The sequence below is a fragment of the Phragmites australis genome, chromosome 5 (assembly GCF_958298935.1).
Source record: "Phragmites australis chromosome 5, lpPhrAust1.1, whole genome shotgun sequence".
Classification (NCBI taxonomy): domain Eukaryota; kingdom Viridiplantae; phylum Streptophyta; class Magnoliopsida; order Poales; family Poaceae; genus Phragmites; species Phragmites australis.
The window spans coordinates 465,923-526,870 of record NC_084925.1 but is presented as its reverse complement, the minus strand read 5'-3'; the positions used below and the strand labels follow the sequence as shown (position 1 = coordinate 526,870).

The 60,948-nt window shown below is 44.2% G+C and overlaps 8 protein-coding genes across 10 annotated transcripts in view; 1 reads left to right on the top strand and 7 right to left on the bottom strand.

Annotated features, from left to right (window-relative positions):
• The first annotated feature begins 574 nt into the window (after positions 1 to 574).
• LOC133918189 (putative pentatricopeptide repeat-containing protein At1g68930) lies at positions 575 to 3,047 on the top strand. Its single transcript, XM_062361933.1, has one exon. It carries the CDS (start codon positions 645 to 647, stop codon positions 2,883 to 2,885), a length of 2,241 nt encoding a protein of 746 aa, XP_062217917.1. The 5' UTR covers positions 575 to 644; the 3' UTR covers positions 2,886 to 3,047.
• A 1,610-nt stretch (positions 3,048 to 4,657) lies between these two features.
• On the bottom strand, positions 4,658 to 8,076 carry LOC133918190 (sucrose:sucrose 1-fructosyltransferase-like). Its single transcript, XM_062361934.1, has 3 exons — positions 7,482 to 8,076; positions 6,165 to 7,048; positions 4,658 to 5,551 (listed from the first exon to the last, which is right to left on the bottom strand). The coding sequence occupies exons 1-3, from the start codon at positions 7,894 to 7,896 to the stop codon at positions 4,865 to 4,867; spliced, it is 1,986 nt and encodes a 661-aa protein (XP_062217918.1). The 5' UTR covers positions 7,897 to 8,076; the 3' UTR covers positions 4,658 to 4,864.
• A 20,536-nt stretch (positions 8,077 to 28,612) lies between these two features.
• On the bottom strand, positions 28,613 to 29,572 carry LOC133917283 (vacuolar protein sorting-associated protein 27-like). The gene is made up of 5 exons (XM_062361196.1): positions 29,501 to 29,572; positions 29,268 to 29,324; positions 29,073 to 29,139; positions 28,795 to 29,003; positions 28,613 to 28,723 (listed from the first exon to the last, which is right to left on the bottom strand). Exons 1-5 carry the CDS (start codon positions 29,570 to 29,572, stop codon positions 28,613 to 28,615), a joined length of 516 nt encoding a protein of 171 aa, XP_062217180.1.
• Positions 29,573 to 31,337: 1,765 nt separating this feature from the next.
• LOC133918188 (BAG family molecular chaperone regulator 7-like) lies at positions 31,338 to 34,275 on the bottom strand. The gene is made up of 3 exons (XM_062361932.1): positions 33,333 to 34,275; positions 32,717 to 32,992; positions 31,338 to 31,815 (listed from the first exon to the last, which is right to left on the bottom strand). The coding sequence occupies exons 1-3, from the start codon at positions 34,059 to 34,061 to the stop codon at positions 31,612 to 31,614; spliced, it is 1,209 nt and encodes a 402-aa protein (XP_062217916.1). The 5' UTR covers positions 34,062 to 34,275; the 3' UTR covers positions 31,338 to 31,611.
• Positions 34,276 to 38,637: 4,362 nt separating this feature from the next.
• Positions 38,638 to 40,127, bottom strand: LOC133917341 (L-lactate dehydrogenase A-like). Its single transcript, XM_062361244.1, has 2 exons — positions 39,278 to 40,127; positions 38,638 to 39,177 (listed from the first exon to the last, which is right to left on the bottom strand). Exons 1-2 carry the CDS (start codon positions 39,890 to 39,892, stop codon positions 38,731 to 38,733), a joined length of 1,062 nt encoding a protein of 353 aa, XP_062217228.1. The 5' UTR covers positions 39,893 to 40,127; the 3' UTR covers positions 38,638 to 38,730.
• A 7,864-nt stretch (positions 40,128 to 47,991) lies between these two features.
• On the bottom strand, positions 47,992 to 49,851 carry LOC133917340 (L-lactate dehydrogenase A-like). The gene is made up of 2 exons (XM_062361243.1): positions 48,961 to 49,851; positions 47,992 to 48,667 (listed from the first exon to the last, which is right to left on the bottom strand). The coding sequence occupies exons 1-2, from the start codon at positions 49,573 to 49,575 to the stop codon at positions 48,221 to 48,223; spliced, it is 1,062 nt and encodes a 353-aa protein (XP_062217227.1). The 5' UTR covers positions 49,576 to 49,851; the 3' UTR covers positions 47,992 to 48,220.
• Positions 49,852 to 51,714: 1,863 nt separating this feature from the next.
• LOC133918186 (dihydrolipoyllysine-residue acetyltransferase component 2 of pyruvate dehydrogenase complex, mitochondrial-like) lies at positions 51,715 to 58,094 on the bottom strand. 2 transcript variants are annotated; one of them, XM_062361930.1, is made up of 20 exons: positions 57,922 to 58,094; positions 57,171 to 57,264; positions 57,036 to 57,062; positions 56,367 to 56,440; positions 56,199 to 56,293; positions 55,575 to 55,615; positions 55,010 to 55,065; positions 54,812 to 54,886; positions 54,612 to 54,704; positions 54,233 to 54,481; positions 54,086 to 54,158; positions 53,806 to 53,882; positions 53,636 to 53,721; positions 53,454 to 53,529; positions 53,234 to 53,301; positions 53,083 to 53,149; positions 52,918 to 53,013; positions 52,741 to 52,843; positions 52,240 to 52,335; positions 51,715 to 52,152 (listed from the first exon to the last, which is right to left on the bottom strand). In XM_062361930.1, the coding sequence occupies exons 1-20, from the start codon at positions 57,955 to 57,957 to the stop codon at positions 52,082 to 52,084; spliced, it is 1,653 nt and encodes a 550-aa protein (XP_062217914.1). In that variant the 5' UTR covers positions 57,958 to 58,094; the 3' UTR covers positions 51,715 to 52,081. The 2 variants fall into 2 exon arrangements, with proteins under 2 accessions (XP_062217914.1, XP_062217915.1); XM_062361931.1 differs by lacking the exon at positions 57,036 to 57,062 and having other exon boundaries at positions 57,922 to 58,092.
• Positions 58,095 to 58,669: 575 nt separating this feature from the next.
• LOC133918185 (protein transport protein SEC16B homolog) overlaps positions 58,670 to 60,948 on the bottom strand; it is a 7,270-nt gene continuing 4,991 nt past the window's right edge. For both annotated transcript variants that reach the window (XM_062361929.1, XM_062361928.1), the window contains exons 10-13: positions 60,537 to 60,863; positions 60,294 to 60,410; positions 59,888 to 60,186; positions 58,670 to 59,780 (exon numbers count right to left, since the gene is read on the bottom strand). In XM_062361929.1, the coding sequence (XP_062217913.1) occupies positions 59,234 to 59,780; positions 59,888 to 60,186; positions 60,294 to 60,410; positions 60,537 to 60,863 (1,290 nt within the window). In that variant the 3' untranslated portion in view covers positions 58,670 to 59,233. The remainder of the gene's footprint in view (positions 59,781 to 59,887; positions 60,187 to 60,293; positions 60,411 to 60,536; positions 60,864 to 60,948) is intronic.

Sequence of the window (60,948 nt, the reverse complement as noted above, 5' to 3'; positions counted from 1 at the left end):
TAGGACATGCACGCGTGTGCGTGCGTTAGGCGTGAGTGTGATGTAAGTAGGTTATATACGTCATATTTTGTACTCCTCTAAAAAACCACATAAACCTTAACTCGATACTCGAGCATATAATAAACATAAGTGATAAGTCTCAACCAAAGACATAAGTGAGCGTAGGGGTGAAAACGGACGGAAAACCCCCTACCGTTTTCACTTTCACATTTTCTCAACCGGACGAAAACGAAAACAGGATAGACGGGAACGGAAAAAACGAAAACAGACTGAAAAAAAGGGATACGGCACCGGGACAGAACAAGATTTTTCCGTTCCGTTTTCATCCGTATTGAGGAGGCAGTAGCGCGATAAGTTGGGCGGCGGCTCGCGACAGCGATGAGCGAAAAAATCAGTCCGGTGATAGTGAGAGTGACAGAGTTAATATGAGTGAAATGCGCAAGAATGAAATGGGAAAACATAAAAATGCGCGAGAACGAAATCAGTGACAACAGGCTAGCGCGCGGAGAATCGGTGACAACATGCTCACTGCGTGTCTAGGGCTCTAGGCGCAACATGAACTACAGTACTATCTAGCCGCATAATATATATATAAGCAGTCGCAGCTTCGCTTCAAGGATTCTCTTCCCTGTGTCCCGCGCGCCATGAGCCGCCCGCTCTGCAACCACTACGCCGCCCTCCTCTCCTCCGCCGCCGCCGGCTGGAGCGGGGCTCACGTAGCAAGCGCAGTCCACTGCCTCATCCTCAGGACACTCCCGCACCCACCGCCCACCTACCTCCTCAACCACCTTCTCACCGCATACGGCAAGTCCGGGCGCCTCGCGCGCGCTCGCCGCCTGTTCGACGCAATGCCTCAGCCGAACCTCTTCACCTACAACGCGCTCCTTTCCGCGCTCGCCCACTTCAGGCTCTTGGAAGACATGGAGAGGCTCTTCGCGTCCATGCCCGAGCGTGACGTCGTCTCCTACAACGCGCTCATCACCGGTTTCTCTGGCGGTGGTTCCCCTGCGCGGGCGGCCGGGGCGTACCGTGCGTTGCTCCGGGAGGACAGCGTCAGGCCTAGCCGGATCACGTTGTCGGCCATGGTCATGGTAGCGTCAGCCTTGGGCGACCGTGCCCTCGGTAGGCAGGTGCATTGCCAGATTCTGCAGCTTGGGTTCGGGGCGTACGCTTTCGTCGGGAGCCCTTTGGTCGATATGTATGCCAAAATTGGCCTCATCGGGAATGCCAAGCGGGTCTTCGATGAAATGGAGGGCAAGAATGTGGTGATGCATAATACGATGATCACAGGGCTGCTCCGGTGCAAGATGGTAGAGGAGGCAAGGGGGTTGTTTGAAGTGATGGCGGACAGGGATTCCATTACTTGGACCACGATGGTTACAGGGTTGACGCAAAACGGATTAGAGTCAGAGGCTCTGGATGTTTTCAGGAGAATGAGGGCAGAGGGCGTCGGCATTGATCAGTACACTTTCGGAAGCACCCTTACAGCCTGTGGTGCTCTTTCTGCCTTGGAACAGGGGAAACAGATCCATGCCTACATAATCAGGACATGGTACGATGACAATGTTTTTGTTGGGAGTGCACTTGTTGATATGTACTCAAAGTGCAGGAGCATCAGATCGGCAGAAACTGTTTTCAGGAGGATGACATGCAGAAACATCATCTCCTGGACTGCGATGATTGTTGGCTATGGACAGAATGGGTGCAGCGAGGAGGCTGTGAGGGTGTTCTCTGAGATGCAAAGAGATGGCGTTAAGCCTGACGATTTCACCCTAGGAAGTGTTGTAAGCTCTTGCGCGAACCTTGCAAGCCTAGAGGAGGGTGCCCAGTTCCACTGCCTAGCGCTTGTGTCAGGATTGATGCCATATATCACAGTGTCCAATGCACTAGTTACCTTGTATGGGAAATGTGGTAGCATTGAAGATGCATGCAAATTGTTTGATGAGATGTCATTTCACGATCAGGTCTCCTGGACAGCCCTTGTCTCTGGTTATGCTCAATTTGGCAAGGCAAAAGAAACTATAGATTTGTTCGAGAAGATGTTGGCTAAGGGGGTGAAGCCTGATGGAGTAACATTTATTGGTGTTCTTTCTGCTTGTAGCCGTGCCGGGTTTGTAGAGAAAGGCCACAGCTACTTCCATTCCATGCAGAAGGACCATTGTATTGTGCCCATAGATGATCACTATACATGTATGATTGACTTGTATAGCAGATCTGGGAGGTTAAAAGAAGCTGAGGAGTTCATAAAGCAAATGCCGATGCGCCCTGATGCAATTGGATGGGGAACATTGCTGAGCGCTTGTAGGTTGCGTGGTGACATGGAAATTGGCAAATGGGCTGCTGAGAATCTCTTGGAAATCGATCCCCAGAACCCAGCTAGCTATGTGTTGTTGTGCAGCATGCATGCTGCTAAAGGCCAATGGAGCGAGGTTGCCCAGCTAAGGCGTGGAATGAGAGACAGACAAGTGAAGAAGGAGCCAGGCTGTAGCTGGATCAAGTATAAGAACAAAGTTCACATCTTTTCAGCTGACGACCAGTCTCACCCCTTCTCCAGGATAATTTATGAAAAGCTCAAGTGGCTAAACTCCAAGATTGTTGAAGAAGGATACAAGCCTGATGTCAATTCAGTGCTGCATGATGTGGGAGATGCTGATAAGGTTCACATGCTCAGCCACCACAGCGAGAAGCTTGCAATTGCCTTTGGATTAATATTTGTTCCTCAGGAAATGCCAATTCGTATTGTCAAGAATCTACGGGTTTGTGTGGATTGTCACAATGCTACCAAGTTCATATCTAAGATAACAGGCCGTGATATTCTTGTGAGGGATGCTGTCAGATTTCACAATTTCAGCAATGGTGTATGCTCTTGTGGAGACTTCTGGTGATGCTTGGGTGAAGCCAAGTATGAAGTTTGATTGGGAATGGAAGTGTTACTGGAAGAAAGGAAACGAAATGCTTGGGTGAAGCCAAGCAAGTAATTGTGGGCTTGTGGCCATCAGAATGGCTTTATGTTCTTTTTTGAAAATACATGAGCTGCCTTTGTGGGATTTGCTTGATGGTATACTCGAAAGTTGAAAGTGATAACCAATCATGTTCCTTGCCTATCCAGGGTTCAAAAGGTGCATTTATGCTATCATGATTGTGCACTATTGGATAGTTATTGATTTGAAACTTCATTAAATTAACTTTCCTAATGGTTGATAGTTATGCTTTTGAGTTTTGACAGCCAAGTGCCAACAGGTTGCTGTTGGTGGCTATGTTTTGCAGGACATCCTTTTAGCAGTATGTTGAGGTACTGAGTGCAATTAAGGTTGCTGTTGTAGCCTTTCGTATTTTTACTGATTGCAAACCATGCTGGCATGACACAGGTATATGGATGATACAAGAAATTTCGAACTCTCTATTTACAAAATTTCAAACATTGTTAATTACTTCAATGTCATATGCAGACTAAACCAAGGGCAAACATGTCATATGCTTGGGGAAGTCTAATGAAAGGAATCAAATTGATCAAAGAGGGGCCTATCTGGCCTGTGGGCGATGGCAGTATGAAAATATTTGGCAGGATTCTTGGTTACCGAGAGGTTTAATTTGGTGCCCAGTACTCCAGTTACAACATGGTCAGGTTTTGGTTCAAAAAGTTTCTGAACTGATCGACCCCTTCTCAGGACAATGGGATTCTGATTTAGTCCAAGTATTTTCTGTGAGGAGGATGTGGAGACTATTTTGGCTATTCCCGTCTGTGGTCAACAAGAAGATTTAATTGCCTGGCACCTGGACCCAAAAGGATATTTCTATAAGTAAGCCTATAAAATTGGGAGTACATCTCCGAGATCAGCAATGTGGGAGAAATGCATCTCATTCAGGTGAGCTCAATGATGCTTTTCAGTGGTCTCGTATAAGGATATTCAGTCACCACACAAATTGAAAATGTTCCTGTGGAGGCTTGCAAATAATAGCTTGGCACTGAAACACAATATACAGAGGAGGAAAATTGAGCTGGACACAAGATGTCCTATGTGCTGGAGATTAGATGAGGATGCTGGTCATCTGATCTTTAAATGCAAGTCTGTCAAAGAGTGTTGGCTGCATCTTATGATGGAGGATGTTAGAATCCAGCTTGTGCAATGCAATTCTGCCAAGGAAGTTCTGTCTATTTTGGAGCAAACCTTGTACTGATATGGATGTGGTGGCAGGCAAGGAACAAAGCAAATGTAGGTGAACGAAAACAAAGCAAGGAAAAAGTTTGTAGCTCTGTCACCTATCTTTGGACAGATTTCAAACAACTAGCAACAAATCGACTGCAGCCGAGTCCCAATACAAAAGACTAAATGGCAGAGACCCACATAACCGTTTCTAAAAATAAACAGTGATGGTGCTTACTATTCATCATCTGCCAATGGTGGTTGGCGTTGTGTAGTGACTAGTGAGGGGTTCTGAAGAAAGCTTGTTGCTGCGGGGGCAGGCAAATTAACAAGACTGGGAATGGAACGCATTGTTCTGGAATGTGATGCAACAAATGTGGTGGCGAGCCTAAAGAATGCCGATTAAGATTTTTGTGAAGTGCGTACACTTGTCACAATGTAATCTCTCTTTTGTCCCTAGGATGTTAGCATGTTCGTAATATTTACCAACTGAAATTATGAAGAGAAAAAAATGGGAGAAAATTCTTGGTAGAACATTGACTCATGTACAATTATAGGCTATATAGCCTTGCATCGTGGCGTCTTCCACTAGGTAGTACAATTGGAAGGCCTCGGTGGAGACAGGAAATGGAAGAACAAAATTAAAGTAGGTAAAAAAAAAAGAAACAAAAATGGAGAAGGGAATTAAGTACAAATGCTATGTATGATCAAAAAATGGTTCAGAGCTCAGCCATGTAGACTTGGTTGTAGGAGGAGTCCATCTCATGGACAACGAGGGTCTTGGCCGTGACGCGAGCGCTGGTAGCATTGTTGAAGAGGTACACCCCCGCATTAGCATAGATGGCCTCCGTCGGGTACACGCGAGATGTCGCCGTCGACCTCCCGCCCTGCGCGAAGCTCTCGACAATGGAGTGGTCGACGAGGACCCTGACGGAGAGGGTCTCGCCGTCGAGCACAGGGAGGACGCTGCCGACAACTCTTTTGACGATGTCGTTAGCACTGGAGGACCTCGACTCGTCCTGGCAGAAGTGCGTGGTGAGGCGGCCATCGAGGCCCTTGGCGACGTAGAAGTAGACAGCGGTCTGTTCTCGACGGTGGTTGTCGGCAAGGACAAGCAGCCCAAAGGGGCCGAGCGCTCCCCTGTTGGCGGCACCGCCACTGGTGCTGCAGTTGTAGCCGACGTCGGCCTCGTTGATGGCCATGACGGCGTGCTTGTCAAGCTCGAACTCGGCGAGGATGTCGAGCTGGGTGGCACGATGGAGGTTGAGCGGGAAGACGGAGCCGTAGTCGATGGTGATGCCGCTGAGGTCGGTGGAGTTGGTCCTCAGCGTCTCGATCTCCTCCACCGGCCACTGCAGCAGGTTGCCACCGGTCTTCGTGTCCAACAGCACCGTGCGAGGGATCGACTGCGTCAATAGAATCAAAACATAATTAGTGACACCTCTTCATATCAACCAAGCTTAGAAATTATTTGATTTGATTAATTAAGCTAAGCTAGATAGCTAGAACATGCATGGTGTCTACAAGCTATGACGCGCCGGTGATCGAGGTTTGTCCCACATGTCATCTAGACAACCAAGATCAGAAAACTTTATTTAATGTCAATAATCAGACAAGACACCCTTTTTCTTGTCTGATCCCAGTTTTGTTACTCCATTTGTTTGGCAGTGCAAGGAAACTAGCTAGAGCACATGGTTGCACATGAGTTCATTCATATATTCACACAGCCACCCCATATGTGCAGCTAGCTAGGCAAGTGACACTGACAGCGCGTGAGATGATGGCATGCAGCGATGCATGTCGATGATTGATTGAGAAGCTAGAAAGTGGCCCATTCCTACGTGGCTGTGGAACCCAAAAGTGCAATCATGCATGTATGCTAGCTAGCTGATTAAGCTTAATTATTTTGTTCAGCGAAGATCATTATATTAATTAATCAGCAAACTAGCTAGCTGATGGAGTCATATATCTTGAGTGCCATCTTATGAAGCTAAGAAAGAAAAGACAGAATTGACATACCTGCAGCGATGCCCATCCCTTGGCGACGTCGGCGCGCTCCGAGTCGGTCTCGCCGACCCACCCCCAGAGCACGCGGCGGCGCTTGGCCGGGTCGTAGAAGGTCTTGGACGCGTAGAACTTGCCCCAGTCGTAGCGCAGGCCGATGCCGATGTCGTTCTCGGGGTCCATGGGCGTCCAGGCGTTGGCCGTGGCGTTGTACCTGCCGAGCGCGTAGTAGTCGTGCCTGTCGTCGTCCATGCTGGCCTTCATGACGTGCACCACGTCCCCGACGACGCCGTTCTTCGACATGGCGTCCGACATGTCGATGCCGTTGTCGCCGCGCGTGCCGACGGGGTAGAAGTCGATGCACTCCCACATGCCGGTGCCCGGCACGCGGTGGAGCTCGCCTGGCAGGAGCTCGTAGTTCACCAAGTCCTTGGTCCTGTAGGTGACGGCGATGCCGGCGTGGTGCGGGTCCTTGGAGCCGATGACGGTGCGCCACGTCTTGTCGGAGGGGTCGTACCACGCGGTGGTGGGGTCGCGGAAGTCCTTGGGTCCGATGCCCGGCGGCGGGTAGAGCACGGGGTTGCCCTCGTACTTGGTCCAGTTGGTAAGCAGCTGGTCGTTGGGGTCGGAAGGCACGGCGAGGCACTGGACCTGCACGGATTCGTTGGTGCAGCCGGTGTAGAGCATGGCGAGGCGGCCGTCGGGGAGAGTGGTGGCGGAGCCGGTCCAGACGCCGTTGATGTCGTACCATTGGTCGGGCACCATGGCGAGTGGGAGGTGGCACCAGTGGATGAGGTCGCGGGAGACGGCGTGCCCCCACGCGATCTTGTCGCCCCAAATGGCGCCCTCCGGGTTGTACTGGTAGAACAGGTGGTACCACCCCTTGTAATACAAAGGACCTGCAATTCCATAATTTTGTTTTCAATTTCATTGTCAATTATATTGGTGGTTGTGCATGAAAAAACTAGAGCTGCCTGCCTAGCTAATTCCATCAATTTTTCCATGCTCGGAGTAAGCGATGGCAACAACACAACACGTGATGCGTGACAAGAGAGGACCCCACACGCGAGCAAACACTTGTGTTGCAACACTGGTAGGTGGTTGTAATCCATGGCTGTCACAAATTCGAAGTACGTATAGTTTTCTTCTCTCATCAAGGTTGATTAACGACTAATGCTTGCAACGAGTAAATTTCTCTCGTTAATCTTGTATGAATGAAAAAAAATAACGGTAATGCAACTAATGCTTGCAGAATCAAAGGCACCATCAAAATAATTAGGAAGGAAAGGAGGAGCAGATCGATCACTAATGCAGGTTTCTAGGCTGAATTACCGTTCGGATCGTTCATCCAATTCTTCTCGGGCTGAAAGTGGAAGCCCGTGCGTTGCCATTGCAGCATTGCATTGCTCCACGGGAAGGCGTTCCCGCTGTCGCCGGCCGCGCCCAGCCTCTCGTGGGCGGCGCCCGACGTCTTCTCCGACACGCCGGCCTCCGGCCCCCTGCTCATCGCCTCCGGCGCAACCGCCGCGGCGGTGTGTGCCTCCATAGATTTCATCTGGCGGCCGGCGAGGAGGACGCCGGCGGCGAGGAGCAGCGCGGCTGACAGGACGAGCGCAGCAGCGTAGAGAGGCCTCCTGCGGCCATGGGCGCAGCCGGTGCCGGTGACCTCGGCGGAGGCTGCGTCGGCGGCGGGCAGTGGCGAGTAGGAGTAGGGGAGCGGGGCGTTGTTGCTGTCCCGGGTTTGCATTGGAGCAGAACAGACGGAATCTCCTCTCCTCTCCTGCTGCTGCTGTGCTTCTGTTACAACTCTAGAATAAGGGAAAGCGCGCGCCAAGAAGATGAAGAGGAAGAGGAGGATCTCGATTCAATTCTATTCTTAACAAGTGTAGCTTTTTTGCTTGGTTTTGGCGTGGAAGTCTAAGCGCCCATGGGCATGGTATTTATAGTCACCCACACCCACAGACGGATGGATCTCCTCTCCTCTCCTCTCGTCTCGTCCGCTGTCCGGCACATGGCACCACCCCATTGGAATTGGGTTCATCATCGTCCTGTCCCATGTTGTAGGCCCGCTTTGATTCATGAATCCAAGCCAGTTTTCTTCTCTTTTTTCAGGCCTATCGACCTGATCCATCACACATAGAGTACGTACGTGTAGTATGGTCATGTGCCGTGGCATCAAAACAGCATGTTGGTATGCCTGCAAGACAAGATTACTGCTAGCATAACATGCTGCAGTTCCATCACTGGCCAAGCTACATATATCTTGGGTGCTGTACATGCGCTATGGCAAATGAACAAAATCCTCATTTAAACCTAAAATTACCGTCTTTAAAACAACAAAGTTATGCATATTACTATATTATAATATATATATATATATATTCTCCTTGCATTAGGAGGCTGCCTGCTTAATTTTTTCCTTGCATTAGGCAGCAGCTAGCTAACTGGAGAAATCAGACAATAATGCGGATGCGTGTCTACATGATAATTTGTTGCTTTTGCCCAATGATCGATCCCATGCGACTAATCCCATGATTGATGGCAACAGCTTCCGTTCCTTGAGCAAACTCGCTCTTTTCAACTTACGTACGGTATGACTCCATCAGGATGGTCATCACACATTGTATCATGAACCCAGCAGCTAGCACGCATGCAATGCCGGCTTGATCAATCTTGTGTTGGTATATCATGGGGATGCCACCTGCTCCTGTGGTACAGATGCAATCCCTGATGAATCCATCCTATGCCCAACGCCATCTGCATCATGTTATTGCTTCACTTTAGCTATGTTTGTGTTGGCCATTTGCATGCGTCTGGTGGCACGGCAGAGTCAAATCATCTCAGCTATTCGCATCGATATTAATTTACAGAGATAAATTCTGAAAAGATGGGGAGTTTCATATTGTCGATTCACTGAATTAATTCTAGTAGTATACATGCATGCTTCAAGTGCTTGGATCTGTGGAACTCTAGAACCAGATGCTGCTAGTGTTGATCATGAGTACAGTATTCCCAAATGAGTACAGTATTCTCAAATGACTGACTAAAGATCTGCTTGTTTTTTATTATGATGGTAGACTCTAGCTTTTAAAATCAGAATTGAAAATAAATAGTTCGATTCTACAATATGAGATCAGATTATGAAATAATCCATAATCCAGAAAAATACTGTTTCTAAATTATAGATTGTGAATTATGGCACATATTTACCTACTATTACCATTATAAACATAATGTTTCGCTTGTTTCACTTTCTCTCGAGCTTCGTTTCCTCTCTCCTTCCCTGTCTCCGCCCCCTCCGCCTCCCTAGATTCTTCTGCACCGCCATGGACGACCTCGAACAGGCCATCTTGCTCGCATCCGCCTCCTTGACGGCCACTGCCGCCACCCCATTAGCCCATGCAGAGGCAGTCTCCTTCTGCGTCGACGCCCGCAACGAGTCCCAGCCGTCGTTGCTCCTCTGCCTCTGCCTCTTCAGCCTCGCCTCCTCCCTACACACACAGGTCCACTTCTGGTGCCTCTAGTCCCTCCACGACGTGCTCCAAGTGAGCTCGGCCACGTGGCAGTCGGCTTCTGCGTCGGTGGAGAAGTCACAACACTTGTTGAGCTTGAGCTCTTGCAGCATGCGACTGAGCACGCGGACGAGCACTGCCATTTTGTCATCCGTGACGGTCATGTGGCGTAGGTGGACCGGCACACCAGCGAGGCCATCTCCTGGTCACGTGGGTCGTCGACATAGCCGAACACAAGGTGCAGCCTCCTCAGAGACGCCGCTATGGCTTCGGCATCTTGCCGCCCATCGAATCGGCTACCCCGTTCGACTGGCTTGTCGGGGATCTAGATTCTAATAATATGATACTGTTTATTTTAGATTATATAATTCAGATTCTAACAATTCAGATCTTAAATTATGAGAATCAAAATCTGAATAGCTAGAATCATAATTAAAAACAAACATGCTCTAAGCAGATACATGAACCAACTAAGCAGCAGATTCCTTTTTCTGTATCTAGACAAGAAAAGGAAAAGAAAAAACCAAACCAATCCAATCTGAGAAGATTCCGTGGCCCACAAATAATAGAGGAAATAATAGAGGAAATTTGGAAACTGCAGTTTTCATTGCCACATTTATAATATACTACGGTTTTATGTACCACGATCTTTTGCAGTTTTGATCAAAACTATGATGTGTTTGATAGTCACAGTATTTTGTACGATCTTTTGTTAAAAAAATGGTTATGTTACGCTTGTTAAGCTGGTAGGAAAGCGTCAAGCATGTATCTTAGCCATTTTTTTAGTGTTCTTGTATATTTGTTTTGGCCAGTTTTTCTTAGATTATTTATCTCCAGCTTGCATGGATAATCATAAGGAGGAAAAATATCATAGAGGAAAACTATCTCGCCAAAACTATGCATGATTAATTAAACAACGTGAAAGACCAACTATGTGCAGTATTACGTGGCAAGGAAAACATAGGGGGGGGGGGGTGCAGACACGCATATAAACGCGCGTGAGATTGACGAGCGTGTGCCATCGTTTCTCGGTTTTTGAAAAAAATAGGTAGGGAGCAGATTTTTAGAAACTCAAAAAATACCATGATATTAGCCTACTTTGGTTGTCAAAACCATAATAATTTTCGCATCCAAACATACTGGGTTTTTAATAGCATAGTATTTTCATAAAACTATGAATATTATCTAAATTTTTTAAAAATACTCTGTATCCAAACAGAGCCTAAGTGTTTATCTTAAACTGGATTAACAATAACTGCGCTAAAAATTGTCGGCAATTGCCTGTTCGTTTGATGGTTTACCCCCTTTTATATCCTTGTTCAGATCTCAGCGGAAATTACAACCTAAATTTGTGTCTTTTGTTCTGCATCCTCAATTCTCAGCTACATTTTCTTGGTTTACACACTCCCCCGGCCTGGTTCTGAAAATATTGAGCAAGGGCTCTTTTACTACAACTTAGGTGGCACTAGAATTTGGTTGCTTAGTTTCCTAATCTTTTCAAGGACCGTAAAAAATCTAATAATTCAAACAAATCTAATTCAAAAATCTAATCATGCATGCCATGTGGTGGCAATTGCAGAGCAGACATGAACCCGCGTCGATCGCATCGATACAGGCCACATGACTCTCTTGTCTCGTGGACCCGATGGAGTGTACGCATACACAACTCCTATAACCGATCTTCTCACGCTGACACCCAATAATTGAATAATATAAAGCATTCATCATCAACTCGACTGTCTGCCTCGCTCTAGCAGCTTCTGATCTGGACAGATCGAAGCGACCTGATGCCAAACTATACTCCAAATTGTTAGCTTAGGTAGGTTGTTAGCTTAGGTAGGTTATATAATCTTCTATGAGACTATCTTTAATAGGGGAGATTTTCAGTGCTACAGGAACCCGAAAAACACGGTTGCGCTAGAATTTTGCCTTCAACAGCTACGGTATCAAGGTAAACAGTACTAATCCAAATTTGCTAGTACGCTATAGCATCCGTATTACTATTAACACAGTATGTATATAGGTCCGAGGGAAGAAATAGAGTATTGTAAGGTGAAAAATAGAATAGCTGTTGAAGATAAAAAAATAGAGGATACTGTAATAATGTTAAGGGATACTTATAATAGTATTATAGAGGATAAATTTTTAAAATATCTGTTAGAGATGACCTGACGTACTTAACCACGTACCACAATGCATATATATGAATGGATGATGGATCAGTAATAATGGTCATGGAAGAATTCATCCAGCAGAGATCCACAGACCAGGGCAACAGAAATCAAGCAAGCAAGGAAGGCAACAGCAAGAGAGAAGCAAAGCAATATATGATGATGATAATGTAGCAATGAAGCAACAGATGGAGCCAAATTTCTACTGTTGCATATTCAGCATGGGGCAGCTCATGCCGGGTCCAGGGCAAGTACAATAATTGCAATAATGCAGAGCAAGAGACGATCCGTTCCATCCAAAAGAAAATTGTGGAGCAGGACGAGAGCGATGCATGCCGTGTGTGGGCACCATGGATGGAGAACATGCTCAGCTCAACTGGTGGCGGCGGCTCTTTCCAAGTGTATGGCGGGTGACACGTCTTGTGTGCTTTCACTGTTGAGGCCAAAGACCCAAAGGAAGACACGTCGACACTTTGCGGTCTTACTTGTCATGTATTGCATGGTTAATATATGTTTAGATATATGTATAAGAGTCCGTTACAGATAGGTTTGAGTTGTAATAAGGTGAAATTAGAAATAGAGTTATAATCAAACTTTTATTTTTGAATCTATAAATATTATGCACCATCCTGTGTAACCACGAAACGATAACAGATGAATACGAGGAGAAAACGATAACAGATGAATACGAAGAGAAACATAAAAAAAATATCATATCTTGGTATGCTAATTTTATATTTGACTTGTCCATCTTGACAATGCTTTGGCTAAAAGCTTACCAATACAAGTTGTGGATCCTATGAATGAATATGATCTGCTTATTGGTAGTCCAGAACATCAATGTCCCCCTTCCAATTATGCTGGCGATTTCGCATTCGAGCCACGTGGATCTCGATCAGCAGGTAGAAATTAAGTTTCCCATTTTCTTGGCTTCGTTCTGATGGGTTTCAGTCATTTGTCTTGTGTGGCGGAAGCTCTGGGTTCATGGCGTTTACAAGCTCCAGGTGGATGGTGGAATGGATCATCTGACAACTGATACTGACCTTTCATCAGTATATATATACCGAGTCTGCTCAATCCGAAGAACTTTCCAGCGGGCCGGGGGACTATATTGGAGCCACACGCTTTGATCACGCCCTTGGAAAATCAGCTCCTTTTTTTAAAAAAAAATCTAAAAAAATTAAGCTCCTTTTCTAGTTTCTTTTCTGACGTGTTGCAAGCTTGGAAAATTGTCCATCCACTAGACCATCAGTGTTCAGATTCAGGAACTGATCATCTAGACATCTTTGCAAGGTGGAGCCATCGCACATGACAAGTAGTAAACACGCTCTATCCTCATCTCATCTTCATTTCAGGCTGAGGCTCTCAACCTTTTTTCCCTTTTCTTTAGCAGCACTTCACTTGAGGCTCTCAACATATTTTGGGCACCATTATTGTTGCCACGTCAGCAATGGCAAAGCGACGGTGAGGGGGCCACCGAATAAGTCTGCTGGCTGGGCCCCGATGGGATCGCTGATTGGCACACGACCTGCCAGCTCAAATGTAACTAGCGGATTGGTACGCATACTCGCGTCTGTTTTTTTACGCAAAGCATGATAAAAGAAAATTAAAAAAATTAGATTCATTAATTTTGAGGATCTCAATATTTATTTATAAATTTATTAATATTTAACATATTTATTTAATTATGAGGAAAACAATGATACTTTCATGCATGCATATAATATTAACATGTAGACGACAAATCTAACTAGATTTGTTTCATATTTTTTAAGTTTTAGATATTTTCTTATGTATTTTAGATTATTTCAACTGATTTATCTATATAATTATTATTACTTTGTTATTTTTCTAGAATTTTTTTAAAAAGTAAGTGTATGTACATGCACGTATGCGTATATGCATATGTACATATAACACACTATATATGTATTGTACATATACATATACACATACATATTTATATATATGTATACACATAGGTGAGACCCATATAAATAGTAGTTATAGTAACGTGATGTCACTCCCGTTTTTAACGAACGAAACCAGATACGGCTTATGTGTGTCAAGGATGTTCAACATATATAAGGGCATCACAGGTGAAGTAACAAAATCAATACTTTTATTAAATAAATATTTAACTCTTACAACAATTGACATATATTGTCTTCTATGAAGATATCTACAGCGGAACATAAGCACTGGTGCCCAACAACACCGTAGTCAACCGACCGAAAGACACGCGCCTAAAACGTTACAACCTCATCTTGATAGTCTTCAACATCTTCACTCACTGAGCAGCATCACACATGTCGCATGACATAGGAAAAATAGCAAGTGTGAGCACATGATGCGCTCAGCAAGTGTACATGAAAATAATGATATGCAAGCTTATAACAAGAATAGACTAACACATGGTATATTTACGTAAATATGATTAAAGAAAAGATATTTAGACATAAAAACATTAAACAATTATTAGGTGAAGGTAACCCAATTAATCCACCCATTAAGTTAACCATCTTGTGAACCATAACCACCTTGAACCACTAGACCATAACCAAAATCATAACCAACTAATCATGTGAGGATCCAAGTCTCCCATAACCGCGAGTAAGGCTGTTATAATAGTTTTACACTACTATTGAGGAAAGATTAAGGGATGGGAACTAGGGTTAAGGTTTCACATGAAAAGATAGAAAAGATTGACTGAAGTTCTTCTGGGGAAAGATATGGCTGTAGAGATCTAGATGTTAATGAGAGAAAACTACTATAAAGATATGAGGATTGACACCTAAAATTGGTATGGTTGGATAGATCATATTTTTAGAAAAATTTGGACGCAAGAATCACTCAAATCAGAGCTAAAACGAAGAAGTCACGCTAAAACAAGGTTAGGGTTAAATTTGGAAAAGGAAAAGTACTAAATTGAAATAAAACAGAAAGTTTGGGTACCTTTTGTAGAAAAAGAGGGACCTATTTGCAATTATGAAAAAGTTTAGGGTCTAGTATGTAAAAAGATAGGGGCTTTTATGTGAAAAAGAGAAGTTCAGGAGTTTATTTTGCAAAACTACCAATCACTGGAATTTCTTGAAATTATTTTTGTACTGGAAAATAGTATTGTGACATCAGCAAAGGAATTATGTTGTCATCAAAGAAGAAAATAAAAGAAAAAGAAAAGGCTTGCTGACTGGACATGATGACGAGGCAGATTTGCTGATGCGGCATGGTAACTTGGCAGGCTGAGGTGGTAGAAACGTTGATTGGATCTATGTTGACATGTGTCGACTCCCCGTTGGTTTCCGAAGAGGTAAGTTAAGATCTAATCTAGGGCGTTGAAATAAGATCCGACGGCTAGGGAAAGGATGAGGGTGTGTTATAGTGGCCGGCGGTGAAGAGTCGACGATGAAAGCTTGGGACACAGGCGCTTCGCCGGAGCACAGCCAAAACCCAGCTACGGTGCACGGGTAACAATGGGAAGCGAAGGAATAGAGAGAGGAACGGCAGGCGAACTCACCTCGACGGTCTTCGACAGCAGGAAGGCGGCGCAAAGCGCTGGTAGCAGCGAACAGTGTCGGTGAAGCTCATGCTACAGTGGAGACGACGCTCCGATGGACGGGAAGTGAAGATGAAGGCACCGGCACATCCCAGAGGCGGTGGCGAGGCACGAGGATGGGTCGATGATGACAAATCGACACTAGGGTGACAGGGTGTCGAGCTTAGGCGGCGCAACAATGTCGGCGGCGATGTGCACTTGGAGAACTTGACAAATTTGGCATAGGGAGGCGACAGATTGATGGTAAAACGAGGCAGGGGCACAAGGGGGCACTTATATTGGCGGTGGCTCAAGGAGTCCATTGCACGCACACCAAGAGGACAGGGCGACGATTGGATTTCATCTCGAGTGGATTGCACGTTTGAAAATGAATCGGTTGGAGATAAGGTAGGGAATCGGTCGAGGAGTGTAGGGAAAATGGTCATATTAGGTCATGTTTATGGTTTTGGTGATTAATGATAATATAGTCAATGGGACTAATATTTTTGCCAAGAATATATGTTACTAGGTCTTATAGATGCAATACATGAAGAAGTACACACCGAAGCAGGGAAAAAGTTTGGATGAATTGGAGAAGTCCTAGGAGTTTTGTTCTCACTGGATAGTCCGGTGTTGAATGTGTTGCACACACCGGACAAGGAATAGTGCATATAGACAAATGCAATTTTGCCTCACCGGATGATCTGGTGTCAAATGAGCAGAATCATCGGAGCAATTCCAGCAGAGGCAGTTTCAAGAGTTGAAGTTGAAGATCAACAGACCGGATGATCCACTGTTCAACAAGCAGTACACACCGGAGCATTTGGTTCTGGGCAGAAGATTTTGAAGGCATCAGATAGTCCAGTGATGAAGCAAGAGTACAACAGATAAATACACCGGATAATGAATAGTACAAAGAGACAGGCGAAGCTTAAGCCATCGGATGGTCCGGTGATAAAGTAGATGTGTACACCGGAGTATATTTTCCAGAGAGGGTTGCATTTGGTTCGGATGGCTCATGATTGCTTACCGGATAGTTCGGTGATGAATTATAAGGACCGGAGAAGGCACCGAAGCAATTTACACAGAGAAGATGTTGGCTCAGATGGCTAAGGTATATTTACCGAAATGTCCGATGATGATATCATAGTATACAGCGGAGTGTCCGGTGTTCACACTAGCTTGAGTGGGGTTCCAATGACTAGTTTGTGAGAGTGTACTCACCGGATAATTCGGTGTTAGTACTACTGTTCTCATCGGATCATCCGGTGTTAATAGCTTTTCAGAGCTATTAGGATAACGACTAATGCGCGGGTTTGAGGCTATAAATACCCTTCATCTCAGTCATTTGATGGTGTGGCGTGCAATTAGAGTCTAGAGAAGTTCATATACACTTACGAAGACATCCAAGCTACCGAAGTGCTTAAAGTGATCATCCAAGGTAATTAAGCATAAGATTAGAGAGAGATTAGTGCTTATAGGCCTAGAAAGTATGTTGCTAGGTGATTGCTGCCTACAGAGTGGATCAAAGAGTGATCCAAATTTGTACCTATTTGTCGGTGAATCAGGAACCAGGGGTCCCCGAATCCCGAGGCCAGGCCAGCAATCCGCCACGCGGCGCCATCCCACGGGGTCACCTCCGCGAGGTAAAAAAGACTAAGTCCCGGGAGAGGGCGCTCGGGGCCACAGTCAGTGGTCCCCGAGTACCCGAGTTCCCCGATGATATGCAAAGACTAAGTGATCGGGAAGGAAGTGCTCGGGGAGGTGAACAGTGACCCCCGAGCATCCAAGTCCCCGGACGACTAGGAGAACCAAGTATCGGGAGGGGTGTGCCCGGGGCTGTGAGCAATGGCCCCCCCGGGCACTCGAGTACCCCGAGAACTCAAGGAAGGTAGTTCCGGGAGAGAGTGCTCGGGGCTGCGGGAAGCGGCCCCCGAGCACTTGGTTCCCCGAGGTTCCGTACAGTCAATACCGGGAGAGAGTGCTCGGGCCGTGAACAGCGGCCCCCGAGCACTCGGTTCCCCGGGGGCCAAGAAAGGGTGTTCTCGGGAGAGAGTGCTCGAGGAGGTGAACAGTGACCCCAGAGCACTCAGTTCCCCGACGACCCAGGAAACCCCCTGTCAGTGGCCCCCACAGGGGTCCAGCGATCAGGTGTCAGCCGGTGAAAGGCCCAATGCCGCATTTAAGAGCGTGCGTGTCCTGTCACCTCCAACTGCTCCAGCCACGCTCGGTGTCAGTTCCTGCCATATTCCGGCAGAAGGGCGTCGGGACATTTAATGCACGGGTCCCATTCCGTGCCATCCGGCGTGCCTCGGGATAACGTCGCAAGGCCCGAGGCGTTCCGTCTGCCACGCTGCTGTGGCAGGCGAACAAGACCGGGCGGGCACGCCGGGCCGCTCTGCGGCTGCCCGGTGGGCCCTCTCCACAGCGCCCGTTGCCACCGCCATCATGACGACTAAAGACCGGGCGCGGGGCGCGTTTTCAACCCTCGTCACTTCGCATAGAGGCTATGATGACGCCCTTTCCATTTATGGCGCTTTGGAACTCGTGCCCTCCCTTTTGGGGTACGCTACTGCCGGCGGGTATTTAAAGCGGCCGGCAGCACGGACAAAGAAAGGTTGAGGAAGTCTAACAGGTGTTGAAGTCTGAAGGTCGAAGAACACCTTCGTACGAACATAGAAACCGAAGAACAAGGAGCCCTAGGCTCTAGGATAGACAGACATTCTTGTAACTAGCACATTCCTGAGAGACATTCTCAAGTCATTTATAGCATCTACACAGGAGTAGGGTGTTACGTGCAGTGCGGCCCGAACCTGTCTAAAAATCCCCCGCGCATTTACTCTTCTCTGCATTGGATCATTCCACCCTACCAGCCATCGCACTTACAACCATTTATTTCTCCAGCAAACTTATTCAGAATCATCCCCCCGGCCGAATCTCTAAAAAGGGGTCCCTCAGGATCCCTGCGACAGGAGCTAACCCTCCGACACTATTGGTACGTCAGTGTCTTGGAGTCTTGGTGACTCGCTGACAACTTGAGTCAGAGTTGCTCAAGCCTGTTGACCCTCCTACTTGGTGTGGAGCGGCAACGAGAAGCGTGTATGGGGACGCGGAGACCATTGCCTTGGTGGCTCAAACTCCGAAGTGATCACGGTGGTGAGAAATCGGAAGAGAGGCTAGTGGTGAGAACTTACCTTGGTAGTTTGATGGTTCATTCGGGTGGAAGCCTTGTCTTTGTGACTTGGCGGCTCAAGAGCCATGACCAGGTGCCGATCGGGAGCATATCCTTTGTGGAGCTCCAACATGGACTAGGGGTGGCATTCTTGCCATCTATACCACGGGAAAAAAAAATCTTTATGCCGAGTTTGCTCTCTTTACATTATTTATGTTTCCACATTTACTTACTTGCAATTTACCTTCTTAGATAGGTTGTAAGCGCTTTGATCGGTAGAAGACAAACTAGATAAACCTAGAGCACATTTAGATATAATTCGATATAGGTTGATCTTGTATTATTTTTGGAGCCAAAATAGTTCTAAGTGTCCTAATTCACCTCTCTCTTAGGACGTCACCGATCCCTACAAGTGGTATCAGAGCCTTGTGCTCTTGATAGACTTAACATCCTAGAGTTGTGACGTTCGAGGTTGTGATAGATTCTCATAGTGCTTCACTTTTTGGTGGTATAAATTTCACTTATTGGAAAATTCTAATGTCTTGTTATTTGCAAGTTCGAGGGTTGGATGTTTGGAGAGTCACCGAGGAAGGGATGAAACCTCGTATCACCAACAAGGAAAGACAATTAGATGCATTCGCTAAGAGTACCCTTTTATCATCTATATGTGTTGATGCATTTAATCGTGTTTATTTTCACAGCAATATATATGATATTTGGACTAATCTCATTGAAATATATGAAGTTACAAAGGATGAGCACAATGAGAAATATCATGTGCTTGTTACTAAGCTTAATGGTATCAAGCAACTATCACATGAAAGTGCTAATGATATGTATTCTCATTTGAATATTCTTGTTAATGAGATCAATGGGTTATGTTTGATGCCAATTGAAGATGATCAAGTGGTGAAAAAAATACTTCAAGCTTTTCTTCCAAAGTACAAGTTGATCGTCTCCATCATCTACGACAACAACAACATGAAGAAGATGACTCAAAGTCAAGTGCTCGGCAAGATCACCGCCCATGAGATGACAATGAACATGGGGGTGGAAGTTTCTTCCTCATCCGACACTAAGAACCTTGCTCCTACAAGCAAGCAATCTCAATGTCAACACATGAAGGCAAGGATGAGAAGACAAGAGCAAGAGTCAAGGTCGAGTGAAGATAATGAAGATAAAGATGAAGAGAGCTATGAAGAAGATGAGTAAAGCATCTCAAGCGACGAAGAGATGAATCTCGAAGTCGCCAAGCTCATATCACAAGTGGAGAAGAACATCAAGAAGATCAATACCAAGATTGATCATCCAATCTCCATGAAGTACTTGGTCAAAACAATTGATCATATCAAGAAGGAGAAGAAAACGACCAAGAACAAGAGAGAGACAATGGGAAAAGCTAAGGCATTTGCAAGCATAGGAAGATGGGCGAGCGATGATGAAGAGTCAAACTCAAATGATAAAAGCTTCACCATCCTCCCATCCAAGAAAAACTCTTCATCAAGGTCATCATCACACAAGTCATCTCACAAGCCATCTCATAAGTGCCTTATGGTCAAAGGTATGGATAGCGATGTAAGTGATGATGAATCCGATGAGGATTCTCCTTCCTATGATGGACTCCTTTCTTTGATCAATGAGCAACTAATTACCTTAAAGAAATATTCTAAAGAACTAAAAAAATTTAATGCTCTCAATGATATCCATGCTATCTTTGTTTTTAATTATGAACAATTATTGAGCAAATTAAATTTGCTAAACAAGGAGCATGAAGAGCTTAAAGATAAATTTGAGTGCATTAAATTTCAAACTAAGGTCTATTTGAAGCAATCTAACTCTCTTTTTAATTATAATCTTAAGGTAGATGCTTACACTTCTTGTGATGATTTATATGCTTTATCTAGCTTTCCCCTTTGCAATGAGATTTGTGTTGAGAATGTTATTATAGAACAATCTAATGAACTCATTGCACAAGAGAATGATGAGCTAAAGCAAGAAGTGGAGAAGCTCATGGAGGACTTGGCGAGATTGAATGGCAAAAGATATGTCCAATCTCCTCAAGATAACTGTGCTTTCATGATGAAGAAGCTTGAGGAGGGGTCAACCGTGACATACTTCAAATGCAATCAAGAAGGCCACAAGTCCTTCCAATGCAAGCAAGTGAAGAAGGAGATCAAGGAGAAAAAGAAGATAGATAACCTCTCCAACTAGACCTCCAACCTCTACACCAAGCCCAGCTATAAGATCAAGATCAAGACCAAGAGTAACCACTACAAGCTCAAGAAGAAGAACAATGGCAAGGTGATTGCACACATGGTTGGGAGAAGGGATCGGAGGTGGAAACAATCCATTTGGGTGCCCAAGGAAGTCATCATCAAAATGAAAGACCCCAATTGGTTTGGGTTCTAAAGAAGACTTGAAGCCCCGAAGCGGCTATGGGGATTTGGAGACTTGGCTTACAATATAAAGTGAAGATTCAAGCAAAGAAGTCAAGTATACAAGATGGGTGCATTGATGAAGATCATAAATATCATATACTCAAATTCTCATCCAAAGGTAAAAGAGGTAATGAAGTTAGTTGCAAAATCCTTTCATTCGATGTAGCTCATTTACCTTGACCAGGTTTACATATGCTTATTTCAATTTATTGCAATATCTAGTGTAGATTTTCATATGGTAGGTTGCTTGTATTTCTCTCTTATCCATGAGCAACCTATATGGTTTATTAGTGGTATGTTTCCTTTATGTCACTAATTTTACAATTGATATCTTTTATGTGTCATGATTCAATCTATAGGATAAAATCCCCATTGTTATCAATAATAAGTGCATATATCTCACAAGTATTCAACACTTGTATGCACACATTTAGGAGAAGCTTACCCTATGGATTGTGATTTTGGGACTAATATGTGTTGCAAATTGTATCTTTTATAGTTTCATGGAGCAATCATCATGTCCCCGAAGGTATGCAATGCTCAAATACTTCAATTAGTATCATTGTCAAATCTTAGTTCATTTAAGCTACCTCCATGCATAATATAGCTTAAATTTTCTATCTTGACATATTGTTTAGTTGTGCATGTATTTTATTCATCATATATATGCACACATATAGGGGGAGTTTAGATTATATTATGTGAGTTTCATAAATTATGATCCATATGTTTCATAGCTTACAATTGATATTATTCATTTGTAGTGATATCCATTTAATTGGTATATTTTCAATTTGATCACGATTTGTGAAGCTCCATACCATGTACTCTAATGTTTTTCTCTTTGAGTTCAACATATGCGTATAGTCCTTTTTAGGTATTGTTGACAAATGGGGAGAATTTGGATAACCAAAGCAAGAAGCAAGTAACAAGATAAGGGAGATTGTAGCAAGAAGCAAGATGGTCTAGGAATGTCAAAGTTGACAAAGGGAGAGAAGAAGAAGATGCTAGAAGCAACATAAGACGCCTAAATCGATAAAAGAGAAGCTCTTACATAGGTCGATCAAGGGAGATAGTGATAATAGAGAAATGGGGAGCCACAACAAGCAAGACTAATTGGTAAGAACATGCATCCAAGCAATATGGAAAGACTTTGTGCTCATTTATGATCTTTATATTTGATATCATTTGCTTTGGTTGTGTTGTCATCGATCACCAAAAGGGGGGATTATAGGGAAAATGATCTTATTAGGCCTTTTTTGTGATTTTGGTGATTAATGACAGTATATTCAATGGGACTAACATGTTTGCCAAGAATATATGTTAGTAGGTCTCATGGATGTAATACATAAAGAAGCCACAGAAGTAGGGACAAAGTTTGGATGAATCAGATAAGTCCCAGGACTTTTGTTCTCATCGGATGGTTCGATGTCGAATATGTTGCACACACCGGATAATGAACAGTGCATATAGATAGAGGTAATTTTGCCTCACCAGATGGTCCGGTGTCAAATGGGCAGAAGCATCGGAGCAATTCCAGCAGAGGCAGTTTCAAGAGTTGAAGTTGAAAATCAACAGTCCGGATGATCCGGTGTTCAACAAGCAGTACACACCGGAGCATTTGGTTCTGGGCAGAAGACTACAATGGACAAATACACCGGACAATGAACAGTACAAAGAGACAGACGAAGCTCGAGCCATCGGATGGTCTGGTGGTAAAGAAGATGTGTACACCAAAGCATATTTTCCAGAGAGGGTTGCATTTGGCTCGGATGGCTGAGGATTGCTCACTGGATAGTCCAGTGATGAATTGATAAGCACCGAAGAAGGCACCGATGAAGGTGATATGCCCTAAAGGCAATCATAGAGATGATTGTATCACACGTCTATGTTCATGTACTACCGAATAATGTGTTATTTCAAGAATAGCTACCATTTATATTGATTGGCAAGTATGTGATTTGTTCATGAAACTCTTTGTTTATATCATGATGTTATACTTAGTCGATCCCTGGTCGCATATCATTGTGATGATACATAAGACCAGTACATGTATTGATTGACGATCACTTTTCATGGATCATAGGTATAGAGATACCAGGTCAATAATGTAGACATTTATGTTAGAGAATATGATGTTGGATAGACCCACCTTGAGATACTGTTGGGATTGTTATTTATGATATGCCATTAGTTGTAATCTCAAATTGTGTACCTGTAGGATCCTTATACCTGAGATCGTCATTGATTCCCAGAATGTGTAGTGGCATATTTTTAGGCTACCAAATGCTATTCCGTAACTGGGTAGTTATAAAGCTATTTTTTGGGTTTGTCATGAAACATGTCATGGCGTATGAACAATCAAGATAGAATTTGCCCTTCCTTGATAACGGGAGAGATATCTTTGGATTCCTCGAGGTAGTTGGATTGAAAAAGTGTATGACCATGCCAATATGATTAAAGAGTTAATTTGAGTGAATGGTCGAGCTATCACAAGGGTGGCACGTATCTCGCCTTGAGGTTGACTGGTATCATGAGGCGAAGGGATCAGTGCTTGTGTATATCAAGGTTCAGCCGATATGATCTTTTATGTATACTCGAGAGTCAACATATCCTGCTAGGGACCGCTATTGATTTCGGTTTGAAAAGGGTTTCCGAGTCGTAGCCGTTTGTACATGAACCTAACGGGTCACACACTTAATGGGTTGAAACAAAACATACGAATTGGATTCGTATATGGGTTTTAATTGGATTGTGATCCATGAGAAATTAGAGTCCTAAAGGGATTCCAACCTGGGAGCCCATTGGCGAGCTCTATATAAGGAGAGGTGTGGGTAGGGTGTGCTGAGGTTGAGCCACTCTGAAACCCTAGCCGCAGCCTTCCACACGATCTCCCAAAACTCTAGCTACGCGTGTGGTGCTAGCACATCGACACTTGGTGTTTCTGCTCAGTACGTGTGGATACCGTAGAGGCGCTGCTGCTATTGTGGCACTGATCTTCTTGACGAGTTGAACGCGACGTGTTCGGGACTGGTCGCCAACCGTGACGAACTGCACGACCACCTTCTCAGAGTTAGTCGAGGAGCATGACCACCTGCTCGGAGTTGGTCGAGAAGCACGACCACCTGCTCAAAGTTGGTCGATGTGCGTGACCACCTGCGCGGGGCTCGTCGCGGATCTGATCGAGAAGTTGCTCGAGAAGTTTGACACACATGACGTTGAAACGGTCTACTCCAACTCTTCTTTCGCTGTATTGTGTATCGAGTGGTAACGATCTATGATCTTCTACTAGCATGATTTTCTAGGTGAATACGGTAGAAATTTTTTGTTTTAGGCTAGCGTAGCTTGCCCGTTCCCTAACAACTGTAGTAATTTACACAGAGAAGATGTTGGCTCGGATGGCTAAGGTATACTTACCGGAATGTCCGGTGATGATGTTGCAGTATACACCGGAGTGTCCAGTGTTCACAGTGGCTTGAGTGGGGCTCCAACGGCTAGTTTGTGAGAGTGTATTCATCGGATGATCCGGTGTTAGTACTACTGTTCTCATCGGATCTTCCGGTGTTAACAGCATTTCAGAGCCGTTGGATTAACGGCTAGTGCGCGGGTCTGAGGCTATAAATACTAATTCATTTGATGGTGTGGCGTACAGCTAGAGTCTAGAGAAATTCATATACACCTAAGAAGACATCGAAGCCACTAAAGTGCTTAAAGTGATCATCCAAGGTAATTAAGCACAAGGTCTAGAAAGTGATTAGTGCTAGATGATTGCCGCCTAGAGAGTGGATCAAGGAGTGATCCAAGCTTGTACCTCTTGGTACGTCGATGCCTTGGAGTCTTGGTGACTCGTCGGCAGCTTGAGCTGGAGTTGCTCAAGCTTGTTAGCCTTCCGACTTGGTGTGAAACGGCGACGAGAAGCGTGTACGGGGACGCGGGGACGCGGAGACCCTTGCCTTGGTGGCTCAAACTCTGAAGTGATCACGGCGGCGAGGAACCAGAAGAGAGGCTAGTGGTGAGATCTTGCCTTGGTGGCTCATCTGGGTGGAGGCCTTGTCTTTGTGAATTGAGCCGTGACCATGTGCCGACCGGGAGCATATCCTTTGTAGAGCTCCAACGTTGATTAGGGGTGGCATTCATGCTATCGATACCATGGAAAAAAATTCTTATGCCGAGTTTGCTCTCTCTACCTTATTTACGTTTCCGCATTTACTTGCAATTTACCTTCTTAGATAGGTTGCAAGCGATTTGATCTGTAGAGTAGACACACTAGATAAACCTAGAACACATTTAGATAGAATTTGATATATGTTTGTCTTGTGTTGTTTTTGGAGCCAAAATAGTTCTAAGTGTCCTAATTCACCCTCTCTTAGGACGTCACCGATCCCTACAGAGGAGACCTCATTGAACTCGTTGGCAAACTTCTAGACGATCTCCCCTTTGAAAATGGCTCGGATTTGGGTGGATTGGCGTGGGGGGGGTGCTGGGTTTGTTTCGGACGACGCACAACGGCTCCAACTGGTGGTGGACGACGAGGTAGTGGGAGTTGGGCTGGGGTGTGCGCGTGCGGAGACGGGCCAACATGGCTGGGTCCAGGCGGGGAGAGGAGCTGGGCTGAGGCAGACCGGCTGGACTGGGCTGATCGGGGTGACGCAGCCCAGGCGAAGGAAGGCGGTAGGAGCAGCGGGCTGGCTAGGGCTGGCAGGCCAAGCCGAGGGAGAGAGCGGGCCAGGGAGAGAAAGAGAGGGGGTTGGACCAGAAAGAGAGAGAGGGGCGGCCCAGAGAGAGTTTAGGTTTTTCCTTTTGGGTTTGGGAACTTCATAAAATAAAGGAAAGCAAATAAAATCAAATAAAATATCAATTGAAGCCTAAAAATTCTAGAAAAAATACCACCAAGCTTTTTGAAAGCATTTAGAAGCCAAATAAAAATATTTTGAGCTTATGAAAGCATTTTGGTATTTTGGAAATAAAATTAAAATCAAATAAATTCAAGTAAACTCCAAATGAGCCCAAATAAAATCCAAGAAAACCAAATAAAATCCAAAGGCCAAAATAAAACCTATATGCCTATTATTCAGCATGAATGCATACAAATAATTAATAACCTTATTCAAATTTGAATTTAAATTTAGAAAATAAGGCTTTTCTCTATTCTAATTATTTAATCTAGCAACTTATATGAGAAAATTTTAGAGATTTGAGAAATATGAAAATCAAGTGTAACACTTGACCCTTGAAATCGCTCCAAATCTTGAACTTTTAATATATATATAATAGATGTATTTCATCTTAAACCTTTTCTGACCAAATAGCCTGCCTGCCTGCCTGCCTTTGAGATGCAATGTTTCTCTGATATATGAGCGTCATAAGATGACTCGTGTCATGTCATAGTCAGGTCGTTAGTACCATCAGTGTAATCTAAGTCCAATGATTATATTTCTTTAATCCAGCAATCTAATTGGCGTGTTGATTCTCTAATAATTGATCCCCAATAATTCACTTGTTTAACCATTCTTGCGCCCGATATTGAGTGCAAGCCAAATAAAATACTACTATCTGTTCTTAAATGGATGTTATTTTAGGAATTTTATTTTATTTTTAAATAGATGTCATTTTAGCCTTTTAAGATGATGTTTTATTATAGTTTATATATTAAAGGCTATTGGAAAGTGAAGTTTTAATTTAATAAGTGTGATGATAGCTTATATGCCATTAATTAAAATTGAGGGAGTAAACATATCATATATGAAAAAATTTATTGTAATGTTATTCTATATATAAAAATATCTTAAAAAACAAGAGAACAACAACACCAGACTCTAGTCTCTACTACGTGATCAGCCATGCATATGCAGGAAGGCAAATACTACAAGCTGGCGGATCTGAACAATGTCTTCTTTCTGCAGATATGTAACTCTCACATACATATCTTATAATATAGAAAGTATCTTATATGATAAATAGTATATACATAGAGTATGTGAGTATATAAGATCATCCAAGTGGTATGTATATTTTTTTAGTAGTTTGTACATATTTTTTTAGTATATTACATTTTATGTATAAATATAAAGGTATTATCAAAATCTATTAAAATTGATGGACTTCTTTTCAATTTTTTCATGTAATTTACATTAGAGCATCTTAAAATGAGTATATAAGTATACTTATAGTGATAAAGGAATATATCCAGTTTATTTATGTGGTATATTATAGAAGAGAGCACGTACTTCCGGGAGTACGAACTATATATATATATATGTGGGGGGGGGGGGTCTAGTTAACGCTTACACATGCATCTAAATGCACTTCCGTCCGCAAACCCCCTAATTGGAAAAGGGCCTATGATGAAATAAAAAAATTACTTTTAAAAATACACAATACTACTTTTGAACCTAACTCCTAAGGGCATCATTTAGCGATTGTGTGTGGATATGAGATCTGTCAATCTTTGTCTCCAGAAAAGTAGTAAATTCTAGCATTAGAAAACGCAAACACTGAACATCACCAAAGAAATCAATTCCATGTTGACAAATGCTTCTAATTCGTTTAAAATGCTTCTAATCCGTTGAAAAATTGCATACCAACATAAAACAATAAATCTGCTCCAGTACCTTAGAACAAAAATGTGGCAGTAAGAAAAAAACAAAAAAGATTGTTTGACTTGCACAACATAAGAACACAATCCCATAACATTAACTTGTTTTGTATTACTTTGGCTTGACCGCTGATCTACTGCATTGCCAAAAGGGTTGGGCCTATAAAAATAGAAAATTGAGCGTTTGCACAATCAATGCTTGTATTATGAGAAATTGAAAATTGTCCAGCAAAAAATGCACAAATGTGCTCTTCGATTGAATCTAGAAAACAAAATTATGAGGATTTAAAAACTGCTAATGAACACAACCTTTGCTGCTAATGAACACAGTAGTAAAAGAAACACAAGGATGGTTTTTTTACATATACCATATATCCTTGGCAAGTTTATTTAAAAAAAAAGAGACTAGAGTGCAGTGTAAAACTTGCTTCCAATAGAAACTAAAAGGTCTTATAATGCATTCTTGAAATGCTTTTAATAATTATATTTTTTTTCATTTTTGCAGTTGCAGATTGACTTGAACCTAGCACCTATTTATGAAACTGCAAACTTCAGTATTACAGAACTGAATGAAGATTTCAACCTACATTTTTGTACTCAACCAGCTAGAGCAAGCTCTTCTACAAACTATAATCAATTTGGTGCAGCAAGTTATGATGCAACAGGGATATAGATGCCCATAGTGTCAGAATTGAGGCTATCACTAGAGGATACTCATCTGAATGTGCAAAATTATTATGGTGATGATGCAGAAGCATTTTTGTTTAATTCGTGAGCACTTCTTCTTCCATGCATAAGCAATTTCTTTTGCCACATAAGATCATAGGAAAAACTAAAAAAAAATCTAAGAAATGCTTGACAAGTTAACCTAAATTGCCCAAATGAGAATATCAAAATGCTGCACGAGCATGCTAACCGCTGACGCCGTTGATCACCAGCTCCAGGACAAAGTCCCCATCGTTGTCGCCACGGCACACTCCCCATGGAGCCTCTTGGAGTTAGGGTGCCCCTTGCTCCGGTGCCGGAACACATGTCGATGCTCACGTAGGGTGTGCTGCATGCAAAGTTGAACCCTTCTGTTGGTTGCTAGTAGGTTTCTTTGGTCTCAGGTTCGATTGTGTGGTTGAGGAGGAAACATTGCTGACATTCTGCTAGATAGGATCATTAGTCAGATGCAAATCTAAGCAAAGTGCTGATAAAAATAAAATGGCTTGTCATCCACCTTAATAGGTGCTAGTTTCGGTTTTGGTGCTTCGCATATGCACAAAGGCATCCCACATTTGCACTCGATAAGGACTGTCGTGTTTTGAACTGATGAATTCTTTGTAGGTGAGGAAGCATCCTCTTTACCCAAATTTAGACTTGAAAAGGATTCAGTTGCACTAGAAATGCTCCCAGCTGGACCCAAATTATCGGAACATCCATTTATGCAAAACCACATAGGACAATAGTCACAAAATCTGATTCCATATATCAGGATAACTGATAACAGGGGTTACCTTGAGGATTTGTTGAAGCAATCATAGCAGACCCTGACGTTTGTGTATATTCTGAACTGCGGCAGAGCCTAAAACAAGTTAATGCAGAGTGTCAAACACCTGGTCCCTTAACCTCGCAACCCCAGCTATTAAGGCACTGCCACAGCTCGAGGCAACACAATTTTGGTAGAGAATGCCCATGATTTTGGTTGCTTACCATGTGGTACGAAGAGTGCTCGTGGCAGAGCATCCTCCAGCAGTTGTGGCAGTGATGCTACCAAAGTAAAGAAAAAAATCGTCAGAGTCATGGTATTCCACTACTACAACCAGCCGAGCTACGATCCGATTTGCTGCCAGAGGATGGAGAAGTTTACACCGAAACGAGTTCGGTTCAGGGATCAGACAATTTTTTGGAGAGATAGAAGGAGGGGGGGGGGGGTCGTATGTGACGGCAGAAGGTGGAGAAGGGCAGTGGTAGACGTCACAGTGGGCGGACTCCTGGAACGGCGGCGGTGTCTCCATGACCGATCATACGACGCACAACGTGGGAGGCACGGCCATGCCCGTCACCTCCTGCCGGTGCTTGATGCCTGTGGTGCAGCCCGTGTCATAGAAGAGCAGCATGTCCTGCGGCCTGGCTCCCCTCTTGCTACGAGGCTAGCAGCGGCGGGCCCCCCTTACTACAGGGCCAATAGCGATAGCTCACCACGGGAGAGTAGATCTAGATGTGTCGGGTGGAAGACATGGAGGGAGTAGCAGGCGAGTAGTGGGACCTCTTGCTATGGCGCCAATAGTGGGAGTTCACCGTCGGTGAGCAGACGAGCGGTAGTGTGGTGTTGGTTGGAAAAGGGGATCTGGGCGGATGGGATAAGGTGAGGGGGAGGACACCGGAGAGCAGATCTAGAGGCATCGGAGTGGAAGACATGGAGGTAGTGGCAGCCAAGCAGCGAGCACTCTTGCTACAACGCCAGCAGTGGGAGCTCATTGTCGGTGAGCAGATGAGCTGCTATATGGTGTTAGTTGGAAAAGGGGATATTGGCAAAGGCCAAAGGGGACAAGCGAGGGGAGGATAAGTTTGAGGCTTGTGAGCGAGTCAGGTGGGCACCGTACGGGTGCCGTGTGGCGTGCTCCACATCCAGGCCGAAGCACTATCGCGCGCGTGTCGATGGATGCATAGCAGACGGCGGATATGAGCGTGTGCGCGAGCACGGCGGAGTACGCACGCTCGGAAACAAGTCTTTACCTACACACACACTGTATATCTATTATGTGTCTAGGCGCACTGTAGTTCACTATTGCTCCACCTCGCAGTTACGATCAAAAAATAGTATAGTTGCGACCCACAAGATAGGTCATTTACTACAAATATATATGATCGTAACTGGTTACCTTATCTAGTCGTAATTATACATTTTTTTGTCAGGTGATCACAACTGGGCCACCTCTGCGCACACCACTAGTTACGATCAAAAAAGCAATATAGTTGCTATCGTAACTGATTTTTTTTGTCATGTGATCGTACATTAACTATCTGTGTTGTCGTAACTGATTATTTTCTTAGTCGTAATTGTGATCGCAACTAGGTCACCTCTACGCACACCCCAGTCACGATCCAAAAAACAGTATAATTGCTATCGTAACTGACTTTTTTGTTATGTGATTATAACTCAACTATCTGTGCTATCGTAACTGACTATTTTCTTAATCATAACTGGGGGTGGCGCAACAGTAAACTACAATACTTCTCCTAATTATACACTTTTTATCATGTGATTGTAACTCACCTATATGTGCGCGTAACTGATTAGTTTCGTAGTCGTAACTGGGGTGGTGCAAAGATGACTGTAACAACTGAGGATGGCGCAACGTAGTTTACTGTTGTACCTAGACGCAGAATAGACTCGCCGTATGCAAATATCAAACTGCAATTGCAATAGATCATAACCAATGAACCAAACTACTTTAGTACATCACTGTTTGATATTGTTTTAAGCAGCAGTAATAACAACAGACCATTAACATTAGTTCTTCCTCCTCGGCACCGCCGCTCCCCCAGCTTCCCTTTCCCCAAAATTACTGCGGTCTCTCTTCCTCCCAGCATCCTCAATCTCCTCCTCGCACGGGAAGTTTGCTGCTTTCCGATGGGATCGTTACCGGCTCGCCGCCGTCGCTCTAAATCGAGCGAGGGGTATCTGGGAATAATATCCCAAGCATATAACGAACGTCTAGAGCACATCAAGTTACGATGACAGGAGACCAAATTACAGAGAAAGTCACACACAGCAACTAAACGATGCTAATTTAATTCATTTCAGTTTCACCACCCCATGATGGATCAGTTTACACAGATCTTGGACATCTGGGAAGATAAAAGGAAAATACTTAAGCACAAGCCCATACATAAGATGGATTATACATACTGCTTTGCGTCACAAGCAACATCATTCTAGTAGTAAATACTAGTACAACACAAAGCTCTAGCAAACATCTTGCAAGTTCTTAGAGGCAGCACATACTCTAGCCGGCATGACACGATACAAACATACTACCACTGGTGCCTTTTACTTGCCCTCCTCCACAATTTTGATGACATTCTTGACACCGTTCCTCATCTCCTTAGGGATGGCACCACCTTCTGGGAGATCAAACTTCCTGCGGCTGAGCGTCCTTGGCTTCCCTGGTGGTTGAGGGTCCACGATCTCCAGCATCCCCTCAAGTTCATCAAGCATGGATCTCTTTGCATTGCGAACCATGTAGTCTGGTCCCTGGTAAGCACAGGGGAATGGATTGGGAACATAAGGGGATTGATTATTCATCAAATAGTTTCTTCTTTCGTTTATTTGGATGAATGACATAGAGGAACAGGAATTTCAGAAAGAAAAAAGTTTTATTTTTATGCAGCCACATATATTCTCCGCTTTCCATTAATATGAAGAAACCTTAAAAGGAGCATTGAGGGTGATGCAGTCTCAGTAATCATATTTCATATCCTCAAAACAAGCCCTTAACTATGAACATTAATTGGAAATTCTTTGCAATTCTGTCCTTAGATTGTGATCCGCCACATAAATGGCAAGCATAAAGGTGCATGGAAAATTATGAAGTGGCCAAAACAGGGGGATATAACAACAAACATTTGACGGTACAAGCAAACTATAGTGTGAAATTTGTACTAACAAAAGATTCTAACTAAGAGCCATAAAGGCTTAACACTCTTACTGCTAAGCATAAATGAATTACCAGGGGATACCAAGAAGAGCAAATATAATCATACAAGAACAATAATTGTTTATGCCAAAGGAAGTATGACATTTGTCCATCATAGCGTATAATCAATTGTGCAAACAAGAAGTTAATTCTTGCACATGTTTCACATTTTTTAGGCATTGTACGTGTTTCGTATAAGATATCATAACAACAAATCAGCAGAGCATGTTAAAATTGCTTTGATCTTTAGTGTCCTTGATGACATCAATAACAAGATAACTTCTGGCACCCTAAACCACAGTGCATATCATCGAATTCTTATGTAAACAATCATAATAACAACAGTACTTACCAACTACAACCGAAATCAAGAAATTAACAACAGTACACGCTGACCAGAACAAAAGTTTTATATTGCCAGTCATTTGTGAAGTAGCATTGAATGGGTCGTGAATTTACCTCAAGGGCATCCACAGTCAGGAGCAGGACAATGATTTTCTCCGCGAACCTCTGGCGCTCTTCAGAGTCATGTGCAATGCGGCGGCGGTATGAGATGTTGTAGAATAAGGACCTAATCTCCTTCAGCTTGGCTTTTGCCACTGCGAGATCGCGCAGGCAACGGAGCACCTGTGAACGATGGGCCAGGTGAGCCCTGTAGGTCATCTGGATGAGCAATGCAGCATCATGTGCAGAAAGTTCCTTTCTCTTTCCCTTGCCGTGAATCCTTTCAAAAGCCTTGGGAGATGAGCATGCAGTCAGTACAGATGCAAATTGCAAAGGAATTCAAAAGGTTTCAAGCTAATTACAGTCATTGGCCATTGCCCTTAAGAATCCCTCCTAAAAGGATCCTAGCTGGTCACTAACCTCACCACCCAAAGTTCAATTTTTCCTACGGATGCCACTAAATCGAAGCCGGAACCTCGCATATATCCTTAAAAAAATAAATCACATTCCCCACAGATCTCATCAAACACTCAACTCCAGAATCGAAAATACCCTAAAAATCCAACCGTTGCTACACATTGGACCAAATCGAGCCCCATTTTAATACTCGTACCAAGCACAAAAATCTCACCTTCCTGATGGCGACGCATCCCGCAGTGTTGTCCTCGATCTGGACGATCTCGACGGCGCCCTTCTTCTTGCCATTCTCCTCCTCCTCCTTGACTTTCTTGTCTGCCTTCTTGGCGGCTGTCTTCTGCTCGTGGTCGTCCTCGCCGTAGGCCTCCTCGACGGAGTAGGCGTGCGACCATGGCTCGAGCCATCCCTTGCCCTTGACCTCCTTGGCCCACTTGACCTTGGTGGCTCCGTCGGCGGATGCCTTGGACTCCCATTTCCACTTGCGGTCGAATCCGTCGTCGTGGGGGGTCTTGAGCTCGGCTTCCCACTTGAGGTTCCTCCCGCCCGCCGGCTTGTCCTCGGCTGTCCACTTGACCTTCCGGCCGTTGGCCTCTGCGGCGTAGGTGTACTTGCGGCGGGGCGCGGGGGGAGCACGCGCGCGCTCGAGGGCGGAGACGCGGTGGCCGAGGGCGTCGAGGAGGAAACGGTCGAGGGCGGGGCACGGGGGAGCGGGGGTGGCACTGGGGAGGAGGAGGTCGAGCTCGAGATGGAAGGTGTCGATGGGGGAGGCGAAGCCGAGGGGGCATGACGAGAAGGATGTGGGCGATGGGAAGAAGGGGTGATCGTCGAGGAGGAAGCGGTGGTGGGTGGATGAAGCGGAGGGGGCGAAGGGGCAGGAGGAGGAGGAGGTGGGGAAGGGGGGAAAGGGGTCTTGGAGAAGGCGGAGGAAGTGATCGCGGCTCATGGTGGCTGGCGGTGGATCGAGTTTGGGAAGGGGGAGGGAGGAGTGAGACTGCGGCGGCGTGCGGGATCGGATTGATGATGGTGAGAGGGTAAAACGGGAATGGCTTCCATGATGAAACCGCAGCGCAGGACGGACGAGATCCGGCGCCGGCGACCATGGGATGGAAGAGAAGGGGACAAAGTAACACAGAACGGGCGAGAACGGGCGGGTGGAATCCCGAGGCCGAGACAAGCATTCTAGCTTTCGCATAATACCTAGACAGCTTCACTCAACTACGCATATATATGCTTCAAAAAAAAACTACGTATATATATATATACATATATACATATATATATATACATATATATATATATATATTCCTACTTGCATTCTATTTCTTTTCTGCATTAATACCTCGAATATTACAGCATACGATTTTCCATTCTCTAGATGATTTGCTTGATTGTAAATCCATTTGAGACCAAAGACAGATGAACCACAACCCATATGCACAACATATGAGGACGAGAGAGAAAACAAAAATTGGAGAAGGATCGTTTTCAGAGCTGGTACAACACATAGAGCATAAAATCTGGAAGAGGACCAAATTCTAAGGAGGCCAAAGTACAACACCAAAATCCAGAAATAAAACCTTAAAGGCTACAAAGGAAGCTCATATATTACTAAACAGGATAGGAAAGGGTCAATATTCTGTCACAAAAACAAAAGTCTGAAATACTGAGAAAAGTATCCTAGAAGAGGCACTTCTCCCACAAAAGTTAATAACCAGCTCAAAGGTACAACAAACCCACACTGCACTAATCTTGCATCTTGAAGGGTTCCTCTGCATTGGATGGATTTTTGGTGGTGTTGGCCATGTCCATCTTTAAATTCTTTACTCTTTCTTTACCTTCACCACAACTCCCTTGACCTTTTTTTTAGACAAGGCCTCATCAGATAGCACACTAGACGCCATCTTACAAAATGATTCACCCTGGTTCTTAAAATGACCTTAGGAGATAAAACTAGTGGCTCTATGCTCAAGCAAAACAATTCCTATCCCCACAAACATTCCTCTAGAAACCCTTACTTTGTTTTTGGATTCTTACACTGTGCCTCACTTCAATTTCTACCATTGCAGCTTTTTAATTTTCTCTTTTTAACATGGGCAGCACTTGTGCTAGAGGAAGCACCATCCTGGAGACAAAGTTGTTTGACAAGAGTATACATAACTGATTTGAGGTCATCATAGTCAGAGACCACTGATTTGCCCTTATTTCCCTGCATCTGAACATAGTCGGGTAGTAATTCCTTAGGGCAAATAGAAGGAATCATAAAGCTGAGCGAAGATGACTGATCAGCCGTAGCAGTGATGGTATTCCAAGCTTAGAGGCAAGAAGCTTTTTAGCCCAATCAAAAATACTTAGAGAAAGAAGCAGTGAAGAAAGAGGACCAATCTAGAGGAATATCAACTGCCAATTTTGGACTGCCAACCGGAGCAAAGTGTTTAGCCCAGAGCCTATACATATTAGCATTGCACTTCGGCCTTCTAAAGTCTTCTAAGCCTCCAGACAGTGGAGAGAAATCTAAAAACCCAGATTTCAACACAAAGCTATCATTGAGCTGCAAGAGGCCTACTTGTATATTGTGAACAAGACTAGCTTCTTGGGCTTCTAGAACTGGGCCTCTATTAGAATCAACATTAACTGGACCTCCATAATGGGCTTGCACCATCTGATCTAAATCCACCATCTGATCATCCTGGGAGATGAAAATAGACTGTTGATCCTGAAGGGCCAAATCAACTGGCAATTCCATCGGCTCATTCAAGCCAGGTAGAACAGGCACATCAGAAGAAACTGAAGGGACCATAGAAAGAATGAACTGTTGATCATCCATACTCGTCAGATGCAAATGATCAGGCACATTATCCACATCCATGCCTAACATGTTCTCCTCAGCTACCTAATTAAGATCGGGAACATTGTGATAAGCTTCTACTTGTTCTCCTCCATAGAATTGTCCTAGCTCAGGCACATTTTCCAGCTGAGCAGCAGGAGCAGCGTGAGGGAGCACTGCAAGGTGCCCAAGAGCCCAGTGACTGTAGTCCTGCTAGTGTGGATTTGGATCATTGTCTTGCTGATTTTGAGGAATATGAGGCCCCTGTCCATGCTGACCAAATCTAAAAAAGTCATAAGGTGATTATTCTCCCCACCACCTAAATCAGGGATAGGATCCTCATCTACTGGCAGACACTAAGCAAATCTTGCTGGAGAATTTCACACTGCACTGTACATGACTGCCCCTGAAAGCCTTCTCCCTCGGATAATACAATGAATTGAGGAATGTCCTCAAGATTAGTTACCCAAGCCTTGATGATGAGCCTGGCAAGGTGGGAGTAGTCCTTTTCCCAAGCCATAAGCCTTCCAAAAGAGGTTATTGCATTTTCTATATATTCTTGAGACCAAAAATCTAGAGGGAAACCCATCAACATTAGCCAACACTCTCTATTAAAATTCAAAGCCAGCCAGTTTCGACCTTCATTATGTTTTACCAAAAAGATTTCTACATCCCCATACGGATGAGGGCTCGAGTGGACCAATCTATCCCTATCGCGCATATGCTCAAACCTGACAAAGGCTTGACCTTAAGGACACGGTTGAATTTCTTTTACGGCCACGTGCATGTGATGGACCAAGAACTCCTGAATAACATAGCGAACATTCCCAAAAAGAACCTGAAGTTGAGGCATTGGATGGATGGTGACAATGGCAACATCTTCATTGCGTGGATGTGCTCTTATCACCATCGCTCTGGCCATGGGTTCTCTGTTCTGAATAGAAAGGTGGTGATACTTGTGTGGAACGAACGGCAGCAGGTCCGCACGCTGGTATGCCATGGCTAGCGACGAGGAAGTTTGGAGTTGACGACAATCACCAGCGGCCGGGGAGATTGGATTAGGGCAGTTGGGGTTTTCCGATGGAGGCACAGAGTAGTACTCGGAGAAGAAGGCGAGGAGAGCAAAAGGATTTGCCTCGGTTCGTTCCAATTAATTGTAACCGACTCCAAATCAGAAAATCCCTCACGTACAGGTGGACCAATTGAGAAGGGCCCACTAGTCATATTGCCTCCTTTGGAAAACCAAGTCTCAATACGAAAACCATGCCAGTCGTCCTGATTCAACCGATCAGTAAAAGTATCTTTGGGAAAGATTTTTGGAGAAAATCCCGTGTTAATTTCTTTGGAACGGCAAAAAAAAAAGGCAATATGGCCCAAGCGAGCACACAAATGGTAGCGAATCCTGGACCGACACTGTTGTCGGCGGTGCCCTAGAGAGAGGCATCAACAAAAAAAAAAAACCTTGCGTGACAGGCCGTCCTGTTGACGATGGGCCCACCACTTGTTATTTGAATGAACATCTTTTGAATTTGAAACCCTAGAATTTGCCTCATTGAATTAGCGCCTTGTTCTTCACCAGATCCGCCTTCTCTGCATTCAGATTAGCCTGCACATCTTGCTTGTTGATTCGATCAAAGATCGATGTTCGCTAGAAAGAAATGCGATAAAAAACCGACGTCTTTTTAGCATTAGCAACAGATTGCTCATATGGTTTACTGGGCGCTTTAGGTGGCTGGAAGGAGCCATGCCGCAAAGGCACCAAGTTAGCCCCCTGTCAAAGGAGCAGCCTGTTGAGAACAGAATGATTGTTCCTGACAGTTTCCACATAGGAAAGCTTCTTCTTCCCTTTGTTAGTCACGAGATGCCAAGAAGAAGCATCCTCTTGAACATAAGAGTTGAGCTCATGATTTCAATGAGCACCACCCGAGCCCCAGGGATGAAAGAACAACTTGTACTTGTCACATTCGAAAGATCAAAGATCGTAAATGTGAAAACCCACTGCCTTTGACGAAACCACAAAGCAGAAAACTCGTTTTCTTTTTGAAGCACGGTTTGTTTAATGATCCAGATGGTAGTTGTTGAACTCTTAAGGTTTCACCATTATATTCAGAGCTAGGAGCAAATGCGATGCAAATTCCTGGGATAATAAGCATATGCAAGCCCGCAGTATATTATATATATGCATGCGCAAAGTGAAGATTGAAATTCTAGTAACAAACAATTCGATGCTTGTATGAGTCGGCCTCCTACTCCAAATTAATGGAGCCTGAACTGTACTTTACAAACTGAATACATGCACAGCACAGCAGTGTGTGCACTGCATCGTGTCAAGACTCTAGACGTATGTACTATCCTTGGGCAAACTATTAGTTACATCACACGATGAACCAAATGCATGTTCCATACATCACGGATGGATCTCTTTATTTTGACAACGAACTATTTTTATTGAGATACTAGTAAAAAGATTAGGGAGTTGCTAATTTTCAATTGAGTAAAAATAGGAATATGTTTCACTCGACAACAACAGGCTAAAAAAACTAATCCACAAGTGAATAATATTTTTCTATAGTAATGACATATACAATTTTGTGGTGCATGTAAGACAAAAATCTCTGATTAAATACAAATCAAAAGATAGACGTACGATTGAACGATCGGATAGACAACACGTCGAGTGAAACGAAGCTATAAAACGTTTTAAATCTGAAAAGATTATTGATTGTCATGAGCTTGCTCGGGAATCACGACCGTAGCGTACCCACCATGAGAAGACATGATGAGATAACTAGAGGCCGAGGAGCTGGCAATTCTCCCAGAGCGTCTTGGCCGAGCGCTGGAGCCTCCTGGTCTCCTCCTCGGTGAGCTCCATGTCGACGACGCCGTGCACGCCGCCGCGGCCGAGCCTAGCGGGGAGGCTGAGGAAGACTTGGCGGTCCTCCGGGATGCCGTTGAATCCGCTGGCGAGCACCGAGACCGGGTGGATGCGGCGCTGGTCGCGGAGGAGGGAGCTGACGAGGTTCGCCACCGAGTAGCCGATGGCCCAGGAGGTGTAGCCCTTGAGGCCGATCACCTCGTAGGCGCTGTTCACGACGGCGCGGCGGATGCCCTCGAGCGCCTCTTCATCGAAGCTGCTGTGGCTCTCCTGCAGAGACTTGAGCACCGACATCCCGGCCACGCTCACCGTCGACCAGATAGCTACCGAGCTGTCACCGTGCTCTCCCACCATGTACGCCTGCAAACATATATATACTGATCAGTAATTAAACACGCACACCACATTACTAGCTGCTAGTAATTGACACAATAGGTACGGTGTTCCATCGACGACGGACCTGCACGTCCTGCGCGTTGACGTCGAGGTGCTCGGCGAGGAGGAACCGGAACCTGGACGAGTCCAAGTTGGTGCCGGAGCCGATGACGCGGTTGACCGGGAACCCTGACAGCTTCCACGCCACGTACGTCAAAATGTCCACGGGGTTGGAGACGATGAGAAGTAGCGCATCCGGCGAGTGCTCCGCTAGAGCCGGCACGATCTTCCTGAACAGCGCCACGTTCCTCTGCAGCAGGTTCAGCCGGGTCTCCCCAGGGATCTGCCGGGCGCCAGCAGTGACGATGGCGAGGTCGGAGCCCTTGGTCACGGCCAGGTCCGTGTCCGACACCAGGCGCGTGCGCGGCAGGAACGCCGCCGCGTGCTGCAGGTCCAGCATCTCCCCCCGGAGCTTGTCCGGGAGCGCGTCCACCAGCGCGATCTCGTCCGCGATGTCGCGCGTGAGGATGGTCTGCGCGATCGCCATGCCCACGTTGCCCGCGCCGATGACCGACACCTTGGTCAGACGACGGCGGTGCGACGTCGGCGTGTAAGGTCCGTCAGCCACCGCCCGGAAGAAGCCCGACGACGCGCTGTCCGCGTCGAAACCCAGCTGGGACAGTGACGACGCCTTCCTCATCTTCTTGATGGAGTATTACAGGAACAACGGGAAGTGTTTGTGGGTGCCTAATCTATCGGGGAGCTTGATTGCTTATTTGGCTGGTGTTCGATCGGGTCGTGGATGATCAGGAGATGATGATAAGGGCAGCTATTTATAAACTAAACCCACGGAAACCGATTACCAGTTACGTACCACTGCACCACGTTATTGCTTGTTGCCCTAATAATCTTTTCAAAAAGCATGACTTGACTATTGTTAGTGAAACAATGATCGCGTTAATGGTATCAACTTTCCAAACAAAGGCATTACCGTGGCGGTTTTATTTGCATTGCTCTGATCTGTACTGTATGATCGATCACGGCGGCGCTACTTGTAGTGTACCGCGTTAATGGTATCAAATTTATGTAATGAAACAAATGCTATGCATTATTTTTTTCCTTTTAAATTGTGAAACGTCGTGTTGAAATTTCTATAGATGCATGTGCTTACGAAGGTAGGTAGGTAGGTTATCAGATATGAAGGAGAACGTATGGGTCAAAACCACTGAAGATATGCCCTAAAACCCACTGAATGTGTATTTTGGAGCATGGGAGGGAGAATCAGGGGGCTTCGGAATCTCTCCACTCCACTGTCGTCGCCTTTTTATAGAAAATGTGACCGACCTTCTTTCAGCTCGATCAAGTGGATGGATGCTTATATTATATGAGCTAGAGATCGGACCAGCATATACTCCTATAATATAATTAGTCGTGCTGATCGGATCTGGGTTCTCTTCTAGATCGAGTAGTATGGCCGCCCAAATTGACACTTGGAGAAGAAGGCGTTGAAAGAAAGAAAGGAGCCTGCAGTCACAGGCAGGCAGGTGCTGCAAATCCTCCAGCGATGGATCGATATGATGTTTCTTGGAGACAACGTACGGGTCGGAGAAGGCCACCGTCGCGTCAACACAATATAATGGACTCATGCATGGGGCCTTCTTCCTTGTTCCTTCCTCTTCTTCATCTAATGTGTCGTGTGTTTCATTTTCTTCAATTTCCTCCTGGGCAAGTACGGTACGTAAACGCCAGTTTTGACCAGAGACCAAGACCACCATGCATGCACTCCATAAGCTCGGGCATACGTCGTCTTTATTTCCACAGGTAGTACTGTAGCCTTTTCCCATTCCGTTCGATCGTTCCATTGGTCAGACATAACATTATTCATGCATGAATGTCGATCCCAGTACGCTAGCAGCTTAATTGACAGTTAGTAGTTGGAGCTGGCCGACCAAACGTACGTCGCTCGTGGACTACTTGATTCAGCTAGCTAGCGTAAAACCTACCGACCTTGGAGAGTACATGCACATATATACATATCGTTGTTCCATCGGCATATGTATATGCAGTTGCACGATATATGCGACACTCCAAAGTCAGAAACGAACGCCCGTACTACGAGCACGCGTGCGTCAGACCTTGAAAGATCGTAGACCGTAGCATTGGATAAATATGATTTTGATGAATAATATTAACATAGTTAATATGACTAACATTATTTATTATTATGCAAGGTTTAGTTTTATGGATACTATGTGATGAACTTGATGTTTTTAAAACCTCAAATGGATGAACATCAACGGCAAACAAGAGCTTCATGGAGATATAATGTCCTGTTGTGTATACAAGTGATTATAATATTGAGAGTATCACTTGTGTAGAATATTTATTTTCTTTGGCCATACAATGAAAAAGTATTTGAATTTAGTAGCTTGATCTAATATCTTTAGGTTAGTTATCTAGTAGATGATGCGCACTAGAATTAAGTCCCAAGACACCAGGGAAAAGAAGGCACGAAGGCTATGACCACTTGAGAAAGTTTAAATTGGATAAGTTGTAGGATCGAGAATGATGACTATAGGGGATGAATAGGTATCTCAACAAATTTATTTCGAAATTGATAGCCTTCTCCTATTTTCACCTAACGCACCTCAAAGCTCAAACGGAAGCAAAACAGAGAGAAAGTTCAAAGGAAAGATATCGAGGCAATATAACCCATGGATGAAATATGAATCCTAGATTTTATTCAAAACTATTCCATGTGTCTTAACACTCAAAAGCTCAAAGCTGATCACCGGGCAAAGAAACTCTTCATGTTGATGATCTAGATCCAAGGGACTTTAAGGCCCTCTCATATACATGAGTGTGTGAATTTTATGCCTCTAACAATAAGAAAAATAACTTCCCAAGGTGAAAGAATTGCAACTCAAAGGCAAAAACGGAAAACAACATGAAAATAGGAAAGCTTGCAAGGAAGACAAGGGAACCAAAAGAAGGAGACTAGAAGTAGATGAGCATGAGCATATGCAAAAAAAAAAAAATTCATTAAGCACAGATGTCAGCTCTATTTTCGATAGATTATAAAGTTATTTCTCTCATAAAAGTCCAAGCCTATTACAAAGACTAAGCATATCCTCTCATCTCCTCCAAAATCTATCACTAGGCTCTCAAATGGCTGACTCCACCTCTCTCTACAGACCTACCCCTCTATTTATAGGCCTAGGAAGATGCATTGACCCTTAAATTTTCTTGTTTCCAAAATACCCATCACCAGTAATACACTCCTACATACCACCGGGGTATTTTGATCTATTTTTCTCTCTGTCCATAGAATAGCCACGGCTTCTTCATGACTAAGCTTCGCCTCAACGCAAACTTTATGATGATGTCACGTGACCCTCGAATCCTCCCACGGTTTTGTGGCCAAGCAATAAAACCACAGCAGGCTTTTCAAAGCGTGACTAACCGCCACTTGCTTTGCCTCATGTAAGTGCTTCGATGTCAATGTGTATAATCCATCTTCCGATCTTGACCACGGCAAGTCTCTCCCGCTCACAATCCCTCAGGCCGGCTTGTCACTTACACTGGTATCCTCTTTGCTTGACCTCCACGTGTACCGCTAGGATCATCCTTGACTCTCCTGACCTCCTTGATCGTCTGGTACCAAGCCTCCCGCTTGGTCCCGATCATCCTACAATCGTCAAGTTGCATACATCACTTGCACACAAAGAAACAAGCAAACATGTTTCTTCGACTCCAAAACTATTTCTGGGTTAGCTTAAAACAAAAAATCCTCAAAAAAAACATATCATGCAGAAATCATAAACACCGAATCTTCTGTTGTGTTCTGCTCCTAAACACCAGATCATCCGATGAGTTCAACTCCATTTGCACACAGAAAATTTGCTCTCTACAAAAAAAAAACTCCAGTGAGATGCTCCGGTGATCTCATGTCCATCATCGGATTATCCGATCAGTTCACATACACCAAACTCTCATTTGCAACATCTCTACAAGAATTTATCCGGCGAATAGTCCGATGTGCACAAGGTATAAGCACCGGACCATCCGGTGCCTTCATCTCCACCTGACTCGGTTCTGTACCCTCTCTTCAAGAATTAGTCTGGTGCAAACTCCGGTGTTCACAACTTGGAACACCGGATCATTCGGTGAAGGCAATGCCACTAGACTCCATTTTACAACTTCTCTGGACAAAAAAGTCTGGTGTCGTGCTTACCCTTAGCGAACCATCCGGTGCACTACTCCCACTTTTCTTTCTACACTAAAATGCTCTAGTGCCCCCTTCACCTTACACCGGACAATCCAGTGAGTGCAAAATCCTAAGCACCAGATGATCCGGTGTGGCAATTTTTCCTGGACTCATACCAACTCTATTGTACTTTCCAATAATGGTTAGTCATAAGCAAAATTATGCATAAACACACTCATGCCAACCAAGTTCAACTCAAGACCAACGTTATCAATGGCTCGTCATAATCAAATCAAGACACATCTCAACTTGATTTCTCAATCTCCCCCTTCATGAGTCCATTAACAACACACATGAAGATCAAAGAAAGAGTTGAAACACAAGAACCAATAAACACATCTAAGTGATCCAAAGGTCAAAGAAAAGCAAAAACAAGATCACTTAGCATAAGATGGAATTGCAAAAGCCCAAAGCCAAAAGCTAAAAAGAAGCAATCAAAACTCACGACATTGGATTTTCTCCGTCTTGTATTATTTTTCTCCCCTGTTGGCAATGAATGCAATTGAAATGCAACAAAAATAAGATACAATATGCACATAAAAGACTCCCCTCACATAATACCATAGGGATGATACACACCAAGCTCGCCCCTTAAATAGGCAAATCTAGTAGTATCTAGAGGCTTGATGAAGATATCAGCTGCTGGTGTTAGGTATCAATGTATTTCAAATCCATGTCCCATTTCTCATCACAATCAAACCAAAGCACATCTCAACTTGGTTTCTCATAAGTCCTCTAGAAACTTAGAGATCCCATGCAGTGGCGGATCCACCGGGGGGATAGGGGACCCTCCTGCAATTTTTCTGTATGGAAGAGTGTAGGACTGAGAACAGCGACTAGAGAGTGGGGAGATGAATAGGTGCCTCAATAAATTTCTTTTGAAATTGATAACATTCTCCTATTTTCACCTAACGCACATCAAAATTCAAGTGGAAGCAAAACAGAGAGAAAGTTCAAAAGGAAGGTATCGAGGCAACATGACTTCACAAATGGAATATAAACCCTAGGTTCTATTCAAGACTATTTCATGTGTCTTAGCACTCGAAAGCTTGCAACTTACAAAGAAACTAAAAAAGATGATGACTGGTCAAAGAAATTCTCCAGGTTGATGATATAGAGGCAAGAAAACTTAAGACCCTCGTATATACATGAGTATGTGAATTTTATACCTCTAGCAACAAGAAGAACAACTTCCCAAGGTGAAAAAATTACACTCAAAGGAAAAAACGAAAATCAACACGAAAATAGAAAAACTTGCAAGGAAGGCAAGGGGACCAAAAGAAAGAGACTAGAAGGAGATGAGCATAAGCATATGCAAGAAAATAATCTTCATTGAGCACAGAGGTCAGCCCTATTTTCAGCAGATTACAAAGATTTTTCACTCACAAAAGTTTTAACCTATTACAAAGGCTAAGCCTATCATCTTCTCCTCCAAAACCTATCACTATGATCTCCAATGGATGGCTCTCACTCTCTCTACAACCATACCCCTTTATTTATAGGCCTAGGGAGGTGTCTTGGCCCATAAATTTTCTTATTCCTAAAATACCCCTCACCGGTAATGCACTCATACCTTCCACCGGGGTATTTTGGTCTATGTTTCACTCCATCCATCGAACTTCCACGGCTTCTTCAAGACTTAGCTTCACCTCGACGCAAGCTTCGCGATGATGCCATATGACCCTCTAGTCCTTTCGCGATTTTGTGGCCAAACCGCGAAACCCTAGCATGCTTTTTAAAGCATGACTAGCCGTCACTTTCTTTGCCTCAAGCAAGTGCTCTGATGTCGACGTGTGTTCTCCGTCTTGTGATATTGACCGTCGGCAAGTCTCTCCCACTCCCAATCCCTCGGGCCACCTTGTCACTTGTATCGACATCCAATTCGCTTGATTTTGTCAACACGTCGTCTTCATCCATCACTTCAAGCTTTGCTTGACCTCCATGTGTACCGCTAGGATCACATTTAACTCCGCCCGATCTCCTTGATCGTTCGGCACCAAGCACCTTCTTGGTCGCGATCATCCCGCCGTCGAACGCCAAGTTGACTCCATCACCTGCACACCCTGAGACAAGAAAACATGTTTCTCCAACCTACATCACACGTTAGTTCAACACAAGAATTTATCATTGAAATCAGAACTCAATTTAGAACAACGCCAAGAATTTTGTGAACATCGGATGTTCCTGCGTGTTTACCCTTTGAGCACTGAAACATCCGATGAGTGTAGCACCACAATGCCCTAAGAAATTTTGCTTTCTGCAACAAACTATCCGGTGGAAGCTTCCGGTGTTCTAATGTCCATCACTGGATCATATGATCAGTTCAAATGCACCAAACTGCGATCTGCAACCCCTATGCAAGAGTTAGTCCGTGAACACTTCAGTGTTCACAAACTCAGCACTAGACCATCTGGTGATAATCTGAGCATATCACCGGACCATCAGACGTTTGCTTCCAATTTTGCTTCAGCACCAAAAAAAACTTAGGTGTGTATTGCTTAGCAACACCGACCATCCGATGCAGCAAATTTCCCAAACACTAGACATTTCGGTGAGTTCAAATTTTCTAGACTCGCAATAGACAACTCCAACTCCAACTTTGGTTAGCCACAAGCAAGACCAGGTACGTACAAGCTCAAATCAACTTGAACTTTGTCAATGACTTATCACACAAATGAACCAAGACACTTATCCACTTGGTTTCTCAAAGAGGGAGAAGAAGAGAAGAGAATAGGAGGAGAAGGAGGAAGAAGAAGAGAAAAAAGAGGAGGGGGAGGATGAGGAAGAAGGGGTTGAGCCCCCTAAATCTTGGCTCAAGATCCACCACTGATCCCATGATGTGGTGGTGAGGTTACCGCATTATGTGGCCAGGCACCGTATGATGCAATGGTTGTGGACAGCTAGTGCATAAAGTTTTTCAGGCTTCAGAGGTACAAGTCACATCATGTTGTGGAGAGGTTACAAGTTGAGGAGATCCAAAGTTAAGTCACCGAATGATACGGTGACCATGGGACAGTGTAGCATACTTCATTTCTAGAAGGTTTCAAGCTTTGAAAGAGAAGGCCACCACATGATGCGATGAGGTTTTGACAAGTTTCGATAGTCAAATTTTGGATCATTAGAAAGGGAGTCACCGCATGTTACGGTAAGTAGGAATTTCATAGATTTCTTCCCAATAGCTAGTTTTTTTTTTGGGTCAGCTCTATATATACCCTATCCACTGGTCATTTGAGGTTGCCCACTCCCACTTGAAGGCATACACATATTGTAGGGAGTTTCAAACACCACTAAAGATAAAGGCAATTAGCACAGGATTACATACTCAATTAGTGCTAGTTTAGATCAAGTATGCATCTAGCTAGTGATTAGCCTAGAGTTGAATCAATTGAGTGATCTATATTTATTACTCTTGGTGTTACCTACAACTAGACGACTTTGGATTAGTGAATCTTGCGAGACCCTCCGACCAAGTTTTTGGAGCGATCGTAAGCATTGTGAGCAGGGAGAATGGCCCGTACCAGAGTGGTGAAGCACTATCTTAGTGAATACGGAGGCGAACTTCTTGGTGCGCCTAGTAGAAGACCCACTGGTGTGTGGAGAGCTGTACGACAAGAACCACGGAGTTATCTGATCGGGGAGGTTGGTTCTTACGAGGGGCTCTAATGTAAACCAATGGTGAGAGACAAATCACCGATATAATAGGAAAAAGTCATCATGCTGAGTTTGTGATCTCTATCTCTTTTACATTACGTACTTTTATATTGCATTGCTTTATCTTCCATATTTATTATTTCTAAAATTGCATTTGTAGTTGTTAGGATTAGATCCTATAGTACAAAATTTTATTACGATAGAGTAGTCACACTAGATAAATTTAAAACATATTTAAATAAAAATAATTTAGATTTATATTATTAATTTAAACTAATTAATTTTATAATTTATAATTCACCCCTGTTAGGAGGTCACAAGTCGTTACAAACCTGCACCTCAATTTTCAGTAACCAAGAAATTCGATTTGCACGTGCATTATTGCTAATATATATTAGTAGTAGTAACTTTTTGCCTGCCCAAGACTTGTCATACGTACGTAGGTCCAACTAGCTACCTATAATTAACATCGTCTGCTGATACCTTGTATAGGGATTCGACTACACCTTTTTGGATCGTAAAGGAAACTGGGGGTACTGGTGATATGATCCTGTGTGTTTTGCAATTAACCAGCTTCGTCTCCAAGCATCCATAGAATTGAATAGAAGTAGAACGGAACCAGCAGCTCTCGCGGCGGCATCCTGGATATATTATTCACCAAGATAGCCATAGCTAGCGTTTCATACCATGCATAACATATATGGAATGGATGCCGAGACGACCTCGATCATATTTTGGCCTGCAAAACAATTACAAGCAGCTGCCCAAATATCGTTAACGCTGATCACTACTTGCGGTACCACTGACGATCTTACAGTATGATAATTAAGCACGCTACAAACACGACGATGTTGAGCAAGCACTTGGTGGCAAGAATATCATATCGATCCAGCTGCTTCAAAATATAGAATGAAATAAAATTAAAGGCTGACCACATCATCGATGAGTGGAGAGCGATGATGAGACGACACAACGAACCAAAATATATTAAACAAATACTACCAGCAGTGCATTTAGATTTTATTTGAACAGCAACACGTAGATTCCATCATGCACTTGTCAGCTCACGATCGATCAATATTCAGTAGGGAAGTGAAGTAGTGTGATTAATCAGAGGCCGAGGAGCTGGCAGTTCTCCCAGAGTGTCTTGGCCGAGCGGCGAAGCCTCTTGGCCTCCTCCTCGGTGAGGTCCATCTCGGCGACGCCGAGGACGCCGCCGCGGCCGAGCCTGGCGGGGAGGCTGAGGAACACCTCGTTTTCTGCCGGGATGCCGTGGAATCCGCTGGCGAGCACAGACACGGGGTGGATGCGGCGCTGGTCGCGGAGGAGGGAGGCGACGAGGCTGGCGACGGAGTAGCCGATGGCCCAGGACGTGTAGCCCTTGAGGCTGATGACTTCGTAGGCGCTGTCGACGACGGCGCGGCGGATGCCCTCGAGCGCCTCCTCGTCGAAGCAGCGGTGGCTCTCCTGCAGCGACTTGAGCACCGGCATCCCCGCCACGCTGACGCTCGACCACACCGCAACCGAGCTGTCACCGTGCTCGCCCATCATGTACGCCTGCACAAATAGAGAGAGAGGTAAATCCTCAACAACTCAAATAGAGAGGCAGAGCAACGGAGAAAGAGAAGATCCCAATTCGGATTCCCAAGCAAAGCGAGCTGCCCGATCAGATCAGATCAGATCAGATGACTCTGGCCTCTCCTCTCCTCTCCCATATGGATTGCTAGCTCAGTGAAGCAGCACGTGGACGCCACTGGCCGGGGAAGGAACAAATGCTAGCTGCGTGTGGGCCATGTGCGCGGGAACAGAGATCTATGAGCCAGAGGGGTGAGAGGGAGAGGACGACGGACCTGCACGTCCTGCGCGTTAACGTCGAGGTGCTCCGCGAGGAGGAACCGGAACCTGGACGAGTCGAGGTTGGTGCCGGAGCCGATGACGCGGTTGACCGGGAACCCTGACAGCTTCCACGCCACGTACGTCAAAATGTCCACGGGGTTGGAGACGATGAGAAGTAGCGCATCCGGCGAGTGCTCCGCTAGAGCCGGCACGATCTTCCTGAACAGCGCCACGTTCCTCTGCAGCAGGTTCAGCCGGGTCTCCCCAGGGATCTGCCGGGCGCCAGCAGTGACGATGGCGAGGTCGGAGCCCTTGGTCACGGCCAGGTCCGTGTCCGACACCAGGCGCGTGCGCGGCAGGAACGCCGCCGCGTGCTGCAGGTCCAGCATCTCCCCCCGGAGCTTGTCCGGGAGCGCGTCCACCAGCGTGATCTCGTCCGCGATGTCGCGCGTGAGGATGGTCTGCGCGATCGCCATTCCCACGTTGCCCACGCCGATGACCGACACCTTGGTCAGACGACGGCGGTGCGACGTCAGCGTGGACGCGGCGTCGGCCACGGGGCGGAAGAAGCCCGACGACGCACCGTCAGCGTTGAACCCCAGCTCCGACAGCGACGAGGCCTTCCTCATCTTCGTCTTCTTCTGCTGCTGCTGCTGTTGCTGTTGCTGTTGGTGGTGCTCTTGCGAATGGACCAATGGAATTTTTGTGTCTTTGGCTTCTTAGATGTGGGGAATGCATTGGCTTCTGCCATTTATATATAACCTCACTGACCACGATGCCATCTTTTTTTAACAGCCGGGTCCTCCTCCCGGGGTCTACATTAGAGATCTTAAATGGAGTACCATCTTAGGGGTGCTCCTCTTGTTTTTATTTATTTTATCTTTTTAGGGAGAATTTTAAAATGGGAGATACATATTTTTAGTGCCACTTAACTTGCTACGACAACAACCGCGTCAATGTATCAAAACAAAGGCGTTGGTGGTTTTATCAGCTTCGGTATATATGTATGCTCATGGCGGCAATACTTCTACCTCAATTTAATTATTGTGAAGTAAAGTCTTGAATACGATTGAAATATATATTAATCTTTGTGCCATCTGCTTATCCATCCTAGTATATAACTAATAAAGGGCCGGGTATATGCGTGCAAGAAGAAAAGATTCCAGTACTTATTCCTATTTGCAGCCTTTGGAGGATTATCATATGAAACTTCATTTACCAGTAAATAACCATTACCTGCGTACCAGGAGGAGTATTGTCAGAAGGCCATGGATTGCAGAGTGCCCAGGTAATTGTTCAAATCAGACCGGCCGATTCTTGTGTCGCAGCTGGGATGGACGCAGATCTGGAAGACGACTTATGGATCAAAAGCCACAGAATCTATGAAGCAAATCAGGGGCATGTCATGCATGATCTGACTGTCATTTTTTGCGGCAAATCTGGATTCTGGAGCACGTCCACATTGACAGTTGGAAGGGGGACGTTCAAAGCACTACGAAGCGTTGAAAAGGGAAAAGAAATCCTGGAGGCAGCCTCCGGGTTGGAGTCGCTGGTTTTTGCCCACTCCAACTTCCCTTCCCTTGGGATCTCATCTGACTGAAATGTCTAGCTTGAGCAACAAGACGATGAAAATCAAAGGACTATTCCATCATACTTAACACCAACGCTACTGTCTTACTTATTTTGTTTGATGACTGTGAACAAGCTTGTTCATCACTACATCATACGCACATTCTTGATACAAAAAAAAATGACTAACCAGTGTTAATTATCACGAGATGATCCTACAATAAATCAAATAATCCATCTAGAATGTGTTGGTTCTGCAAACCTAGCACCCTGAGCTTGACCAAACCTAGCATCCAGGTTCCGGTCATTCCATGCCCGCATTGGTTGGACGATTCCTGCCTGCTTGGAAGCTTCCAACAATTACGAAGGTTCCTCGATCCAATATGTATAATGGAAGACGACTATATATCGACATGGAAAGCAAACTACGTACCATCCATCTAGTAACATTGACAGATTCTTTTCTTTTGAACAACTTTGTACCATTGACAGACAGCTGATGCGTTTTCCTTCAAAGTCAAAAACGTACACGCGGCACGAGTTTCTCTTTCTTTTCTTGCCATTGCACCTTTGCACCCACACATGCTGACATGCAGCTTTAATTCTAGAAATTTAGCAAAGGGCCACATATATTTGCGCTTACTCTGTTTCTCCAACACCTACTATATTTTTGAGTCATAGAGAAATTTGATCTGTGTTACTGATAGCTTATTGTATAATAAGACTTTCATCACCGGTCCAACTACAACATCGCGTGCGAGCTGACCATGCACTGCATGCATCAGGGGCTTGAAGCATCTGCTACCATTCACGTGTCAAGACTGACAACCACTCACCAATGCACCCACTAGAATAAGGGCCTGAAACCCGAGAAATTATGGTTTTAAAAACCAAAGCAACGTAATACCACGGTTAAAAAAGTTTAGAAAAACATAATAGCACGTTTTCGAAGGTTTAGGAAAAAAGAGGTCCGAGCTAAAGTTTCTAAAACTCCAAAAGACTGCAGTTTTAGCAACATGGCTTTCAAAAGTACAAGATTTGTACAGTCCTGTGCGGCTGTGGCTATCCTGGAATGTAACCATCCATATGCCACAAACCGCCATGCATCAGCCTAACTGCTAACAACACGACTTAGTCCGACCAACTTATGGACAAACGCTCACGTTTAATCTTGCATAGCAACGGTGAAAAATCCAGAGTTTCTCCCAATATTGACATCATTTATTCCGACCAATTATGTGTGCTTAGAAAATGCAAACCCTATACTGCAAAATTCTCCGGGGAGTGACATTCTCATGTCATAAAGGCCGAGGACAAAACCAAAAAATTGGCTCAATGAGGCTTTGTAAGTTGATCCTACTTTCCAGTGTAACACTGGTTAGAACCAAAACGGTAAAGCAAAACGAAAAAAAGGCTTTTAATCCACGAATCAGGTCCTGCTGCATTAGCTCCATGCTCTTGCTTTTTAGGTCCTCCAAACGGTGATCAGATTCTTATACAAAATAGAGACAGCACCGCTCGAGTTATTCAGCAACTTTGACAAGAGTTGTCTTGGTCATACTAACTTCACAGCAACATTGACGTCGGGTTCTCAATATACCCTTTGAACGCTTTCAGAAATTCCGCACCAATTGCACCTGCACAGGGTTCCATGAACAAAAAAAAGTTAATTTCTTGTCCACTCCACAGTACAAGGGGACATCGAAGAAAGATCAAGAGCTTACCATCAATAACCCTGTGGTCACAGCTCAGCGTAGCTGACATGAATGAACCGAACTCATACTGAGCATCAGCGCCACCTGGTATCACCCTCTTCTCAGCTGCTCAAGAAAAAGAAATGTGATTAACAGAGAAACCATTTCGAATGAAAGAACATCAAACGTTCCTAGCATAACTTAAAGCTACCTATCATTCAAACTTACAAAATAGTGCACAAACAAAACAAATATCACATAAACTTCTATGTCCTAACTTACAAGCCCTATTTACAGGACTGAATGTTACTCATTAGCCAGCAGTGCCAGATTCAAGATCATGTATGATTTCTGCATCCAAATGCTAGCCCCCATACCAAAATGGGGTACTAGGTTCGCACAAATCAGAAAATATGCTTTTCAGAACAGAAATGTGCTATAAATGCATAATGCTACTGTTACTTTTTAGAACATGAGAAAGAGAGCGGCATATAAGCAGAATTGTGATGCAAATCTTTGAGAACTCATTACCAGAACCAATGGCCAATATTGCTGACTGAGGAGGATTTATGATGGCACAGAATTGTTTAATTCCGAAAGGACCTCCCAAGTTTGATACGGTGAATGTGCCACCCTGAAAATAAATCACCAAAGTTGTCAAGGAATTCTTTTTTGGTTCAAACTTAGCAGCTATTATGTTCTCCATACCTCATAATCTGCTGGTTTTAAGCTGTTCTCCTTTGCTCTTTGAGCCAACTGCTTCACCTCCTCAGCAATTGTACCAAGTCCCTTCTTGTCTGCATCCTACAATGTAAGTACAAGTCAGAAAACAGTAAAAGAAAACACACATTGGACAAATTTAGGGTAACTTACCCTAATTACTGGAACAAACAATCCATGCTCAGTCTGAACAGCGACATTGATGTTCACATTGTGGTATCTGTATCAGAAACAAATTTATCATATGTAACTGTTATAGCTGATAAAATATTTTTCCCATTACAAATGATCCATCAGAACTTACTGACGAATAAAATCATTCATCCATGAGCTGTTACACTGGGGGACCTTTCGAAGAGCCAAAGCTGCAGCCTGCACATCAGATAAAGACAGATTCAGTACTGGGCAGCACAGAAGAAATTAACAGTCTACACTGAAACCAATAATATAAAATGCACATACCCAATCTTCACGAGCCTAATGTAAACAAAAGAACAATCCTAAAAGGTAGAACCAGAAATTACCTTTATAACAAGATCGTTGATAGATATTTTCTTTCCACCAGAGACTTCCTGCAGAGGGTTCAGTTCCCCTCGTAACCTGTATCAGAATGAACAAATAACTCATAGTAAGACAGAAGTAAATAAAGCATTGGTGCTGTTCCACTAATGAAAATAGCGCTTTACAAATTAGGTCTGGAACATACTTGATAAGTTTATCGACACGTGTGTCAACTGTCAAGTAGTAATGTGGAATGGTTTGTTTCGATGCTAGAAGGCGGTTTGCGGTAACCTGGAGACAATAAAAGCCAACACACTCTGTCCGTTAACATTGAATAGGAAAAATCTATCCAAGAATCTGTGCCTCAAAATCTACCTTTCTTATCTGTGCATTTGGAATATCTACGTAACTTAATCCTGGAGCTGCAAGAGCCTCACTCTTGCCACCCTTGCCTACAGAAGTCGTTAAGGAAAAAGAAAAAACAATCACCAGAAGTACTGAAGACATCCAGATTAAAATTGACAGTATGAATGCATAGCCTAGTGGAGATAATGGTCAGTACAGAAGAATTATCCAGTTTGTCAAGCAGAGAACATAAGATTACATTATAATCACTAATAGCAGGGTTGTGGCAACAGGAGGAATAATAACTCACCCAAGTAATCTTCAATGTCTGCCTTCAAAATACGCCCATCAGGACCAGTACCTTTCACACTTGACAGTGGGACCTGTTTTTAAGGAATACAATCCTCATATTCCATAGCTACTATATTCGTTAGAATGGCTATCTACAAGCACTTACATTGTTATCTTCTGCCAGCTTTCGAGCAAGAGGGCTGGCGAATATTCGATCTCCAGATTGAGGAGCTTCTTCTGTTTTGGGGGCCTTGGGCTCAGGAGCCTTGGTAGGCTCTTTCTCCTCCACCTTTGGCTTTGAAGGCTCAGGTTGAGCCTTTGATTCAGCAGGAGCTACAGGTTCAGCTGAAGACGAAGGCTTATAATCCTTAAACTTCTCAATGTCACCCTCTTCTTCCACAGTTATAGCGATGATCTAAGGGAACATCATACATCAAATTATTCAGCCCAGATTGTGCCAGCAAAATAGACATGCATTATAAAAATATCTAAAATGATAAATAATGGGTAAAAAAATATTTATTCTTCAGCCAGTAAATATGTACCTCGCCCACTTTAATCTCCTTGGCGCCATCTCCATGAATAATCTTAGCGAGATAGCCCTCTTCCATGCACTCCATCTCCACAGTGGCTTTATCCTAATCATCAGGAGTACACTCAAAGGTTATCTGGTTCTATTGCAGTGTAAGTAAAAGAAAATACTAAATAAAATATGTTATGTAGCTTTACAGATTAAAAAACTTACAGTTTCCACCTCACAGAGAACCTCACCAGGGGAGACCTTGTCTCCTTCCTTCTTAAGCCACTTGGCAATGTTTCCCTATAGGCAATAGATGTGACAGGTACAGTATATGAAGGTTAATGAATAAAGACATGCTGCAATCCTGATTTCAGTTCAGCTATTATTTTGTTTAGAGTAATGATGTTTGGGCAACAAATATACCTCAGTCATTGTAGGGGAGAGCGATGGCATCCCAATTTCCTGATGTGGTGGCAGGTCTGGAATAAGCACATTATATTAATACAGCTAACATAGAACCTTGCTTGCATATATCTAATGGAATTTTGTAGATAATTTGAAATAGAGAATTTAAAAAAATGGTGGAGATGTATAGCCCAACATTGAAAGATACTAAAACTTTTGAACCGACAGAAGGCAACAAACTAAATGCTTTGTTGGCACAACAGAATATTGTACAGAGAATTCAACAGAAAAAAGTGGATAGAATCCGACTATCTTGTACTGGGAGCATGAGAATACAGCTCGGCATGTAGCGTATGCACGGACAAATGAATAGCAACAAAGACAAGATACAGAGAAGACCAAAGAGATATAACAAAAGAATGAAAAAGACTGCCAGAAGATGCTATTCTACATAAGCAATTGCAAGGAACCCTGTATTTTCATTATGTCCATATAAAAGGGATGTGGATCTACTTAGCAATATGCTGGTCATATTATGGTCTTCAAATTATAAGCATAAAAATGCATAACAAACTGACAGTACCTGCGCTACTTGAGAATGGTCGTGCTGAAACCACCTGCCCACTGACAATAAAAAACAAACAAAAAAGCCAAAACAGCTTCAGAATATTACCAAGATCTGATGAAAAACAGCATAGCGACAAGGCATTCATGGTGAGAACCACTCTTAAAATAAGACAGTGCGAACTCCAATCTTATCCATCAGATTGAATTTGTTATAGAGCAAAGCATATTGCCATTTGCATGTTCACTTAAAAGTGAAAAGGTACGAGTCTAATGGAATAACACAGCACCCTTTTCAAAGATGACAATATGACATTGGCTTTTCATCGTTTATATGAGCAATAAGATCAGATCCAGTGGTCGACAGTGTGAGCTCCAATCTCATCCATCAGATTGATTTTGCTATAGAGCAAAGCATATTGCCATTGTGTGTTCACTTAAAAGTGGAAAGGTGGGAGTCTAATGGAATAACACATCCTTTTCAAAGATGACATTAGCTTTTCATGGTTTATCTGAGCCGTCGAGATCAGATTCGGTGGTCAACATTTCTAATTCTCATTTCTTGCTTCTACAGGTGATTTTTTTTTCATGTGTTCCTATACAGCCAAATAAGCTAAGAATTATGCAATAAATAAACATATACCATGAGAATGAACCATTGAGGCCACTAACAGCATTCGGGATACCGCTGGTGGGTGCTCTTCTCCAGGTGTAGCTTCTGTTTACTCCTAGTGGCACCTGAAAATAAAGCAAACTGAAAAATCAGGAAAAAAAATTACTGGGCACTAGGGTGAGTTTTCAATCACATAACCTTGAATGTCTCAAGCTCTTTCATGGGTTTGTTGTATTGGGAAAAATTGGCGCCGCCAGTTCTTTTTCCAACACCTGAGGAAACCAGAGGCATTACATTTTCAATACCGACAGTAAGGAAAATCAAATAAAGGTGAACTTTTCACTGTGCACATAAAGTCCCACGGGAATCAAAACCAAAAACAAGGGCACATCCAAACTAAGTAGATGACGAGTCAGACATTAAACAATACAATAGGAAATGCAAGGATCAACTCAGTAACCCGAAACATGCTTGGTGATGATACAAACAATAGCGAAGATGGTGACATAACAGGAGATGAAATGCCACATCAGGTGATAATTTTGTTGCTACATGTCATTTTTACAAATGTAGGAATCAATCGATGATCTTTCCATATCACAGATCTACAGCTACTACATTAAATGTACCAGATACAGACATACAGTAGTACAGCACATTAAAAATAAATGTTTTATATTATTTTTAGAACCCAGGCTGACTGCAAAGGAGCACCGAGGGATTTCTAGAGGATCCAGAATAAAGAATATATATGTGAATGCAACATAAACCCTATGCCTCATTGCAAATACAAGGTGTTGACAGGTTTACATTGATGGTATTAACAGGCCTAAACAGTAACCACAACTTAACTGCATAATAAGTCACCTGAAAGAGAGCATCTCCCTTCTCCAACTTTATTCAATGAATGGATTACAGGTGAATATCAACCTCTTGAGAAATGTGTATCATCAAAAAGGAAAAAGGAAAAAAATACAGAAAGGTGAGAAAGGGACCACGTACCATTTTCCTTCACGAGAAAGGAGCCGGAACCACTAGAGAAGCACCGGGCAAGACTAGAACGCTCACAATCTATAGCATTCTGCAAACTCCGCAGCTGTTTTTAATGAACACTGATTAGGTACATGGAATCCTCCCAAAGTTGTGCTACAATCTAGCTGGAGCAAAAGCAGCCCACAAAAGGGCATGTCTAATTACATTCGTATTGCACATTAGAAACCACAAAAAAGACGAGAACTACAACAGTCAATGCCATGAAAGTTCCCACACCACCGCTTCTAGAATACGAAAATAATCCTCCAATCAACTTGGAATTGAGAAAACAGAAGCAATCACCCACTGATGAGACACACACATGCACAGTTGCCTTGTCATGGCACAACACCCTAGGAATATTCAACGACCCCGCCGACTGGTACCATCAGATCGTCCGAATGGAACTATACGAACTTAGCGCACCGAACAGGGTATTGTACCATGCATTCGCACGGGAACCCACATCCACGAGTGATTCGCAGGCTGATTCTAGCACCAAATTAGCAGCAGTCGGGGGTCAAAAAAACGCGAATTCATCCCTTCCGTGTTGGCCAATCCACCAAGTCGAACAATTACAAGACGCAGGATCGATGCATCGTCGCGATAATCCCGCAGACAAGGCAGATCAAACAGATCGGAAGGCGATGCGAAACAGATTTCCAATATTTTGGGACACACAAACAGAGAGATGCAGAGAGGGAAGGAGGAGTGGACGGACCTTGCGGGAGTGGCGTAGAAGTTGAGCGGCGGACATGGCGATCGGAGTCGGGAGTGGTCTAGGGTTTCCGGAGGGGGGAGATCGGAGGAGATGGAGATTGGTGTGTGCCTGCGTCTGTTTAGTTTAGGTCCCCAGAAGGGGCAAATGGGGTGGGATGAATTAATCAACAAATACAGTACTGCTACAGTACCAAATGCTATAAGTACAAATCCGCTCTGCGGTATAAAACATTGATGGATCGATACGTAAATTTGTAGTAATAGACTTGTATTACTGTTTAAACAATAATCATTATTAATGTATAGGATCCGGGGGTGGGGGCTTACTCAGCAATAGGAGGAGCACTAGTACGACTTGGTCACCTCCATCACCCTCTTCTTGTTTTCTACTTCCAAATCAAATTCCCATCTCATCTCATCAACAGCCATTTCTTCTGGAAACCAAAACGAAATCTTCATTCTTCTTTGAATTTCTTGCATATTTGTGCAGTTCTCTCTCTCTCTCTCTCTCGTGAGAATGTAGTACAATGTACTAACTGTGGAGAGGAGACGCGATTCAGCATGAGTAATTCCCGTGCACCCAATACAGCGCTGTATACTGGTATTACAATTCGAGAGCTGAACAACAGCCAACACACGGCCTCACAGATACAGAATTGTATAGCAATCACATCAGCCAAGATCCGCAAGGGAAAATGTGCACAACAAATCACGGCCCATCACAACGCAGCACTCAGCACTTGCATGCATTTGCTCAAGATGAAAAGAATTGATTCATCTCCAAAGAATAAACAGTAATAACATATGGTATGGGAACAGTACACAAGTATAACAACAACACTCTACGTAGCCAACGCATTTCTTACACTAGAACACATCTCTCTTCTATCCTTCTCCAAAAACCAAAAAGAACCAAAATGGAGTTGGGTGTGATTTTGTTTCTTTGCGCTTCAATAAATTGGGTAGGAGCACATTTTCTGTACAGTCGCATCCACATGCTGCTTCTCACATGTAAAAAACAAGGGGCACCCAACTCTTTCCCTTCTCTCTCAACCATAAACCAGCATATAGCTACAGAATATTCAAAAGCCCGGCATTCTAGTACAGGTCCTATGCACCTCGGTTTAGTGCAGACTGCAGAATCTCATGCAACATCGCACAAGTCCATTCCAGCTGCGGCATCCCCTTGATCTGCTACAAGGGAATCTCTCCTTTCTCTGTCACCCTCTTGGGTTTTCTGGAGCAATCAGGGGCTGCCATGGCTGTGTCGATAAGAAACATGACTTGCAACGGTCATGCCGAGCAGTCACCTGTCAGAGCTCAACCTCATGGAGATCCTCTGTCAATCCGTTGAACTGCACAGATGAGTTGCTGTTGGAGCGACTATGCGAAGGTTTGCCAGGCATGAGTGGCAAAGGCATAGTCTGGTCATCAGGTGATCTAACACCGGCGATAGCACTAAACTGCTCAGAATATGTTCCACTCCATGATGCTGCCCGTGATCTTGAAAATGAGCTGCTGTTGCTTTCTGATGACACCCCGGAACCCTGGTAAGGTGTGGAGATGTTGTCCATACTCGGATGCCGATGAATTGTTGATGACATTGGTGCTGAAAATTGTGTCGACGGTGGGGGTGAAGAGTATGAAGTTTCTGCTGGCAATGAGGCCGAACGCTCATCCTGATGGACCGTCTCACTGTGTATCTCTGCTGCTTGGAGAGGCATCTGATCTGTAGCAGCAGCTGCTGCAGTCGGCACAAAGAACTTGGCACCAACTGGTGGTGTCACAGATGGAGCAGCCGGTTTGTTATATGATGGCACTGCTCCTGATGCACCACCCTTATTGAATGTGTCCACATATCTAAAATGAAAAACAGAAAAACCATCAGTTTTCCAGTCAATACTTTAGATAGCAATATTAAAAAAAGGAAATGAAAGTAAATGGCAATACTACTCCTATCAAATTACCTGGACCGGACACCCATCCGTCCACGAGCAGAAAACTGGTTCTGGCTAGGTGGAATTGGCGGCATCCCCAAACCTTGCTCTGAAGAACTCGAGGATTTCCACTCCGTAACTCCATTGGGTGCATGGCTTGCACTCATGGGGCCATTCAACTTATGGTCTGGCATACCATTCTGGAAAGATGATTTTGTTGGAGGTGGAGGGAGAGGAGGCTCCTCGGTAGGAATCGCAGCACCTTCTTCAACCCACCGCTTCAGCTTTTCATCATAGTAAAACTTGTTCTGGTCCCCTAATTTTGCCTCCTTTAGTACAGAGATAGGATCTTAAGGTTAACATTGCATGTAGAAGAGAAGAGCTAAACAAAGAGGTGGAGATACTCCAGATTCATAACCCAGTAGTCAGAAAATACCTGGCGGTGGGATTTCGACACAAATCCCATTGTTTTCTGCAACGTAGAGCCTAACCAACCAAATCGGGAACTACCCGATCCTGATGCACTACTCTGTGTGCGATCTGATCCAGCACCCTGTTAGAATTTTCAAAATGAAGTGAGGAGATTAAAAAAATGAAAACATCTTTCCAACTCAGCATTCACTAATCAGAAACTAATCCCTCCTTTATGTTTCTCTTCCTTGAACCAAGATGCAAGTACCTGTTTCGGGGTTCTGCCAAAGTCCGGCTCAGAAACACTCCTGTTGTGTGCAATTTTCCTGCCAGTGCCACCACTATTCTCTGCTATCTCACTCATAGACTGCATCGAAGCGGATGGCATTAACGATGACATGGCCATTACCGATTGGCTATTTACAAATTTTGCAGCTGCAGGAGCAGAGTAGCTCTCTCTATCAATAATGGAGCCCTGTGGCAACGGTGGAAGTGGTGCAGATGGCGTACCCATCATGCGGGATATAGATTTATCAAGCGAGGTGAAAATCTTTCCAACTAGTTTTGCTGGGGCAAGATTTGTGCCATATCCACCCTACAGAAAAACAAGAAAAGAGATTAAGTTAATGATGAATGAACTAAGGAAGAGAGAAAGAGAATATCAGAAACTAATATGAAAT

Excerpts from the sequence above, each read along its gene's own strand:
- LOC133918189 (XM_062361933.1), top strand. The coding sequence starts at position 645 with ATGAGCCGCCCGCTCTGCAACCACTACGCCGCCCTCCTCTCCTCCGCC.
- LOC133918190 (XM_062361934.1), bottom strand. The coding sequence starts at position 7,896 with ATGCAAACCCGGGACAGCAACAACGCCCCGCTCCCCTACTCCTACTCG. Across the intron at positions 7,049-7,481 it reads TTGGATGAACGATCCGAACG|GTCCTTTGTATTACAAGGGG; the intron begins GTAATTCAGCCT and ends ATGGAATTGCAG. Across the intron at positions 5,552-6,164 it reads AGGGATGGGCATCGCTGCAG|TCGATCCCTCGCACGGTGCT; the intron begins GTATGTCAATTC and ends CTATTGACGCAG.
- LOC133917283 (XM_062361196.1), bottom strand. The coding sequence starts at position 29,572 with ATGGAGACACCGCCGCCGTTCCAGGAGTCCGCCCACTGTGACGTCTAC. Across the intron at positions 29,004-29,072 it reads TTGCTTCAACAAATCCTCAA|GCATAAATGGATGTTCCGAT; the intron begins GGTAACCCCTGT and ends CTATGTGGTTTT. Across the intron at positions 28,724-28,794 it reads CGAAACTAGCACCTATTAAG|CAGAATGTCAGCAATGTTTC; the intron begins GTGGATGACAAG and ends GATCCTATCTAG.
- LOC133918188 (XM_062361932.1), bottom strand. The coding sequence starts at position 34,061 with ATGAGCCGCGATCACTTCCTCCGCCTTCTCCAAGACCCCTTTCCCCCC. Across the intron at positions 32,993-33,332 it reads GATGCGTCGCCATCAGGAAG|GCTTTTGAAAGGATTCACGG; the intron begins GTGAGATTTTTG and ends TCATCTCCCAAG. Across the intron at positions 31,816-32,716 it reads TGACTGTGGATGCCCTTGAG|GGACCAGACTACATGGTTCG; the intron begins GTAAATTCACGA and ends TGTGCTTACCAG.
- LOC133917341 (XM_062361244.1), bottom strand. The coding sequence starts at position 39,892 with ATGAGGAAGGCGTCGTCACTGTCCCAGCTGGGTTTCGACGCGGACAGC. Across the intron at positions 39,178-39,277 it reads TCAACGCGCAGGACGTGCAG|GCGTACATGGTGGGAGAGCA; the intron begins GTCCGTCGTCGA and ends ATATGTTTGCAG.
- LOC133917340 (XM_062361243.1), bottom strand. The coding sequence starts at position 49,575 with ATGAGGAAGGCCTCGTCGCTGTCGGAGCTGGGGTTCAACGCTGACGGT. Across the intron at positions 48,668-48,960 it reads TTAACGCGCAGGACGTGCAG|GCGTACATGATGGGCGAGCA; the intron begins GTCCGTCGTCCT and ends CTATTTGTGCAG.
- LOC133918186 (XM_062361930.1), bottom strand. The coding sequence starts at position 57,957 with ATGTCCGCCGCTCAACTTCTACGCCACTCCCGCAAG. Across the intron at positions 57,265-57,921 it reads TTCTACGCCACTCCCGCAAG|CTGCGGAGTTTGCAGAATGC; the intron begins GTCCGTCCACTC and ends CATTAAAAACAG. Across the intron at positions 54,887-55,009 it reads TCTCCCCTACAATGACTGAG|GGAAACATTGCCAAGTGGCT; the intron begins GTATATTTGTTG and ends TATTGCCTATAG.